The 72,089-nt window shown below is 38.0% G+C and overlaps 2 protein-coding genes and 1 long non-coding RNA gene across 6 annotated transcripts; 1 reads left to right on the forward strand and 2 right to left on the reverse strand.

Moving 5' to 3' along the window:
* Positions 1 to 1,908: 1,908 nt before the first annotated feature.
* On the reverse strand, positions 1,909 to 4,973 carry CRR6 (chlororespiratory reduction 6). Its single transcript, XM_089615538.1, has 4 exons — positions 4,404 to 4,973; positions 4,202 to 4,330; positions 3,320 to 3,528; positions 1,909 to 2,426 (listed from the first exon to the last, which is right to left on the reverse strand). The coding sequence occupies exons 1-4, from the start codon at positions 4,618 to 4,620 to the stop codon at positions 2,214 to 2,216; spliced, it is 768 nt and encodes a 255-aa protein (XP_089471664.1). The 5' UTR covers positions 4,621 to 4,973; the 3' UTR covers positions 1,909 to 2,213.
* A 1,632-nt stretch (positions 4,974 to 6,605) lies between these two features.
* On the reverse strand, positions 6,606 to 15,186 carry LOC149397693 (Ubiquitin-like superfamily protein). Of its 3 annotated transcripts, none has more exons than XM_089615022.1 (17): positions 14,950 to 15,186; positions 14,230 to 14,350; positions 13,323 to 13,440; positions 12,986 to 13,066; positions 11,945 to 12,060; positions 11,733 to 11,804; positions 11,516 to 11,549; positions 11,405 to 11,433; positions 11,233 to 11,302; positions 10,975 to 11,129; positions 10,210 to 10,374; positions 10,013 to 10,084; positions 9,781 to 9,916; positions 9,085 to 9,480; positions 7,852 to 8,237; positions 7,260 to 7,337; positions 6,606 to 7,135 (listed from the first exon to the last, which is right to left on the reverse strand). In XM_089615022.1, exons 2-17 carry the CDS (start codon positions 14,326 to 14,328, stop codon positions 7,127 to 7,129), a joined length of 2,016 nt encoding a protein of 671 aa, XP_089471148.1. In that variant the 5' UTR covers positions 14,329 to 14,350; positions 14,950 to 15,186; the 3' UTR covers positions 6,606 to 7,126. The 3 variants fall into 3 exon arrangements, with proteins under 3 accessions (XP_089471148.1, XP_089471147.1, XP_089471149.1); XM_089615021.1 differs by having other exon boundaries at positions 11,405 to 11,436; XM_089615023.1 differs by lacking the exon at positions 14,950 to 15,186 and adding an exon at positions 14,030 to 14,092 and having other exon boundaries at positions 11,405 to 11,436.
* Positions 15,187 to 66,714: 51,528 nt separating this feature from the next.
* On the forward strand, positions 66,715 to 68,247 carry LOC149397694 (uncharacterized). 2 transcript variants are annotated; one of them, XR_016296946.1, is made up of 3 exons: positions 66,715 to 66,868; positions 67,695 to 67,908; positions 68,117 to 68,247. It is a non-coding gene; the product is annotated as an uncharacterized LOC149397694 (long non-coding RNA). The 2 variants fall into 2 exon arrangements; XR_016296945.1 differs by having other exon boundaries at positions 66,715 to 66,831.
* The last annotated feature ends 3,842 nt before the right edge of the window (positions 68,248 to 72,089 follow it).

Consider the following 72,089-nt stretch of genomic DNA (forward strand, 5'->3'; position numbering starts at 1 on the left):
TCAGAAAGTCAGAGTTCGGACTCACTATGCAGGATGAAAAGCCCAGTAATATCTAGAAATATTATCTTCCGACCATAATGTAATAAACGATCGAGAAGAAGCCGGCAGATCCGTGATACAAACTACTTCACCTAAATCAGACCTTGAGTACAGTCGCTCAAAAGTCGAGTATGTGGTAGGAATGGGATATCTAGTATGTGGTAAATCGGACAACCGAACAAAAAAGAATTTTTCTTTCCATTTCTTGCAACTACTCGGCAGGTCTGGAATCAACTGAAATTTCCTATTTATGGTGGTCAAGTTGTACCAACCATTGCAGCCGGGATTCAGTTTGAACTTGTAAAAGTGTTTTATAACGGCTGGTGAAGGATCCCGACCTAAGTATTTTCTCCACAGTATGATAACACATATTATAATCCTATATACGTTCGGATTTAATTGTGTCGGAGCCAAATTAGAACCCCACAAAACCTTTTCTATAAAAGGGTGAAGATGAAGGCCGAGCAACACCCTTAAAATAGACGGAGTAAATGCTACTAGTCTCGCGGGAGGGGAATGTTGAAATTCATTTTCTTGAGGGGCTATTAACTCTATTTTCGGATCAATTGATACTTTCTTTCTAAAGCTGATCAGATACTTCTTAGAAGCTACAGAAGAAAGCCATTTGGATGAAAATTCTGAGGGTTTCCTTTCTAAAAATTCCTCGGTAAAGGATTCAGAGGTCTGTTCGGCTATATCAACATTTTCGGAAAATGAGACGCCTTAAGACTCGGTAGGATTAGGGTTTCGATCTCCTTTATCTACTGAAGAGTCCGAAAAATCCGAAGAACTAGAATCCAAACTAGAATCCCCACTGGATATTTGAATTTTTTCCCGAATATTAGACGAGACAACTTCCCCTCGGCTTAGTTCATTAATATCCAAAGCCGCGGAACCCAGAAAGGAATCAGGACCAGATGACATGGTCTGTCCTACAGGATTCGAGAGGACAAGTTAACCTTTCAATTTTGATGCACTCGGAACTTTTCCCTAAAGCAATCGACTTTTTTAATAAACAATATATATATAGTAACTTACCGAATGATGAAATGCCGAATGCTTCCAGACGAAAAACGTCAACTGCTTTAGAGAGAAAGTCCCGAATATATTTCGTGCATTTTTTAAGAAATTATGAAAAGTAAACCAAAGGTGATTTCAAATTTACTTATATATACATAACTATCAAGAAATACGAATCGACACAGAATTCGAATCGACGCAAATGAAGCGTCTTGAAGAAGCATCAGAAATCAACGATGAGAATCACTTGGTGATTCAATAAATTAATTGATCCAACAATCAATTTCAAACCAACAATTTACCATTGGAATTTTTAAAATGAGGTGATAAGAGCGCCAACATATTATGCGTATTTTTCAAATTCAAAACTTAAAAACTTTACAGTTTCCGCTTTCACTTCAAAATCGATACTTCCGAATAAATAAAGTTTCTCAATCATTCAAGAACGCTAAGAAACTGGGGGGCAGTGTTATAGTCGGAATTCTGATAACACCGAACAGACTAAATAAAATACCGATCAAAGGTATTTTAAACATGAGAAACGCAATGAAGCATAAGTTAAGCTTCAATGCCGATTAAGTCTAATAAAAGCTTCTCGGCACAATAATAGACGTCAAGATAACGCTTACTTAGCCACGTAAGCACAAAAGAAACCGCAAAATAACTGAATGGAAGTTATTTTGCACGGTTACACAATAATTGACATAGAACGTAGGTTTGATCAACCTACCGTCATAAGGAAAATATAAAAGGAGGAGATGAGGACGAAGTACGGACACACACTGCATTCTATATAAAAAAAAAAAAAGATATTCTTATTGTAGAACTTCTTGTATTGAGATTCGTCTAGTATAAGAAAAGTCCGGTCTTTGTATTCAATTTTTTACAGATTATACAATCGTCGAGACAATTGTTGAATCTATTTTTAGACATCAACACTAGTAGTTACTACCAGTTATAATGGAATAAACTAAATATTTTCAATTTTCTATTTTCAACAACAGTAATAAATACTATTTTTTTTTTTTTTGTTATAGATAAGATTATTATACGAGGCTCTTCATATGCATAATTTGATACATATCATGTCTGAAAAAAGTGAAAAGAAGAAGAAGGTGATAAATTGGATTTTCCTTTGGTTGGAATTGGATGAATTAGGTTGAAAGAGGAGGGTGTTGGTCAATGAGGTCAAAAAGGCCATCACCAATGCCAAAGCCAAGCATTCGAGCCATGTCACTTGTCTTTTGTCTTGCCTTTGCCTTTGGGATGTTATGTTGCGTCAGCCACGAGTAGACGATGAACACTTTCCCCAGCACAAACAATTCAAGCGCCTCTGGATTGAACACCACTCCCATTTTCATACTCATCTGTCAAACACCATCATTATTATTAAGTAGGCCCTTTCAAAACTCTTTCAGAACTCAAACTCTAAAATTAGCTATGCGTGTTTTGTAACATGCTTATTGACATACTACTTAGATTCTTACGAAATGTCTATAGAGCCATTTCAGTTTGAAGACCCTTGGACAAAGATTAATTTGGAACTTGGATAATTTAAATTGTCTTTTTATTATATTGAGCATTTTGAAATATAATACTCACGCTAGATTCATTATTTTGTTGTACTAAATCAAAACATAAAAACTAGTAACTAGATTATATGGCATAATACTTCTAAAGTATTCAAACTTTAATATATATATATATATATATATACACACACACACACACAACATTATTACGATGTACTAACATATACACATGCATAACGAATGTAAAAACAAATCAATTTGTTTGATCTAATCATAAAAATACGATATAGTTTATTTTATTTTGTCTTCGTGACTTCCGTACTTCTTTATTTATTTTTATTTTGCCAATTTACGTTTCATACTTTTTTTATTATTTTTGTTTTAGCAATAACACCGACAATTTGATTTTAAAAAAAAGTACACGTAAAGCTTTGGTAAATAAATAAATTGTTTTTTTATGTCTTTAGTAGCATATTTTACCAACATAAAATATAAAAATTGATATGGACATTAAAAAATAGGAATTATTAGCTTTAAAAAAGCGTTAGTAATATCAAAAACAAAAAGTTAGAAGGGCCCGATAAATCAAAAAGTTCAAGCATGTAAGTGTAAGATTCCGACAAGTTAATCACCCATAATGGAAAAAATCCAATACCATATATAGTGAAAGAAAGATGACATGCATGGTTTAGTTTGTTCATATGTGGGAGATTTTGATGGTGACATACCTGATGAGGGACTAACATGGCTGCATAGCGAGCGAGCTCTCCGGCTCGCCAGTCCAAAACGACAGGCAACCATGGATACGTCGCGTCAAGCCTCAAAAACCACAACCTTATCTCTGATATTTCCGATAGCTCTCTCTCGTCTCCTGGCTCTTCACTTTTGAACTTTATTGAAAACCCAATTGTCCGCTCAAGATATTCCGTTGGCTCAACTATTTTACAACAAACATCGAATTTACTACACCGAGTATACACAAATAAGATGCTCATTTTTCAAATATCTTAATTTTTGAACCTTTCACAACTACCTGTTTATTCATTTGGTTTAGATGATTTTGTCATTATTTTAAATAAACCATAAAAAAAAACAAGAAACTAAAAAGATATGCATGGAATAATAAAGCAAAATGAGATATATGAAAGATTATCCTTGAAAATTTCTTCTATACTCACGGCCGGTTCAAAGCATAAAGCGAGTTCAGTCATCGCTTTGACATTGAGCATCGAAAGAACATTTAAGACAGTAGCTCAATAGTTCACCTTTTTTTAAGATTCTAACCAAGTTTTTTTTATTAAAAAAATAGGTCATCTGACCGAAATAAATTAAATTAATTAAAACAATTAATAGAATTTGCTTAGACCCGATCGAAGTAAATTGAATTAAATATTCTAATTAATTTAATTTATTTCGGTTAGGTAGATTATTTTTTTAATAAAATGAAACTTTAGATAGAATCTTAAAGCAAATTAAAAGATTGACTATTTTCTTAATAAATAAAACTTTAGATAAAATCTTAAAACAAATTAAAAGATTGATTAATTGCAACCAAAATTTTTTTTACTCTATAGAGAATAATTTCATAACAAAAAAAAAATACACAAAACCTGAAGTTGAATTAATGCCAGTTGCGGATTGGAAGGGCAATAAATCAATGCGGAGAATAGCGTCGGTGTCGATGACTACTTCGAATCTGCCTTCCGTTGGTGGCATTGGAGGCTCAACTTTTGGTGAGTCTGTTTCACAATTATAAAAAATAAAAGCTTTTTATATATATATATTAATTAAGATTTGAGTGTGTGTGCGTACCATCTTCGTCGAACAAAGAGAGGTCGTAATTCCCTGACGGATTAAAGGCAACGGAGGCCGAGAAGTCTCGTCGCTGCTGACGTGTCGGAATGGGAGTGGTCGAGTAATAATAATGCGATGATGATGAGGTTTTGAAGGAAATCCATGGATGAAAATATGGGTGCTTTGTTGGAGGTAATAGTGGAAGCAACAAGTGTTGAATTTTAATGTTCGACATTCTCGCTCTCTGTCACAGCTCTTACCCTTATATTTTATCTTTGCTCTGGGACAACTGTATAGAGCTTTTCTTTTTGGACAGTTAATACAGTTTTTTTTTTTTTAATTATTTTTTTTTATCCACATTTTGTTATGTCCTCACGTTTTTAGGAACCTTAGTGGGCTTTATATTATTATTTTTATTCCTTCTTTCTTAGGTAAATTCCACAGATACCTAGTTTGAATATGGTGGGTTCTTTGAATAGCTCGAACTTTTAAATATTCCATAAATACCTCGTATTTTATTTACTATCGGATGATTCTGCCGATATTTTTAATGAAACTGTAAACAACAAATAAAAATTGAAATGTAACCGTAAAAAAGAAAAAAAAAACATAATCTATTAAAATTGTAAACAAGAAAAAAACTGTAAAAATGAGATTATTCTCGTAGTAAAGCAAGACATTCCCATAATAAAAATAAAAACAAGGTATTCTCGAAAAATGTATATAGAAGAAGCACCTCGGGTAACTTGTTTATTCTTTGATGTTACATCTCAATCTGTCACCCATATAGTTTAGGCTTGATAAGGTTGTAAAAAAATCGAATAACCATTAATCGGACTAGACCCATCGATCTTTTAAATAGTTGGTCTACTTTAAATGATTTTTATTTATTCTAGTTCGATCTTATATATCGGTGTAAAATAGTCCAGTTCGATTTCTAAAATTGAAACTATGATTTAGACTAGATCATAATGATCGTAATTATTTAGTAATAAAATACAATCAATATTGCCTTCAGCCAACTAATTATTATTTTATTAGTTATGCTCCTATTATTAAATTTGCAAAACTTATATTAAAAAATTTAAATAAGAGTATATTGGTCTAGTTTGATTTATTTACTTAGAATTTTCTGGTCTAGTATCAAATTTTCCAAACCGTTTAAAAGGGGCTAGACTGTGCACACCCCTTGCACCTCAAATGCGCATTTGAATGAGATTGTGAAATAATATTAGGGGAAGAAACTTTCATTCAAAGCGATTTAGCTAAAATTTAACCGCGAGACGCATATGTACATATCTTGATTAGCCATTTCAACTAGTAACCGCGATGTGATGTAGATGTGCACATTTGCGAAGTCTTCAAGCCCATTATCACGATAATCAATAGCAAACAAATAGGAAAATTGCCAAAAGTAGGACTAAATTAAGGTAAAATTCCATTTTCCTATTTTTTTCAAAAATTTACCAAACTAGGACCGGTCAAACAAAAGTCAAATGAGAGATACACAAAAATCTTCCTATTATACCATCATACTAATTACCAACCTACAATCTTTCCCAATAAAATCTCTTATTTTTTCTAACTCTTTCTATTTTCCCGCTCATCCCATCGAAAAAACGAATTTTTTTTTTTATTAGTCCTAGTTTGGTAAATTTTTGAAAAAAATAGGAAAATGGAAATGTCCCTTAATTTAGTCCTAGTTAAGGAAATGTCCCTATTTGACTATAGGGGTGTTCATTTTTTTTTTTTCCATTTCTTTGTGAGGTTTATAGCAATGATAAATAGCATAGCTTCTAACTTATAATTTTTTTGGTAAATGCCTTTAGTATCTTTTTTTATGTGACGCTATTGGTTAAAATTATATAATATATTATAACAGTGCAAGCGTAAGTGACACTATTGACCAAGATTACATGATATAATATAAGAGAATTAAACTGAAAGAGAATAAATTCTCCATCTATAAAAGGGCATACATTTCTACGGTCCAAGAAGCTCGAACCCAAAACCTCTCGATCGAGTTTTGTGTGATATTACCACTCGATCAAACTAGCTACCACGTAAATGCGTTTTGTTATGCACTCTTACAAATTTAGAAATAACAAAAAATGATAAGAGCAAGAATCCACTTGCCTATCAAGCGTAATATACACGCATCATACAATTATAGAGCACTCATAATGCATCAAAATCATTGGTGGATATGAGGCGTGGAAGTTCAAATTGACCCCATGAATTCAAATTTATGCTTTTCTAAATAGAAAAGAAATGGTTCTAGCTATTAACATATTGCTCTTTGCTTAAAATTCATATTGATTACAATTCTCAAAGCACAAATAATACCCCACCTCTTGCTCATAACTTCACAAACAATAACTAGCTCCCTCCCTTGATCCGAAACCGGCTCCGAAGAATATCGATTCCAATAGAATATAACGGCTTAACAAAAACCCGAAGTACAAAATAAAAAATTAACCAAAAAAAAGTATTGATGTTTGTATATATCTCCAGACCGAGAAATTTTTGCCAGTCTTAACCCATTCCAAGCGAGAAAAAACATGATATAATACAGCCGACTCATAATAAAAAATAATAAATAAAAAAAAAAAAGGGTATTTTGCGATGCGCATCTGCACAGAGAAATGTCCACCTTTGACTGAAGCACCGATGAACGACCACAATCAGGTTTCTACTCGCCAACATGGATTGTTTTTTTCTTCGTAACTCATGTTTTTCAATCAGTCTGTCTGCATCAAGAAAATCAGTACTTCTAGTTTACAGCTTGTAAAAAAAAAGACATTGAGCAAGAAATATGAACCACAAACGAATTTATAAATAGAACATAAAATTGAAAGTTTTAAATAGGAGCACCTTTCGACGTTTGGAGCTTGGGGAGCCTGATTCACTATCATCTGGACGACGCGACGTCCCAGCATTAGAATCCTCGGCCTAAATACACATTTAATATTAGCACTTGAATCATGACTTTTTTTGCAAGATATTATTTTTTTTAAATTTTAAAGGACTATGCCTCCCCTAGATAGCCTATTTTGAGAATTATAATTTTGGGGTTAATTGGCCTTGATTGCCCTTGAATTATTCGTGTTCGCAGTTTGGTCCCTGGCCTTTTATTAAAATGAGGTAATTGACTATAATAGTCCAAATTGTTGAATTCCGTCATCTCTTGGACATAAATTACCAACTTTTTCATTAGATGATATACGTTTTATGTTCATATTTAAAACAAAATTATATTATATTTAAAAACGTTTATGAAAAAGTTGACGGAAATCAGCAGTTTGGACTAAATCTGCTACAACCCAAAAAATAATTAGGAGCCATTAAGCCTATTTATCTAATTATGAATAATTCGCATCCATATAGATATTTAAAACTGAATCGCATTTATCATTTCACTTTCCCTCCTATTCACTCCTTTCATACAAATAGTTATACTACTAACCCGATTAGCAGAATCTTGAGCTGTTCCATTCTCGGAACCATTAGCCGGTTCAGCTTCCGATCCTGAACCAGTCTGTCCTCCAGGTATCAACGGCATAATTTGGCGGAGAATATTCGACAGGAATATTCCGTCCTCGCTGGCGCTCGACTCCGCTTCTTGTCTACCACCATTAGAGGTCCTCGTTTGGTCCGGGACAGAAGGAGCGTCCGAGCTACCATCTTCGACATGGATTTCTCCTCCGGGGAAAAGGTTCTGAAGTAGCCCCATTACACTGCCGGGAATCTGTCTATCGGATTCGGGGCTGTTCTGAAGTCCCCCGGCAGAGAGAATGTTGATGCTGATGCTTCGAGCATTCACAGTTGCCTCGTTCTGTCTTTGAGACGATCCTATAAGGAACAAAGAAAACATGATGAGTGCTTTTGGTTTCAGGGAAGAGAAGAGAAAAAAAAAATCAAAAATCTAAGTCATGAATCATCTTTGGAAAGAACAAGAAAAGACGGAGCGGATTTTTCGGAGTGTATGAGCTTCTCTTTTTTTCACCCAAAGAAGGTAAAAAATAGTAATTTCGAATACTAGAACTACAATACAGTTCTACTCGATCTCGATATTTAATATAATGCAACTATAAACTATATATGAGCTACGGGTGAGATATATTATATTTTACTTAGCGGAAACATTTTTTTTTTTATAAGCCCAAGCAAAATACAAACTAGATGGTACAATGATGTTGTACTTATTTTATTATAAAGACACATTTTCTAAATGGAAAAAAAAAAGTATTCACGTCTGCTCCTCTGAAATCAAATATATATATATATATATATATATATATATATATATATATATATATATATATACAAAAAATTGGCTACGTAAGCCACCTAAACTATAGGAATTGTAAATTAGCCAACTTTTGGTAAATACTTTGTAAATAGCCAATTTGCATACGTGGCAGCCTATTAACTACCTAAAATATATGTTTTGTTGTGTTAAATAAGGCTTTTATTAATCTGTTAATAAGTTTACTTGGCTATTTACAAAAAATTAACCAAATGTGGGCTATATCTCAATCCACTATATCCGTGTGGCTATATATATATATATATATATATATATATATATATGTATGTATAAAATATCCATTCTTAAAATATAATAAAAAATAACTATTTCCTAGCTTTTCGGCGACCAAATCCAGAAAACCAGAAGTCTAGGACAAACAAACAATACCATGGTCCTGAGTGGAAGATTGCTGCTGAGACTCGGAAGATTGCTGCTCACCGGATGCTTGTGATCCTCGCTCACCACTCGCGTTCCCGCTCGCAGCTTGTTGAAATCTTCCAAGAACAGGATAGTACAAACCACCCATCGAGTTACCCGAAGAATCTGCCGAGAGCTGGCCGAAGGAACCGGGGACCGCCCCGACCATGGTCCTGAGCGGAACCACACGAATACCCGACTCGCCGAGACGGTCTGACCCCCGTGGATTTCCTTGGTTAGAAGGGATTTCTCCATTTTCCGAACTTGTCATCGGGTTTCTTTGCCCAGAAGGATTTTGGGTATTGCCTTGTTCTTCGCGATTGCCATTGGACGTGGCCGTGGCCGTGGCTGTGGGGGTGGGTGAACCTTGTGATCAAAGGAGACATTTTACAGCCATATAGATCGTAGTTAGAACCTTGTGGTGTTTGAAAACAACAAAAACCGATACAACGATCAGTATTGGACATTCAAGAGGTCTGTGCTATCCCAAAAGTATCTTTTTTCTCACTCACACTAGTCTCTCGTACAATTTTCATAATATTATTATTCTCTACTAACCCCTCTTATTTGTAAGGTAACTACTTCTAAGTATTCTATATTTAAACCTTAAATATCTACTTATTATTATTTACTATATCCTCAATATATAAGGTCCTAGCAACATACCTCTTCGTATTTGTATATCAATACGCCTACGCCTCGGGATATACCCGGCTCCAAGCCCATTTACCAAGCCAGAGCCAGATTGCACGGCTCCCATAGGGACAGAACCAATGCTCGAACCAACTTGAAAAGGAAGCGCCTGAAAAACAGATGATTCATCGAAATTAGTTACTTTTTTTTTTTTTAATGTATTGAAGAGTATGACTGTGACAAGATAATTTCTTCGGAGAATCACCTGCACCATGATGGGGTTGGGACCGTTCGGGGATATAAAAACTGCAGGCCCCGCATTGACCACTGCTTCAGACTGTAATTACGAAGAAAAGAACGGAAAAGGAAACACAGGTCAACTAAGATAATAATAATAATATATGATTATTGATTAGATGTGATAAAATTGAGATCCAGGAATGGAATCATAAGAACCCCCACCGGAGTTTGACCCATTCGCAACGTCATGATTGTACGACCAAGTTCAAGTAAGAAAGATCCGAGATTGTGGATCAACGCTCCAGTTCTCATTGCACTGGCCTGAGTGCTCGACCTTGCAGACGAATCTGTTACATTCGCTTGGTTCTCCAACTGCCTCTCGACTTGCTGGTAACGAGTGATAGAGCGCGAAATGTAAGAATCTCTTTCAATCAAGTAAAGAAAAAATAAGCAAACAGAAGCTCGCTAATAAGCCCTTCAAAAAACAATAATGACGACTACAAAATTATGAAGGAGAACAGCTTATCTAGGTCAACTGGGGTATAATTTTGTCACAATCGGACAATGGCATCAATGATAAAAAATAGGGATTAAAAAAAAATAACTTGGTTTTAACCTAATAAAGAGATGATATAATATGCTTTACACTACCATTAATAAAACCCTCAAATTTTGGGATTATGATTTTTTTGGTTATTTAAAAAATAATTATGCGTAAAAGTAAAAAAAAAAAAAAAAAAATCAGATTAGCGGTTGCTTGTAAAAAAAAATGAAAACGAGGGTTTTCAAAGCACAAACATAAAAGCTGAGGTCTTTTATGAGTGTGTAGAAGACATGGGAGAATTGTGTCATCAAGTAAAAATCTGGTAAAATGCGAGGCTTATTGTGTCATGAGGTCGAAACTGTGATTTTTTATTTTATTTTAATGATATTTTCCCTAAAAAATAATATAAAAACTGAAGTATTGAGTAATGGCTGAGAACACACAAGTAAAGCTTCTGCTGCATTATCAGTGAGAAGATGTCTTGCAGAGACAATGACTTCTGCAAGAGCAGCCGGCGTTGGAAATCCCTGTCTCGTCCCTGCTGCTTCAGACTGAGAACTCCTATCCTCACCTTGACCAATGCTAGTCCCGCCTCTGCCTGTAAATATAATGTTTAAGATATATGATTATTAATGACCGTTTTTAGGGTCATTAGCACGAAAGAAAGAAGAAATAAAGTGTACAATATATAGAGATCTAACCGATGGCGTCAAATTCGCGTCTTATATTGCTCAGATACTGGGTCATAGTCGTTAATGAATCAGGAATTACCTACAAGAAGAGCAATGGAGTACTTTCATTGAATTAAAGATAGAAAAACATATAAAAACCCATTTAGAGTATGGTAACAAACGGAAAAACACAAAAACTCACAGAAGGTTGAAGAGATCCCAAAGAAAAGGCTGCTGAATGTGCAAAGTGGCGTATTAGATGAAGCCCTAGAGCCAGTTTGTTCTAATTGAAAGTCTATTGAGTCAAGCGTACCTGATGTTCTGTCGGGTCTTTGAGTGCTGTTATCCTGTAATAAGCACACCATACAAACAAAAGATCAAATCTTAAAGGTACATGACATGTCAAAGCAGGACCTATATGCCTCCCTATATGAAGTGATATCCTGATATCGATATTTATACATATGGAACAAATACCGCGTATTCGAAATGTGTGGGATAGTCACATATCTCTTGGTTAGAAAACGTACCCTATTCTCCACTCCTTCGTTGCCACTTCCAAAGCCGGAAATCCCCATCGATCCAAGAACAGCAGAGAGAATCTGCTCGAAGAAGATAATATACATTTTGGCTTTAGTTTTAATTGAACTTTGTATGCCTACAATACGACATGGTGACTTGTAAATGTGTCTTTTCTTTTTCTTTTTTCATTTTTGATAAGAATAATATTTATTCTTCTTACCTGGCTGATTTCTGGGGGAGTAGATCCGTCTCCTTGAGACGGCAAACTGAAAGTTTCAATCACAACTCCAGGTGCTATCTGATGAGTGTGACGACTCGTACTAGCTGGATCATGTGCTGCAAATGTGTGTGAAAATTATAACAAACAAAATTTTGAAACCGACCTTAAATGGTCCGGTACAGTTTCGATTATTGAAACTGCGGTTTAGACCTGATTGCTTACCAAAATTTTATAGTATATATATATATATATATATATATATATATAAACATTTTTTTTAAGTTAGTGCATTTCAAATCTATAGTTTGAGTTGAATATATTAAGTTTGAGTTCAATATATTAATTTTTAGCATGTTTATATAATTTATTTATTTAGACATTTTTATTTAAATTTGTAGGAAAAAAATAAAAATATAGTATCTTAAATGGTTTAAACTGGGCCAAAACAGACCGGACCAGTGTAAAACGGTTTGGTCTATTATTTTTTAGATTTTATTTTATTTCATTTTAGTCCGGTCCAGTCTCAACTTTTCAAAACCGGTCCCTTTTGAGACCGGACTGAGCCGTGCATGATTAACATTGTGTTTGTTAAATTATGACCCCACTGTTGCAGAGATTAATGATATAAATTTCTAACAACGATAACGGGTTTTACTCGCCAAAAAAAAAGTTCAAAACTGCTTCTATAATGCTTGTAATCAAATCATCAATCACTTATTAGTGTGCCTCAGGCTTGTAGGCCCATTGTACAAACTTTAAGGTACATTTAACAGAATATGACCCCCAAAAAAACTATCCTTGACATTAAGATTGTATTGCACATGCTATTGCCTCTAAACATAAATGTTAGAACTGAAACTGGAAATCAAGCATGAAATGCTAAATCGGTTTATCGAGAAAAGTAAAACCAAAGATTCGTAATAAATTAAGTCGTGATCTGTTTTACCAACTAAAGAAACTTTACACGGCTATAAAGACGATAAAATATATTCGGTGCTCTGCAATTAATACAACTCCAAAAAGGGTTTAGTCATATCAAACCTGGATGATTAAATAACCCCTCCGACGATGGTGAAATAGGTTGCCTCACAACCATATGCAAGGTATGACCATCTTCCACATCTAATTCAAGTGCGAAAAAGAAAAAAAGAAAGAAAAAAAAAAAAAAAAAAACTCATGTCAAAACCTACTCCAAGAAAAAAAAAGTACTAAAACAAAATCAGAGAAGGCTAATGGATGATGTCACGGCATATTCTAGTGGCATTTAAATGCAACAGTTTCTCAAATGAGTCGAACCATTACCAAAATACATATAGCTGTATCCTTAAACATGCAAAAATAAGGACATAGTAAGACTAGCTTAGAAGAAAAAGATTACGATAGGCAGACAAAAGTTGGTCGTCTTTTAGCACTTTCCCGCGGCATATAAGTCTTTGTTGCTCGGATAACACACCGGTCACAACGGCAATCTGTTCTTTCAGAGCCGGAACTGGCATCTGCACGGTGTAAAGAAAAGAAAAAATCCTTGATTACTAGAGAAACTCTTATCCACAAGTACGTACGAGCTTAACATCATTACATTTCCAAATTTATATCAAAGTTCTAAACTTGGCACTGAAACAGAAAACATTTTGACTCCTCCTAAAATGGACTATTTTTTCTTTTCTTTTTAGAGGGAAGTATATAAAAAAAAAAAAATTTGAAACAAGAATGGTTATATTAACAGGCTGAAAGCCACTTTACAAAAAGGGAGTGCGTTAAAACGCACTCCAGACCAAATCTTAACCTCCCACAACAAACCGGGAGGTCGGTCAGTAAAGGAACCAAAATTACAAAGGAAATCCTAAATATTTATATCCAAAAGAGATTTATATAACCGGGAGGTCTATAAAGCACTACTCCAGTCTCTCTGGAGGTCCGCCGAGGAGAAATTTTTAAACTCCTTGCAAGCATTGTGAAGCCAAAGAGCAATGGATGATTATTCCAAAGAAAAAAACAAACTATAAAGAAAAAGGAAAGCTTTGATTATTCCAAAGAAAAAAACAAACTATAAAGAACTTGACATATCTCGAGGGAGATCGTTACTATTGATTTCTTCCCACTGATCCTCGAAATCCGTTCTTCGATCCTCGAATATGCTTATGTTCCCTAAAATCGACTATATGATCAATGCAGGGTTTCTCTTGTGAAATTATTAACAAACTTAGCTAAAGCCTTTTGATCAATCGAAACGGCTTTTTTCAACATAGACATCGGGTGGGTTTCTGTGGATTCAGAGATTCAACCTGTTTGTCAACTCTTAGAGTGTAGGTTTGCGAGTCCAATGTTTTGATTTTGATCTCAATTGTGGCCTCAGATGCTTCCATTGTGTCGCTACTAGCCATTCTTCTCGCACCAGAGAGAGCCCTAAAGAGAAACAAATCTTATCAATGAACCGTAAAGAATTATTGCGTTTTTTTTAATATTATTTTAATCACTGAAATTATCAAACGTAGCGATCAGACTTTCTCATACTCTCCCTTGGCAAAATAATTAATGCGTTTTTTTATATAACCTTAATCACTGAAATTATCTAGCACAGCGATCAGATTTTCTCATACTTCCCCTTGGCAATCAACTTTCAGTTCCCCATAGCAATGAACTAACCAAACAAACCCACCATTCGTGCACCCGAGCCTTTTTCTTTGAAAAACTATTCTAACCTTCAAAAAAAAAAAGAAAAAAAAAAGACTATAGCTTTAAGCGAAAACCCTCGAACCGGAAACAAAAGCAATCAAATCCACTAACTTTTTTTCTCTCTCTTTCTCGTCACTAAACCAAACAAACAAAATTCACGAAAGAGGAATACACGCACATTCACTCGTTCCCGGATCAGAAAGCAAAGTCATTTAACGATCACAGCACATACATAATCATCGACCGATATTCCCAAACTGAAAACGATGCGAAAAGCAAAGCAAAGCCTAAGAAAACGGAGATAGGGTAAGGACGATAGATTCGCTCACCTGATTCTGATAAAGCTTCGGACTGTAAAAAGTTCGAATTATTGGGCTCTATCGACTAACTTTCTTCGGTGTCCCTCTCTCTCTCGTGTGTCTTTGTGAGACTGTATCTCCGCGTGGCAACTTTGAAGCGAAGACGATGAAAAAGAGAGAGAGAGAGAGAGAGAGAGAGAGAGGAGGGAAAAGGGAAAATAATAAACTGTGTAAAAAGGGAAAAAAAATCAATATCAAGGAAAAGACTCAATTTCAAGGAAAAAGAGCGCTGTCTCTCGCTGTGTATTTATTGTGGCTGTGATGAGAAGAAGGTAAAAATAAATATTGTAAAAATGAGAAGCGAAGTCAAAAGAGGTAAAAATTAGTTTCTCTCTTGCTTGTAGTTCTCACTCCGGTTCGAGGAAAACGATGAAACCTTTGTGCTCTTATAAAATAGATTTTATGTTCATGGGGATTTTTTTAGTGTATAATGTCATTTTAGTGATTACATTTTTTTTTTATTATTTGGAGTCATAGGTTGAGTTGGTTGATGTGGACGCATGAGAATTGATGGAATAATATTTAAGTTGAGCCTTTGGTGTAATTTGAAGATGATGTTATGAATTGGATTTTGATTATTTCATAAACAGAAAATAGTACGTTTTGATTTTATTGCAAAATGGTACCAAGTTTTTTTAGAGAAAATAATAAAATATTGTTTAATTAGCAAAAACATAATGGGCTATTAAAAGGAAATGAATCCCACCTTCTAGGATATCCACAAAATGTTTTGGAAACTTATATTATGGAGTGGAAGGAAATATAAATAAATACTCTTGAATTATAATAGTAATAGGATATCTTCGAATTATTGTTGCAATTAAATTCTTCTTCGTTAGCAAACACTTCTGTTTATATTTCTTTACAGTAGCAAACATTCTTTCAAATATTTTTTTTGGTAATCCTATCAGTGTACTTATGACCTAATCATATACTTGATATGAAATTTAAACAAACTCAGTTATTAAGGGTAACAACTTTAACAACTTTAAACGAAAAAAATGTGGAAATTGCTTCTTTATCTCGAAAATAGTATATTTAAACTTTTTGCCCCGATAATAATATTTTATTTTTTAAGTTATAAAGGATCATTTTTCGTGAGGCTTAAAAAAAATTTGAAACTTGTATACTGTTTTAGGCTCTATTTAACTTTATTTACTTTTTATAATTTTATTTGTAAAGAAATAATTGTTTATCATTTGAAAAAGGCAATTTTAAAAGAATTTAAAATAATCGTTATGTTAAATATATTACATTTTAAAAATGTTATATTTTTAATTTTCCCAAAAGAAAATTGATCTAGTTAATAAGTCGGATCTAGTTAATAAGTCCTCAAGAGATGTAGGACCTAGAATTCCCAAATTCCATTACAAAGTGGTAGTTACGAATGGTTGATAATCCCATTCCATGAACATGTTGCAAATGACGGTGAACTTTTTTTGGTTTGAGAGGTAGCTAATTAGTTAATTTATCCATCTCTTTTAAAATACTATTTCAAGTATCATTTAATTAAAAAAAAATTATCTACCAGACTAATTAACATCACAGGATTTCACAAATGCCATTTCGTAATAAATTAAATTTATCGTATTAGTAAAATATTTTAATTAATAAATTTGATAAAGCCTAAAAAACTACGAGAACGACAAAGGCGAAGTCATTACAAAGGAAAAATTAATTTTCAATAAAATAAATCTGCACAATAATTTTTTTTAAATGCAATCATCAATTATATCTTAAATTACTTAACATGATTAAGATGATCGTTACTAGTGGGTGAAACAACTTGTTGAACAACTGATTTTTTTTTTTTTTTGCAGTTTTAATTAAAACGATAATTAACCAAATAATCAAACAGATAGCAGTAAAGAACACATTAGAATTGGTAACCCTGTTCTGCTATAAACCACCTACTCAGGGGGACTAATACGTCCGAGTAAAAATAATCTGCGATATAACCACCTACTCAGGGAGACTGATACTTCCGAGTGAAAACAACCCGCGATATTAATCGGTAATTAAAATATTAAGTTTGATGACTCCCTCACAAACACCTCCGTATTTGACTTTTCCAATGGATGCAAATCCGAGCTCCCATCAGATTAGAGACTCCCTCTCTATGTTTTCACTCAATCTTCTCTTGAAGATTATCAAGCACGTCAATGCAAACACACGCACTCACAAACTCTGATCAAGGCAGTGATCTAAAAATTGCAAGCACCAAGAGCTAGTTTTCGATGAAGATCTCCTAGACAGAGAGACTAGTTCAAGGTTTAAGGCGGCGTGAATTTTCCTAATGTAACCTAATTCGACCCACACGGAGCTTCTTAGGTTATCACAAAATTTCTCGCGAATCAGATATTCTCGAAAACTAAATATCCGAGAATATTTCACCATAAGATTCATAATAAGAAACATGATATTTCCTATTATGTTCGCGCATGAGAACAAGCAACATAAGTAAGCCGAGTCTTGAACATTTTCTTGCAGCTTCGCTCGAACAACCTTAACAAAATTGTTTTGCAAAACTACACTATGCCACAGAGGATCCAACAATCTACCCCTTAGCATTTTTGGCAAAACAAACGAACACTATGCAAAGTGCTTCGAGCAAAACAAAATAACCACCGGTTCAAATTTGTTCAAGAAAAAGGAAGAAAACATTGTTTAAGTCTATCTATTACCACAAAATACTCTCCCTTTCATATTGCTAATTGAATTTCTTTTATATATTCAGTAATCATGTCAAACCATATTATGGCCTTGTTGTCGAAAGACGTACTCACTGATGACACCTAAGTGGACGTCGAACCTAAATATTGTGTGGTGATTGAAAGCATCCGCTTTATCATCACTAAAGATAGACCTCCTTATTCTGGTGCTAATGCATCTAGAAACTTAAAAGAGGATTATGGCAAGTGGGTCACAGCCAATAACAAGGCAGTGGCTTACATGCTTGCAAGCATATCTGATACGTTGCGAACCAAGATAGAAGGGAATGAGACTGTTGTGGAGATCCTTGACTCGCTGCAAGAAATGTTCGAGCAAGCCCGCAATGAACTCACCCGTAAGTGGCACAAGCACTAGGATGATAGCGAGAACTACGGTAAGGGGTCATGTCATGAAAATGACTAACTACTTTACCGAAGTTGAACATCATGGGTCATAGATGGATGCGGTTACTCAGATGGGAATCATTCTGGACTCACTTTTTGCATCTAGTTTTTATTTTTGTTGATTATTTTTGTTTCGTTTAATTGCGGCGTTCAAACGAAAAAATAATTATGACGTGGAGATATTTTTGTGAGTCAAAGTTCTTGGAATGACAGTTTTGAGGGTGATTTTGGAACAGGTCGAGTGCTAGAGCGAGAGTGTGAGGTTTGGGTGTTTGTGAGAAGTGATTCGCGATCCCTGCTAGGATGATTTTAAGTCACTAAAAATTCCATATCCTACTGTGACCCTAGCCTAACATTACAAGCCGAAAAGACCTATTGACAGCTAAAAGGATGTGTGCACATTAGTGGAGATCTATAGAGACGAGAGGGCATATGGGTGTGTTGAATCGAATCCAAATTCCCATTCTTATTTCGATCGTTGTGACCTCTCGAGGATGGTTGGACGGACTACAAGACCTGGTGCCTAAAAGCTCCCGAGATAGGTAAGCATTGCAAAAGGGTCTAAGGTAACGTGAACTCTTAGGATCTCTATCTTATTTGATAGTTAGCTTGAAGTTCAAAATCGTGGGTTTCCATGTCTTTATAAGTCTATAGATTTGAGTTTGAGGCAAACATGAACAGATTGATGTATTTTGAGCAATATAGTTTTACCTGTGTCGTTTAGTTAGTTTATGTGGTATGTTTTTATTCTTTTTTGTTACTTGAGGACAAGTAACGGTTTAAGTCTGGGGGATATGATAAGTGTGTTAATCACGTGTAAAACTCGTATCTCCCAGATAAAAAATCGACGAGTCCTCTGGTGTTTTGATAGTTTTTAGTGTGTTTTTTATTAGTTTCAGGTTCAAAGGAGTAATAGAGTGTCTACAGTCAATTTCATGGAAAAAAAAGGACGTGATTTGGAGACAAAACGGTCGAAATGGAGTCAAAAGCAATAGTCGAAAATTTACGACTCCGCGCGCCGCGAGGGATTAGACTTCGAGACCGCACGCCGTGTGCTTCTTTGTGCACACCGCGCAGACTGGTAAATCAACCCGAGAAAACTTACAGAGTCTTACGCGCGAAGCGCGCATAAGCTGAAGCTTGGTCCGCGTGTCGCGCGCCTCCGAATTTCTGGAATATGAAATTGACGTTTTTTGGAAGATTTTGAACCTTGGATCTAATTGGAAGGCTGAGATGAATCCGAAAATACACCATTCAGAGTTAAAAACATCTTTGTAACCTAAATCAAACATCATTATTCTTTTTGGGATTTTGTTTATGCTTTTGGAGAGCTTTGGAGAGATAGAGAAAAGAGCGTCGTTACTCTCGTCAATCACAGTTTTTTCTTCTTCCTTTAATCTCTTGAACTCCAGTTTTAATTTTTATGAAGATGTTTATTGTTTCATTCATGTTTTCTTCTTCTTTTCTTTCGTTTATTGTTTCACCATGCACTAAATTTCCATAGGGCCGTGTGTTGGAATTGATCTAGGGTTAAGAAAAAGTTTAACGCTTCGAGCAAGCGGCAGAATTTAAAATTTTTCTTTTAAAACGAGTAAAACGATTTTACTAACCTAGACAAAGAGCAAGTACATGAAAATAAAAACTATTATGAGCATTAAAAATTTACTAACCTTTTTAGAAGCTTGAACTTTGATGAGCTTTCGGAAGGTTGAAAACGTTCGTCTCCCCTAGCAGCACGTCTCTCTTCTTTCCTCGGCAACTCGAGCAACCACGAAAGTTTCTATCACTAAAATCAGTCGAGAGAAAAAGAATTAGTGAGTGGACACTTTTAAACACGACGACTCGAGAACAAGTCTCAAAGTGGAAGAGCTAAAATTACTAGGTCAAATGAGGACCTAGGTGCCAAAACAAAAACGAAAGAAAACTTAGAGAGAGAGATGGTGAATGGGCGGCCAAGCTAGAGAGAGAACCTCTCAATCTCTAAAACTTGGGATAAATGAAATGTGAAGAATGAGGACTCTATTTATAGGAGAGGCTTTACCTTCAATAAGGTAGTTTCCTCTTCTATAGAATATCACATATTCATGAGCAAATATTCCCTCTTTCCCTTTATCATTTGGGCGGCCAAGAGCTCTTCTAGAAGGCTTGGATTTGTTTCCTCTTTTGCTCCCTTGCCTTGCTTGGTCGATTTCCCTCATTCCTCATAGAGGAAATTTGTTTCCTTTTTTTTCTTTTGGCAAGTATATTCATACATTAATGCACAAAATAATCTCTCTTTCACACTAGGGCTACACGAATTTTAGTCTCCCATTCCCTTGGGTTGGACGGCCAAAAGGCTTCTAGAAAGGCTTTCTAGATTTTTCTTTACTTGTTCATGACAACATAAGAAAAACCCATTAAGAATTTTCATGTAAAATTCTTTGAAATGAAATTAATCCACAAGGCCCAATAAACACATCATGGCCGAGTGATTTAGGTCATCATATGACCATGTCAAAAAAATTTATTGACATTCATTTCATGCTATGTCCAAGAAGACAAAATTACCCTTTTGACAATTTTCGTAAAACTTGTCTCGTTCTTGTTTTGACTTAGCTTCTAATTTAACTATTCCTACTCGATATGATTAGTGACAGTGACCTCATGGATCCAAATGAACAAAGCTTGAGCTAAATGGTTGGACTCAAAAGTTCACAAACCTTTTCCAAGTTTAGCTTAATGTCAACTAACTCCACTAAAGAGTTGACACTGAAAATCTCTCGGTTCAAATGAATTTATTTTCTACTCAAGAATTCAACCTAATTGTAATGAGTGGATCCATTGAATATTATATATGTTTACCCTTCATGAATATCATCAGCTAGTCGGGATTTAAAAAATTACCATTTTACCCTTCTAGCTGTTATTTCCTCAACTCATTTGCCGCTTGTGAATAAGTTAGAAATAATGTATTGACGAGGAGCTAACAAGTCACATTGTTTCATCCAAAAGAGTCAAGACTCAATTTGGACACTGGCCAGTTCATTTATTCACATTCCAAGGAACAAAGCATGATCAGGTGATATACATTGCATTTCATCAATCTTGTACATGAATTCCATATCTATGAGAACTTCACAAAGTTACTCATGACATCCTCAAACTTAGTACTTCACCAATAGGTCCTGCTCGGAATCACATAGTGAGTCCGAACTCTGACTTTCTCAAATGAGAATACGTAAGCTGTGAAATGGCATGTCTCATTTCAGGATTAAGGTAAGCATGATGCAATTCATACGTAGTGACTTCGAGACATAAGAGGTTAAATGGTTTGTTCTTATCTTGTCTCTAGAAGTGCACTGGTCAATTAGTACCTTCGGAAGACACCTAGAAGAACTATAGAGTCTCCAACTCTCAATGCCCCATAACCAAACATCATAGATTCTCCTAACAATCGTACTGAGATCAATAGTCCTTTGACCCTTAGATTGCGAATATATCGTTTTAAGCAAACTACAAAGAGTTTGTTCATGCAAATCTACATTTGTCTCTTCATAAGTTGTTAAGTTTGTTTATGGACTAAAGACTGATGTTTTATCATAAAGCTTCAAACAGACAAGGAAGAATGAATGAACGTTTCAACTTTTTATTAAATAAATAAGCAATTACAAGCAAGAGTCTTCGTGAGACTTTATTACATCAAATGTGTTGGAATTGATCTAGGGTTTAAGAAAAAGTTTAACGCTTCGTTAAGCGGCGGAATTTTAAAAATTTTCTTTTTCAAGTAAAACAGTTTTTACTAACTTAGACAAAGTGCAAGCACATGTAAATAAAACGAATATGAGCATAAGAAATTTACTAACTTCTTTAGAAGCTTGAACGTTGATGAGCCTTCAGAAGGTTGAAAACGTTCGTCTCCCTCGCAGCACGTCTCTCTTTCTTTCCTCGGCAACTCGAGCAACCACGAAAGTTTCTATCACTAAATCACTCGAAATAAAAGGAATTAGTGTGTGGGCACTTTTAAACACTACGACTTAAGAACGAGTCTTGAAGTCGCAGAGCTAAACACTAGGTCAAATGAGGACCTAGGTGCCAAAACAAATAAAACGAAATTAACTAGAGAGAGAGAGGAGAGGGGCGGCGAAGTCTAGAGAGAGAAGCTCTCAATCTCTAAAACTTTTTGGAATGAATGAAATGTGTGGAATGAGGCTCATATTTATAGGAGAGGTCTCACATTCAATAAGGTAGTTTTCTCTTCTATAGAATATCACATATTCATGAGCCAATTTCCCTTTTTCCTTCATGAGGTGCACGGCCAAGACATATCAAGTAAGTCCTTGGATTTGTTTCCTCTTTTGTTTGCTTCTCCCTTGACTCATTTGGGCGCCCACCTTGTTTCCTCTTAGGGGAAATTTGTTTCCTCTTTTTCTTTTGGCAAGTATCTTGATACATTTATGCACAAAATATTCTCTCTTTCTCTTGGGTATTTGGGCACCTATAGCCTTCTAGAAAGGGCTTCTAGAAGCTTTTCCATTTGTTCATGACAACATGAAAAAGGCCCATTAAGAATTTTCATTAAAATTCTTATGAAATGAAATTAATCCACAAGGCCCAATTGAACTAACTTGGGCGAGTGATATCAAGTCATCAAATGACCTTGTCAAAAAATTTATTGACATTCATTTCATCCTATGTCTCAAAAGAAAAAAAATACCCTTTTGACAATTTTCGTTCTTGTTTTGACTTAGCTTCCAGTTTAACTATTCCTACTCGATGTGATTCGTGACAGTGACCTCATGGATACAAATGAACAAAGCTTGAGCTAAATGCTTGGACTCAAAAGTTCACAAACCTTTTCCAAGTTTAGCTTAATGTCAACTGACTCCACTAAAGAGTTGACACTGAAAATCTCTCGGTTCAAATGAATTTATTTTCTACTCAAGAATTCAACCTAATTGTAATGAGTGGATCCACATAATATTATCAGTGTTTACCCTTCATGAATATCATCAGCTAGTCGGGATTTACAAAATTACCATTTTACCATTCTAGCTGTTATTTCCTCAACTCCTTTGTCGCTTGTGAATAAGTTAGAAACAATGTATTGACGAGGAGCTAACAAGTCACATTGTTTCATCCAAAAGAGTCATGACTCAATTTGGACACTGGCCAATTCATTCATTCACACTCCAAGGAACAAAGCATGAGGTGATATATATTGCATTTCAGCAATCTTGTACATGAATTCCATATCTATGAGAACTTCACAAAGTTACTCATGACATTCTCACAACTTAGTACTTCACCAATAGGCCTTGTTCGGAATCACATAGTGAGTCCGAACTCTGACTTTCTCAAATGAGAATACTTAAGGTGTGAAATGGCATGTCTCATTTCAGGATTAGGGTAAGCACGATGCAATTCATACGTAGTGACTTCGAGACATAAGAGGTTAAATGGTTTGTTCTTATCTTGTCTCTAGAAGTGCACTGGTCAATTCAGTACCTTCGGAAGATACCTAGAAGAACTATAGAGTCTCCAACTATCAATGCCCCATAACCAGACATCATAGATTCTCCTAACAATCGTACTGAGGTCAATAGTCCTTTGACCCTTAGATTGCGAATATATCGTTTTAAGCAAACTACGAAGAGTTTGTTCATGCAAATCTTCATTTGTCTCTTCGTAAGTTGTTTAGTTTGTTTATGGACTAAAAGATTAATGTTTTATCATAAAGCTTCAAACAGACACGGAAGAATGAATGAACGTTTCAACTTTTATTAATGAATAAGCAATTACAAGCAAGAGTCTTCATGAGACTTTATTACATCAAATGTACAATATAAAGATTACAACTCTTCTTGTGGGCACCATTGACAACAAAATGTACAAAATAAAGACTACAACTCTTCTTGTGGGCACCATTGACAACACCGTGGTGGAGCGTGCTCATGATCGGTGATGGATTCCTTATAATATATTGATTGATTGTTCTTGTTCGCTGCTTTATTTAATTCAAATCCATGCTTAATTCTTGTTTGAGATTCTCGACCTCATACTCGTTCTTGAATTCAACGTAATGCTTGAGAAAGATTATGTTGTTAGTGTGCTTGATTTGAATTACGGTAATACATTCTTAGGCTAGATATAGCTAGGCTATTATAGACTTGTGTTAGTACTCTTGTGTTATAATGCTTTCCGTGTTTCTTAGAGGTTGAGATCGAGAGATAAGACTCCGACATAGGTTTAGGTCGTTAGATGCTCGAGAAAGATTTAATGATATTACTAACGTCAGTACGAGTAGTAGAGTTGAGCAAGAATAATTGTGCTTAAGTCCATGAATCCTAACCGTGTTTGAACTCGTGAAGCCGTGGTTCTACTTCTCTCTATCTGTTTAATCACCTTTTGTTTGTTTGTTTTTCTTATTTATTTATTTATTTATTTTAATTTCTTGTTAGCGATTGGAATTCACTTCTACAACTCTCTTGGGTTCTAGCTCTTCGAAACTCGTGTTACCGAATCTTTAATTTACTAGTCCTCATGGGATCGACTCGTTCTTACGAATTATTACTATTACGACCACGTACGAGTGCGTGCGCGAAAATATCGCAACAATGACTCAGCACAAAAGACCATTTTTTCTTAGTTTTAGGCAAATAATTCTTGTCACCATAGTTAGCTGACCCTTTGTGCTTCCCATGTCGAGTGATAGACTCGAAAGTCTGTATTCAATAGCTGAGACACTCCATAATTCAACTTATTCATAATATATTTGGATGTGAACTGTATGTAATCACTCGAAAGGGAGTTCCATATGATTCCCACTTGAGTAACCTCGTCCATCTATACCCTATGGAGTTCAGCTTCAGTAAAGTATTTAGTCATTTTCATGACATGATTCCTTATCGTAGTTCCAGCTATCATCCTAGTGCTTTTGCACTTACGGGTGAGTTAAATGCGGGCTTGCTCGCTCTTCATCCCAAACATTTCTTGCAGCGAGTCAATGATCTCCACAGCAGCCGCATTCCCTTCCATCTTGGTTTGCAACACATTAAATATGCTTGCAAGCATGTAAGCCACTGCCTTGTTATTGGCTGTGACCTACTTGTCATAATTCTCTTTTAAGTTTCTAGTGGCATTAGCACCTGAATAGGGAGGTCTATCTTCAGTGATGATAAAGCGGATGCTTTCACTCACCATCACAATATTTAGGTTTGACTTCTGCTTAGGAAAGTTGTCACCAGTGAGGACGTCTTTCGACAACAAGGCCATAATAGGGTTTGACATGATTACTGAATATATAAAAGAAATTCAATTAGCAATATGAAAATAGACAACTATCTAAATTATTTAGGATATGAAAACATAATGTAAACAAGCAGGGGATAAAATACTAAGACAAAAGAACCCAATTTTTATATTCCATGGTAATTCAACTAATAGTCATAGTCCGCCTCACTATTGGTGACATAGCGGAGTGCACCTAGCGAAAATGAAATTCGTTTAAGATTAGTGGGCAATCATGGTACATGCACTTTCATAACTATGCTCACTAACTACCAGTTTTTTAGGAATCGTGGCCACATGCAACAATTAAATTGTTCGTGCATGAGTCGACCCAACATTTCAGCTGATGAAAGCTTAACTCGAACGTGCTAGAGAAGGTCTACTCTGGAATGAGATCCACATTTTCCACCTATCGCCAGAGACCCAACCTTGGTATTGGAATCAGAAAAGCTCTTCTGTTAGGGAATATCAAACATAGCATTCACGAAGAAGAGTTGCTGACTTGAGGGGATCTTTCATCCTCACGGTGTTGGTATCAATGTTTGAGGCCTTATATATGACTCAATATACTTTCAGTATTTTAATTTTTCTAGCATTAATCATTAATCTAGGTGATACACTTAGGTTTACTAAAACATATTAAAAACCCAATTGACTCTAAGCTACCCTTAAAAACAAAAGTTTCGTTATAGCTTAGTTATTAGGTATTCGTGACATCTAGTCTTGATTAACCTAATAGCATCTCTTCACGAGAAAGCTTCAAGTTGGGAAGGCGAGGCACAAGGTCTTCTTAAGAGCCCCCTAATTTAGCCTCTTATCGGCTTGGTGACAAAGCTCTTTGATCTGTTCAACTTATTCATTAAAACTATCCTAACTCCAATTAGATATTTTTAAATGAATAAAGCCTATGAAAAGCAAGCAACCCACAAAACAATTTCTAATTTATAGCTATCAAGTATGGCTAAGCAGTTAAATAAACAAGCATATAACACGCAAGCAATGTTTGTTTTGGTTTGATCGTATCCTATTAAACTCTTAATTAATAAAAATAAGATGAGCCCAATACTATTCGCCCATGGATTCGATTTTGGGCTCATATCTATGTCCCATTGAAAAATAAATCAATATCATAATTATTTATTTTTCTACGTTTTTTTAATTAGTGGGCCTGTAAGCCCATTGGGCTTCTGGACGAGGTTCGGTCGAATCCCACCAGCCCCTCCCAGCCACAGCAGGGCTGGGCCTGCATCAAAGGAGCGCCACCATGAGAACGGCGTGGAAATTCCTGAATGGCACATGCGGACGTGATATCTGCCTTTTTCCAGCAGCCCCCACCGCCGTGGCAGGGCTGTTTTGCGACCAGCGACGTCCTCCTCCGATTCGATCTTCGTTCATCGTTGTGGGTCCGTCTCTCGCCGATCGTCATGATCAAGAACCTCGTTTGTCGGATTACAACAACAATAATAACAATATTTTTCGTAAAAAAAATTACATAAAATCTATACTTTTTGAATTTCGGTGTACAAACTACAAGAAAGCTAGAATCCATAATCTAAGATAAAATCCGAAAAACAATTCGCATATCACATATCGAATCGAATGAAAAACATAATCAAATATAATTTCATTCAACCCATAATTAATATGAAAGCAGGAACGGATTATTCAAATAAGCAAATCAACCTGGCTCTGATACCACTTATTGAGAATACGACATCCTTATTACCATTGTAGAAAATAAATTGTCATGACCGCAGGACACTCGTCGCCCTCGGATCGCAACCTTCCCCATAATATTTTCATAACCCACTTGCATTTTCAATGAAAGGAAAATAAAACACTTTCAGACATCATTTACAAAACGTTCATTAAACAAACAACGGAAATAAAACTAACTTACATATAAGGAATAGCAAGGGTGCCTAGAGCTAGTCCACTCAAAACCGGTAAATTTTTTTGCTTTTAAAATAGTTACAAAAATGCGGACTACCTTAGCTTGCTATTCGTAAGCACCGGGTCCATAATTTAAACGTTATTACATTATAAAAGTTCTTTCCAAAGCTATATAAAAACTTTCACAAGCATACAAGCTCGGTTTTCAAAAACCGACACCCATTTTTCAAAAAGACATTCCCTATGCCACAGGTCATCATGAGATCTACCTCGACTATCACTCCTGCTTCGGCTGAGCTTTTCCTTTATCGACAGGGAGAGGGATTTATGGGGTGAGTCACACCGACTCAGTAAGTAGGATATTTAACCTAGTACTACATGAGATGCATAGATGCAGATGGTGAATGCAGATAACAGCAGATGACATATTCAAAAGAATAAAGAAGTTCAATCATTCAATCAGGATAGAAAAAGCTCATTCAATCAATAGAGACATATTCAGCTTTAGAACCCAGTTTTAAAACAATCAATCACACAATCATATAGGAATCCGGCTAGCAACCAACTTCTTAGGAACTCATCCATCTCACTCATCCCGGTGCCTTATATCAGTGGACCGGCCAATCAACACTTCAGTTCGCAGCCGTTCATGAGAGATGAGTAAACCATTCCGAGAACTCGAGCCTAGTCCTCGGAAGGCCGAAGTTTTAACGTAATCCACTAGCACATGTAGGAGGGCCTTAATGCGCGTTTGGTAGAGGGGATCAAACCCTAACCAACCCCTGGTTAATTCAGGGTTCATATTCCCCTCAGGACAGGTAAGCCACCCGTCGACTTCCCATTAAAGGGCGTCTGCGGATGCCACCCGCTACACTTCCGACAAGGGTTCATTATGTTTTACAGGAGCTTACTACAACCTACACTACTACAAATGTTGGATTACACAACGGATATTCCACAACGGAACACAGTACCGTTGTGGAATCTATATGCTTCCACAACGGTAGGATTCCACAACGGGTCACTGTACCGTTGTGGAATGTCCGGGATTCCACAACGGTACCACGGTACCGTTGTGGAAGCATAAAGAATCCACAACGGTACAGTTGTGGAATCTCGGACATTCCACAACGGTACAGTGACCCGTTGTTGGATCTCGCCGCGGCCAAGGTATCAACTCGCCGCGGCCAAACGCTTCCACAACGGTACAGTGTACCGTTGTGGGAGAACTGTAAAACCAAATATTTCGCCGCGGAGAAATGTTTCCACAACGGTACAATAACCCGTTGTGGAAACATTTCACCGCGGCCACGTATATATTTGGCCGCGGCGACATGTCGCAGACTGGAACTTAAAAATTCCCTCTCGGTTTTTTTTTTCAAAAATTTCATAAATTTCATTCTCTTCTTCTTCTTCTTCTTCTTCTTCTTCTCTCTCTCTCTCTCTCTCTCTCTCTCTCTCTCTCTCTCTCCCCCCGACCAAAACCCACTATCTCTCTCTCTCTCTCTCCAACCCACGCCCACTCGCCGCCCCTCTTTCTTCCTCCGCCGCCGTCGCCGCCCTCTCTCTCTCTTCTCTCTTCTTCTTCTCCGCCCTTCTCTCTTCTTCCTCTGCCCTTCACTTCTTCTCACCTTTTTTTCTTCCCCGCCCTTGTTCTTCCCCGCAACCCTCTCCTTCTTCTCCGCCCTTCTTCTTCTTCCCCGCCCTCTTTTTTCTTCTCCCCCGTCCTCATTTTCTTCTCCGCCCCCTTCTTCTTCTCCGCCCTCCTTCTTCTTCTCCGCCTCTCCTTCTTCCAAATCCACCAAACCCACTCTTCACAAACCCACCAAACATTCCGACCCACCCCCACACAAACCCACAAACCTTGCCTCCGACCACAACCCACATCTCCGATAACTTCATTGACTCACCACGCCCCATGCTCGTCGTCTTCACTCCGGGTAAGTATTTTTTTTTATTTAATTTGTATCTTTATGTTGAAATTAGGTTAGAATTGTTTATTTGTGTCTAAATTATATAGATATTGAATATTGAATTTGATACTTATGTAGAAAATGAGTGTGGAATTGAATTTTGGTTTGAGTTTATGTTGGATTTGAGTTAGAATATTTGATTACCTTGAGTTTGAGTTGGAATTGAGTTAGAATATTAGATTGAATTTCGGTTTTAGTTTGTGTTGGAATTGTTTTGAATTGAAATTGAATTTCGGTTTAAGTTTATGTCGGAATTAGTTTGAATTGAAATTGAATTTCGGTTTGAGTTTGTATTGGAATTGGTTTGAATTGAGATTATGTTTAATTTTTGTTTTTTCATAGATTATGTCTACTACAACCAAGGAAGTGGATAAAAAGGTAAATTAATTACATGTTATTTGAAGTATTTCATTTACACGAATATTTGTTTTTTAATGTTTTTTGTTGTTGTAGTAGACAATAACAAAAACCTTGCCTCCAACCACAACCCACATCTCCGATAACTTCATTGACTCACCACGCCCCATGCTCGTCGTCTTCACTCCGGGTAAGTATTTTTTTATTATTTAATTTGTATTTTTATGTTGAAATTAGGTTAGAATTGTTTATCTGTGTCTAAATTATATAGATATTGAATATTGAATTTGATATTTATGTAGAAAATTAGTGTGGAATTGAATTTTGGTTTGAGTTTATGTTGGATTTGAGTTAGAATATTTGATTACCTTGAGTTTGAGTTGGAATTGAGTTAGAATATTAGATTGAATTTCGGTTTTAGTTTGTGTTGGAATTGTTTTGAATTGAAATTGAATTTCGGTTTAAGTTTATGTCGGAATTAGTTTGAATTGAAATTGAATTTCGGTTTGAGTTTGTATTGGAATTGGTTTGAATTGAGATTATGTTTAATTTTTTTTTTTCATAGATTATGTTTACTACAACCAAGGAACTGGATAAAAAGGTAAATTAATTACATGTTATTTGAAGTATTGAATTTACACGAATATTTGTTGTTACCGGTCCATCTCGGCCCGGTAGAGCAGCGACGGCCGCGGTAGCGACCACCCCGGGACTCCCCCGACGCATGGCCGACCTCCGGCCTCATGAGCTCGGCCTCCAGCCGCATGGCCGACCTCCGGCCTCATGAACTCAGCCTCCAGCTCCATGGCCGACCTCCGGCCTCATGAGCTCGGCCTCCAGCTCCATGGCCGACCTCCGGTCTCATGAGCTCGGCCTCAAGCTCCATGGCCGACCTCTGGCCTCATGAGCTCGGCCTCCAGCTCCATGGCCGACCTCCGGCGTCATGAGCTCGGCCTCCAGTTTCATGGCCGACCTCCGGCCTCATGAGCTCGGCCTCCAGCTCCATGGCCGACCTCCGGCCTCATGAGCTCGACCTCGACCAAAGGCCGAGCTCGGTTATCCTCGGCCATCGGCCATCCTCGGCCAATGGCCGAGCCTGGCTATCCTCGGCCATTGGCCGAGGCTGGCCCTAGGGCCGGCCAATGGCCGAGCCTGGCTATCCTCGGCCATTGGCCGGCCCTAGGACCAGCCTCGGCCAATGGCCGGCTCAAATAGCCTCGGCCATTGGCCGGCCCTAGAGCCAGCCTCGGCCAATGGCCGGCTCAAATAGCCTCGGCCATTGGCCGGCCCAAGGGTCAGCCTCGGCCAATGGCCGAGCCAAGGCCATCCTCGGCCAAGGGGTTGCCCAAAATGCCCCTTGGTCGCCTATAAGTACCGGGATCCCTTCCCCGGTCCAGGTAATCCATTCTTGAGTACTGAAACGCTGCCGAACTCGTACCTCGCTCGTTTCTCTCAAGTCTCGGCCTTTAAACACTTAAACCCTCTATATCCACCTCAATCCTACTAATGTTGAGCGTCGGAGAGGTAAACAGAGGCACCCCCTCTGTTTCCCCTTGGTAGTTCACGTGTTCTCTCTTCCTTTTCAGGTGCTTGGATGAACTCAAGGGACATCCACAGCTAAGGGAAGACTCGGGACACCGAGTCCGACACGCTCGAGCCCGAACGCGACCACTTGGTCCGCCCTTGGGTCGAACCGTTTGGGGCTCCTAAATCGTTGTCCGAAAAACAGCGACAACATTTGTTTTCTAATGTTTTTTGTTGTTGTGCGTATGAGGATTTTTTTTTCGGATTTCAAGCTTGACAACCAAGGAGCCCGAAGTAACAGTCAATCAAAGTTTACGTACAATTGAAGAACTCATATACACCGGATAACTTAGAAAAAGTTCGAGAAGAGTGAGTATTTTACGTACAAACTTTTATAGAATGTGAATATTAGTTTGATTTTGGATGATAAAGATATTTTTTTTGAATGTTTTTTTTATATATATTTGGTTTTGGATGTTTTGAATATTTTGTTTTGGATATATAATTTCATTTCAGGTTTTTTAATTAGAAAACTACAAAAATAGCTCTCAGGTACAATTTCGCCGCGGCGAAACTTTACACAACGGTACAATTGTACCGTTGTGGAAAGATTCGCCGCGGCGAAATATACACGTTGCCGCGGCGAAATGTTTAAATCTGTTAAATTTTTCCACAACGGTACTGTACCGTTGTGGAATCTCCTGTTTGTAGTAGTGCTATCTGCCTATCTTATTACAGGAGGAGATCTTATAGGGATAAAGCCCGTTATTAACATTATTAGTTTCACTGTATGACTCTTTACGTATTTTAGAAGGAGTTGTCGACAGCTGTGAGGCTGGACCTTCTCCTAGAACAGTCTCTATAGGGATTGAATCCGGAGGACACCGTCTTTCCTCCTTCTGTTGTCCTCCTCATCAGGACAAATGGGTAAAACCTATTCCACAAGCTTAACATAGTTTTAAAGGCTTCAAGGTTCTTAACTCGCTAATCGTTTAACCCTATCATTTATTATCTTCTTAGTTAGTGGCCAAAGCCTTATTCGGTCGTCTTGTCTAACTGAGGGTTTCTCTAGGTTTTAGGATTAAACTAATAAACATACACAATTATTCTATTGGGCACCATTCCCCTTTGGCGCCTCTATCTTAAATCCCACTTTCCTGGATTATTGTCGCTCTTGAGCTTCGGGTGTTGAAGTTCTTATCCTCAGATTGCGTGCTTCCTGATATGCCTTCTTCCGAACGTTATCCTTAAGGTTGTTGTACGTGTTGGTTCGACTAACTTCTGTAAGATGAACTAATGTTAAAACCTTAATCAAGTGTATCTGTCGAACCTTTACGTACACAAGATTAAACGTTGCAAAAGTCGAGAACGTTCAGAGAACCAACAAGCTTAAGAAAGGCTTAAGGCTAGAGTATCTGGACACTATTCACCCGTAGTACTTCACGAAATCAGGAGTTGTATAAAAACGTCACAGATATAAAGTCTATTTGACTTTTATAATAGACTGGATAAAAAAAAATAGAAGTTGACATTTTTAAACTTGACTTTACGTTATTAGAACTAAGTTTCGCTCTTCGAAACGAGTTCTGACTCAAGAACGTTTGAAGGCTCGCTTTATCGAAATCTTGATTGACTTGACTCTATTCGATAATTCTTAAATTATACTTGAATGAACGTACTATAGCTATAATTTTATAAAAATACTTGATATAATAATTGCACCCGAAACTATTATATAACTGTTAACGAGAAAAAGATTCTTACTTAATAATACATTCTCGATTATAATAATTAAATAACGAAATACGAAATCTATATGATCCCGTTAACATATTTAAACATCTTCAAGCTTCCGCAACTCCAAGTCACGAGCGCAGACGTGACTCTCGTATCTACTTAAGACATATCTCGACTACTCGTCTTCTAGTTACCGTTCACTCAACAAGTCGGCGTTGACCTGTGACACAACTGAGACCCGGGAACGGAGGCCCACGCCAACCAAACCCAAACGCTCATAAACAACAAAAAGGGATTACTAACATAATTATCAACTCACAAGACAAATAACTAGAGTCAAATTGAGCAATATAACACCAAATCACAGCAGCGAAAACATCATCGAACCTAACGAACTCAACATTGCTGGAATATTTTCCCGACAGCCTGATACACTAACACTCAAGCCATCATAACTCGAGCTACAAAATTCTAAATCAATCGATTCTAGTAGCAAACGAAAGTAGACTCACGTAGCTTTCTAAGGGATATTATAAGTCATGTTTCGATCAGAACTACTATGCCAAAAACAACCCGTAATTCCCGGTTATAGTTCTGGAAATCCCGTTTTACTACTCCGAAACACAATATTTGAAAATTCATAGCTCATTTAATACTCAAATAATTTACATGTCCATGAACGTTATAGAAAGCCCATAGAGTCTACTATCCAGGAAAAACACTAACAAAAATTATCTCAGATCATATCGGACTGTCCACATCTGTTTTATCTACTTGTCCAAAACAGTTTATCAAATCAAAATGAAATTTCGAGAAATCATCTGTTGGAATGTGGTTAATAAATTTTATTTATTATCATGTGGATGGCTGATTTGTGGCAACAAGTTGAGTGGGTTCCACTCATCGGATGTGGGGGATTGTTGGAATGTGGTTAATAAATTTTATTTATTATCATGTGGATGGCTGATTTGTGGCAACAAGTTGAGTGGGTTCCACTCATCGGAATTGAATAATTCCAAGTGATACGGATTCCTCGTAACGAGGGCTATAAAATCGAATATTTGTTTGCCAAAATCGTACCTAAGATGAATGAGAAATTGATGCTCAAAGTAGGCTAAAGAAACATAATTGTTGTTGTGTTGTGGAAGTGAAACCAAGAGTCCCACATTGGTTGGGGATGTGTGTTGTGGTAGTGTTTATATACTATCCTCTCTCTTTAGTGGTCAAGCAAGTGCAAGAGAGGAGAGTGTGGGTGGGTTATCTCTTAACCCCTCGCGCGCGCACACACACACGCGCGCGCCGCCGCCGCCGAGCCGAGCCGGGCCGGGCTCGGGTTCGGGTTTCGGGAATTGTCTCGGGCTTTCTTTTTACTACAAATTTCACTTCTTAATGATTTAATTCCTCATGATGCGCGTTATGGTTGGGAATTAAAACATGAAGCCGTGTATCAATGCGCCATGAAGGCTGTTGGAGGATCAACGTCGTGCGTTAATGGCCTCATTAGGAGCGAACGTTGGAGGATTAACGTTGGCTTGTAACTGTGCGTTAATGGCCTCATTAGGAGCATTAAACTCCTTTAAGGCTGGGCGTTTTTCTGGCTGGTTCAAATTCGCTTGCCTTGGCCTATATAAGAGGTCCTAAGCTCTCATTCAGCTCTGCTCGAAAATTCCATATATTCCCCACTGTTCCCGATTCTCTCTCGTTCCCAGAAAATATTATTTGTCTTGGTGATAGTATTCTCGCAGGTTCTAGTTCGCCGAGAGAGTCAAGTGGTTGGTGCTCAACTTGCCTCTGAAGTCGTTGTATCCTGGGAGGCTTTCGCTCACGAATTCCAGCACCTGTGGGAGAGCGATAAAAAGCTTCAAGGGAACCGTCCAACGGGCCTCGACTTTTCCGATCTATTTTTTGTTTTTCCGGTTCTTAGTTCAAAAGGTGTAACCGGGTTTTTTATAATTTATTTTACGTGTACTTTTCCATGCATGCAATTTGTCTTTTATTTACGTCAATATCACTATAGTATATTGCTAACATCATCACTACTAATCATTAATCCAGGCCACAACAACCAAGAATTTGAGTTCAATCACATAGATACACATGAAAACAGCTCGGAGAAGGAAAGCCCCAATTCAACATAAGCCCTAGATTTCCAAATCCCCATAATCTCGAATCAAGGGAGGAAATCGCTTACCAATCCTCGTGGAAGGTTGCAATGGAAATCCTAGTAGCTCACGATGAAGCTGGCGGTAATGGAGGCAGTGGACCGGCGGCTTGAAGGCACTGGACTTGGTTGTGACGGCTTTTCTTCCGCCACCTCATCTTCTTCCTCGCTCCATCTCGGCTCTCAGTCCCTTTCTCTTCCTCTCTCTCTCTCTCTTTCTCTCTCTCTCTCTCTCTTTTCGCTGGTTCGTGCAGGTGAAGGCGGTTGAGAAGAAGAGAAGAAGAAGTGTGTAGAATTATGGAGAAAATGAGGAGAGAGAGAGATTTTCGGATTTATATAGGCCCAAATTTTTCAAAATTATGCTTTTGGCCCAAAAATGAAAACCTACTTCATCCAGGTCCTCCAACTTTTGTTACAGCTAGGTCATTTTTCATATAATTTTCAATTAAATCCATAATCGAATATAAAACAATTATGTGATTAAATCCGGCCTTTACTTGTTTAAACATGATTAATTTAAATACAATTTAGTTTTTTTCCTCGGAATTTATTCTTGTCCTTGAGAATAATTAATTTCAAATTACTCTCGAAGTCTTTCCTTGAAAATATTCTCTTGACCGAGAGGTACTTAATAAATCCTTCATTTATTCCGAGATTTCCATCACCTTAACATAATTTAAATTAATTCAACATGTTCACCGGAACACAACTTCGTTCAAGATTCTAATTGTAACAAAGGAAGCTCTTTTATTTTATCCGAAATTTACAAAGAGAGTGATACAAAAGTCGGGTCTCACATAAATAATTACGCTAACAGGCTAATTATTTATACGATTATATAAACTAGATCTAGATTTGCATATTTGAATAGAATAGAGCTGGATTTGAGAGAGAGATCCAAGCAACCGATTAAAAGACGGGTTTTCAAATTACTTACATGTTTGGCAATCTGCTACTAACACTTCAATCGATTTCTTAAAGATCCCGTTCTAAGCTCCAATAACTCGATCTTCTAGCTTTAGCTCCGATCGTCACTTCGGTAATGACGACAACACTCTCGTCGTTTGGCTTCCTCTCTTGTGTCTATTGTGTTCTCTATGACCCCAATTTATAGTGGTAGAATAGAGATATTCTAGGAAGCTCCTAGAGATATTTTATTCTCCTATATTTTTTCCTATTTTGTAGTTAAGCATGAACCATTAGATCTTGACTACAAATCCTACTTTTTCTCTCATTCATCATAACAGAATCTAGAATATTATATTTCCTTATGTTTCTCATATATTTAAGGAATCTAGATATTTAAGAATAATGATGACAATATCTTATTTCCTTATTTAGTGGAGAGAATATCTCTACCATTATTATTCTCCTAGATATTAGGAAATTAATTATGAGAGAGAATAAAAGAAAATATCTTATTTCCTTATTTAATGGAGAGAGAATATCTCAACTACTACTATTCTCTCTCTTATTTATTTAGTTACCTGATTTCTTTTCCACAAATCTAGCAACGAATTAAAGAGAGAATATTGGGTAATTAATACCCATAGTAGATGCCTACCATAAGGTCATGGGCCAAGGAATTTTCTAATTTTACAGTGTCCATAAGACCCAACTTAAAATTCAATCAATTATTTAATTGATCTAACAATAAATAGTTAATTCTATAATTAATAGTTAATTCAGCAAATAAACTAATTTTTTTAATGAATGTTGGTAATACCTTTTACAGCTGTGAGATTGTAATAATAAATATTTATTATTACTAGAGAGTTCCCATCCATCTTTATCAAAACCAAATTGGGGACAATGGACCTAGTAACATAAACTCACACAAATCCGATTAAAAACACGAAACCTTCCTTTCTCTTTTTCAATCTTGGGGATACTCCACAAAATAATCCAAGACTGCATTATTCTTATTACTAGAATTATATTTTACTTATTATAAGAGCATCCACTGATATAGTCAGTACATGATCAAAATTGTCTAGGTTCAACTGTATCGAGAAAGTTAAATTATTCCGTTATACTCTTTTTGATACATATGAGCCCTAAGCACCGTTGCTTCCCTAGCGAAAGATTCTTTCGTACGTACTTACTACGAAAGTGTGCACAATCAATCGGTCCTGAAATCAACCCTTCGGTGAGTGAACATTGACCTTCTTTCAAGAAGGCTGGATTCCGTACATGTGAATCACTTTCCGCTCAGATCATATTATGAATTTCCAAGACATAAGTATTTTGGCATGATAGTAGTCATTAACGAATAAGTCAAAGAACCCAGTAATATAACCTAGAATTCCGTGATCACTTCAGGATTTAGATTAAATCTCACTATGACCATCATAGCGACCCTGGTTAGTGTATCGTAGCGGTCCTTAAACGACACATCAATAACCAAAGTCTGTCCAGGCCGTACACTTACCAAAAGTGTAGAATGCTTCCACCATGTGATCAACATTCTTTCCTCAAAAAATATAAAAAAGTGATCAACATTCACTTGTGCTCCACATATATGATTTTAGATACAGCTATACGGGCATGTATCAATCATTGACCACGTTTTAGCTCACCGCCCGAACTTAGATTTCCAACATCGAGCTATGCGTCCCCGTTGTCGGCCTCGCAGCTCGGCGTCGTCCCGTCCATCGGCTCAGCCCGATCGATCACAGTCCCGTCGGTGAAGGTAATTGGTGGTTATATATGTTAATTAAATTAGTTGATTAGTTAATTTAGTAATTATTTAGCTAAGTTAATTATTTACGTAAATAAATTTGTTACTTAGTTATTTAGGTCATTATTTCACATGCTAATAAATTGTTAATTACTTATTAGATTAATAAATTTGTAAATAAGTAGTTAATTTAATTTATTAGGTAATATGTTAATTTAATTTACTAATTAGATTTGTGTTTAATTTAGTTAACTTGTTGGTGTTTAATTTAGTTAACTTGTTGGTCAATTTGTTAATTTAATTAATTATTTAAATTTGTGTTTAGTTGTTAAATTGTTGGTTAATTAAGTAGTTAAATATGTTAGGTTTTAATTTCTTAATATGATAATTGCATGTTAAATAATTTAAAGAATTGATCAATATTTAGATAATTAGTTTTGATAACTTAATTTGAAATTGAAATTGTAATAAATTAGGTAATTTAGAATTAATTAAGTTAATATTGTATTTATAATTGTAAAATTAACTTGTTAAAATTTATTAATTTGAATTGTTATATAAATGAGTGGCACAGTTTTGGATTTAGTTGTTTAATAGGATAATTCTGGTTGGTATATATGTTTTTATAATGAAATTGGAGGTTTTTGGTTTGTCAATATTTTAGGGAAAACTCTGCCAAAAGTTTTGCAAAATTTATAATTAAGCAGTTTAAAATATCTCTTGTTCTCAATCATCGCAATTTTCCGACATCTACCTTCAAAAGTAATGTTCAGTCTCGGTCTCCTTCTTATATATATCTTCAAAAGTTCTTTATTCATAAGAATTATTTCTAGTATTTGATTTTCTAACATTCAGTGTTATTTTAAATCCAAGTAGAGATTGGATTACTGAGAATGACTGAATGAGTATTCATTATCAGTTTGGCGTGAATGAGTTTATCCGCGCAACACGTTTTCAACTGAATAGTGATGGCGAAATCAAGTGTCCTTGTCGTAGATGCAACAACGAAATTACCCAACATATATTAGTTGTTTGGGTCCATCTTTTATCGGAGGGATTTACTCCGTACTAGACTCAGTGGTATCATCACGACGAGCCACGACATGCCATCGTTGCTGTGACGACCCGACATTTCGGACCATCTTACTTATCTTACTTTTTAAAAACTTTAGAAAATTTGAGGTAAATTTTTTTTTTTCAAACATAACTTAAAATATAAAGTTTGAAAACTCATAACCTAAAAATAAATTTTCATTTAAAACTTGATGAACGAAAACAACCAAAAGTCGAAGTTGCATAATCGAAAACTAAAACCCAAAGATACCATTGTAAATAAATACCATAAATAAAGTCGTAACCTTTAACGGAATTGAAACATAACTTAAACCATGAAAAATAAAACCTTGGGTTTGGATTATTGAAAAACTGAAAGTAAAGCGGAAGTCTTTTATTTTCGAAAACGGCAACCATAACCCAACCCTCTCGCTATCGCCGCCGCGGATCCACCCACCTCACTTGTTCATATGTTGTTTACCTACAACACGGACGTATATACATAGAGTGAGCTAACGCTCAGCGAGAATAACTGTAACTCACAAAACATAAACAATAAAATAAAAATGCATGAACCAGTTATTAGTACTTTAAATTTAACCGTGACATGAGATACCCTATTAAAATTCTATCGTATTTTAGTTCGGGGGTCCCCTAGAGTAGCCGTACCGATTTCCGTGTACACTTTGGTAACGAACTATGGGGCTGCGACCTCCCATTGAACGCCCCGTCACATACATAAACATATGAGGAACTCTCTATGTGAGCCCGTAGTTCGGCTCGAGAAATTCCTCTAGTTACCTCCGTAGTTCGAGGCGGTACAACTATCTTGCTTACTTAACTTATTAATCGTGTTTATAGCATGAGCGACATAAGATAAAAACATACATGATAACATAGCTAGAAAGATAAGACGTGTTATAGATATTCTAATACACAACATAAGATAATAACATAAACTCACATATCGTCATATCATATCATACCAAGCACATTCCGAACAAACACACACACAAAAATTCACACAATACATAAATACTTCATATCACATAATACTTAGTATATTTTTAACTAATCCGTGTTGCAGTGAGATTATTCTCACCTTCGTTTCGGAAAATTACGACCGTTGGTCGAGGATCGCTCGGGAAAACTAGACGGCTCGGAAAAGCTAAGCGGCTCGGAACCTAATCGATGGAAAAAAATTATTAAGCTTCTATTGAAGAAGTTCTAAAGACCACTCGGGTTCTGGAAATTTCAAAATTTCGGCTGAAGGTGTAAAATTACGAAAATACCCTTGGGGTCGATAAAATATTTTTTTTGAAAAATAAATCTATAAAAATTACTGTAAAAGAGAAATAATATTTGGAACACTTCATACTTCAGAGGCATATACAAAATATGCTCAGATTATTTAATATAAAAAAAAGGGTATAAAAAGCAATATTTAGTCTTTTTTTAAAAACAAAAATTGTTTGTAACGATTCTGCGCACCGTTTGGAATTTATTCCTAATATATTCTGTGGGCATCCAAAAATTCTAAAATTTGGAGTAAATACCATAAACATATAGAACTAGGCCGTGTATAAAACTTAGGTCAAAAAGAATTTTATAGATATATAAACAAGACGTTTTGCTGTAAAAAGAATCGGGGTAAAAAACAAGTCTGCGCACTGATCGTAGTTAATTCATAAAATAATATTGATAACTCGAAAAATTCTGAAATTTAAACCACAATTAAATAACATGTGAAAGTATATTCTGTAAAAAATTTAGATTCAAAAACCGTTTGTAGCTATTTTAAAACGTGCGATTTTGACACTGCTTAAAACTAGTTTCTAAACAGGAAGTATAAAACCTAATTTTTCTTATGAAATAAAAGCAATAAAAAAAATTTAGGAATAGAATGAACTGAGCATAAAGAAAAATACCTTAAAAGAGATTGGAAAAACTCACTAACACTTCTTGAACCAAAACCTAGAGATTAAGGTGACTATTTGGTGATTAGGGTTTTTATTTTTATTGTGGAAAAGAAGTAGGGGTAGAGATAGAGAGAGCAGTAGAGAGAAGAAGAGGGAGACTGATGGCGCAGGAAAAAAAAAAGAACAACACAACGCGATACCCTAATAAGCTTTATATATATATATATATATATATATATATATATATATATATATATGTATTATTTTTTGTTTTTTTTTTTGGAAGCGTACAACTACGTACGCGGTTTCTATGCTGCTTATAAAAACTGTCAAAGTTTTATATTAGCCGCACAAAAGAATTAGTTGTAACACAAATAATATCTAATTGCATCACAGATATTTCCAATTATATGTGCTGTTAATTATTTTTTTTTCTTTCACGTGAAGCAGCATCTTTATATACACTATAATATATAATATTATGTATAGAGATTTTATTGTATGCGAGTAAACAAAAAAAACAAACCAAATACATAACTGTTAATATAGGATTACTATACAGATTCTTATTGTGATAGTATATATCACTAAAAAAAACATATTTATTCTCTTATGCACATATATATATATATATATATATATATATATATATATATATATATATATATGTTTATAACTTTTAATTTTTGGAAAATTAACTCTACATTATTTTGTTTTCTTGAAAAACAAAAAAAAAACAAGATGTATACACATCTACGCATAGCCCATATAATAATAACATATAAATTTACATAAAAAAATTATATATATATATATATATATATATATATATAGCAATAAACTCCGTATAATCTTCTTTTTACATAAATTCAATTGAAAAAAAATTAGAGAAAGCTCTATATGAACGTGGCTAATATATTCTACACATCTCGAAATTAAACTTTCAATTTAAAGTATGAAAATTTTAGAATGTAGATTTTTGGGGTTTCACAGTTGCTGAAGAAGAAGCAGTTGCTGAGAACGAGCGAGACGTTGGCGGATTACATGATGCCATTCACGATATCATGAATCATGACATTTATGATCATTTCGTTGACCTGACCCCGAATGAAGTGCACGAAGAAGAGCAGATTAAGGATCTCTTCACTTAGTTGAAAGCAAAGTTGTACCCTGGTTGCAAGGAGTTTTCGTCTTTGTCGTTCTTGGTTTCTTTGATGCACATAAAGGTCACGAACCACTGGACAAACAAGTCGTTCACTGAACTGTTGCAGCTTTTGAGGAAGTCGCATCCCGCTGGAAACAGAATTCCAAAGAAGTACTACGAGGCGAAAGCAAAGTTGAAGCGGTTCGCATGGGATACGAGATGATCGATGTGTACACAAACTATTGCTTCTTACTCTAGAAGGGATTGAAAACCGCTGACGTCTGCGATGAAAGTAGATGGATAGTTGGGAAGAAAGTACTGCGCAAAATTTTGTGGTAATTCTCGGTGAAAGATCGGCTCAAGCGATTATACGCATCTCGACATATGTCTCTCAAAATGCAGTGGCACGAGAAGGAACGAGTGACTGAGGAAGGCGTTCTACGATACCATGCGGATGGAAAAGCGTGGAAGAACATGGACGAGAAGTATCCAAACTTTGTTGCGGAGCCAAGGAACATTCGACTTGGACTTGCTGCCGATGGTTTCAACCCTTTTGGGGAAATGATTTTAGCGTATAGCATGTGACTAGTGGTGTTAACCGCGTACAATTTTCCGTCATGGTTTTGCATGAATTTAGAGAACTTGATGTTGACGCTCTTGATTCTAGGTCCAAAGTTTCCTGGAAAGACATTGATAGGTTCTTGCAACCATTCCTTGAGGGTCCAATTGCGAGATGAGTCCGAAGTCAGCCCGATGTTGAGGAGGGGCATATGAAAGAATTCAGAGTCTGATTTGTGAAAAGGAATATACTCATCATTCCGAGTCAAACTAGTTCATCGTGATACTCATCATCCAATATTCTTCTTAATCGTAGATATACGATCTGAAAGCCGGGGAATCTGATGTGTCTGAAGAGCTATAAGCTTTATCAGTCAGACTATTTCATAACATTCACATGTATCAGAGTCGTGTGGTCAACGGTGTGAAATTTATCACTTCTCTTCGTAGTGAGATGCGTACTACTCAAAACACTGGCTTGTGCGTACTTGTAGATGGCTACACTTTCTACGGAAGGATGGATGATAATTTCATGCTGAATTATCGACATGATTGTCGAGTCGTATTATTCCGATGTCGTTGGTATTGTGACAAACACGACGCACAGACGCGTACGCACAGATAATGTATGTGGAACGACGAATGCTTATGTGACGAAAGAATGGTTCGCGGACAAGCCATTTATATTCGCGCCTCAAGCCAAACAAGGCTTCTACTTGCACGATCGTTGGAATCTTGATGATGGGTAATGAAATATCGTCGAAGATTGTAATTGTAAAGTATAAACTTTTGAATCATTCGACTTGTAAATTCAAGTTTAATAAACGAGCTTCAGTTGTTACAATTAAATTCTTGAGTGAATTATGGTCCAATGATTTTATCGAATTAATTTAAAATATTTTAAGGTAATAGAAAATCGCGGAATAAATAAAGGATTTATCGAGGTCGTCTCGAATAATAAATTATTTTCCGAAGAAATATTCCGAAAATTAATTTAATAAATAAATTCTCAAGAACGAGAATTATTTCCGAAAAACCTTAAATATATTTAAATTAATCGAGAACGAACGAGAAAATTCTCGGTTCATATCATATAATTATAATTTGCTCGGTTATGGATTTAATTAAATAACTATGTGATAAAGGATTTAGTTGTAACAATTTTTCAGGACCCATTTGAAAGGAATTTTGAAAGTGGGGTCAGTTTAAGGTTGTGAGAGAAATTAAAGAGGGATTTAATGAAAAAATATGAACTTTTGTTTGATATATAAGAAAAATATTCATTTCTCTCTCTCTCTCTCTCTCTCTCTCTCTCTCCTCACTTTCTTCTTCGCGCTTCTTCTTCTTCCTTTCTTCTCCACCGCGTGCACACCTACAAACATAAATGATGAAAAAAAACAAACACAACGAACAACAACAGACAACGACGAAGAAAACATCACAACCACCATCATCAATCTTATTCCCCCGCCTTCTTCTTCTTCCACGCGCGCGCACTCAGGTTGAGAAGGACGAACGTCGCGAGCCGCCGAGGACACCGACCGAGAAAAGACGCCAGAGAAAGAGAGAAAGAGCGCTGAGGAGACTGATTTCACAGCCATCAAGGTGAGAAATCGTTTTATCCGAGTTTGATTTTGAAGAATTGTGGTTTTGATTTTGAATTGGGGGTTTTAAAAATTCCGAGTTTTTTTTTTTGTGAAATTGATACGTTATTGACGTTATTTGTGTTATGCCGTCTTTTCCTTATGATAAAAACGACGCCTCAATTGCAAAAACGACGTTACAATATAAAAGGACAATTTAGTCAAATGCTAAAAATACGCATGACTAAAAACAAGCGACAAGCGAATTTGGGACAAGCGACAAGCGAATTTTCAACAAGCGAAAAGCGAATTTTCAACAAGCGACAAGCGAATTTTCAACAAGCGACAAGTGAATTTTCAATAAGCGACAAGCGAATTTTCAACAAGCGACAAGCGACAAGCGAATTTTCAACAAGCGACAAGCGAATTTTCAACAAACGGCATGTTTTCCCTATAAATAGCTCACTCACACAAATCAAAAATGGGATGGAGTCTGAACTGAGAATCCTCTGAACTCATAATTCTCTCAACCCCAGAATTCTCTCAGCCAAATACTCTCCCAACTTCAAAATTATCCCGGATCATAGACAAAGACCGAGAGCCACCTCTCGGCGGGAGGAAGAAAAACAAAAATCCAAGGATCCACTCACATAGCAAACACACTCGCCCTGAACTACGTCATGACATGATCCCGCAAAGCGGGTACGTAGGCAGCTCACGAAGAGCACGGTCACGCCTCCCCCCAGGATCGACCTCCAGCCAGGTTCGACCTCCAGGCGAGCTCGACCCCCCAGGCGAGCTCGACCTCCAGCCAGGGTCAACCTCCAGGCGAGCTCAACCTCCAGGCAGGATCGACCTCCGGGCGAGCTCGACCTCCACGCAGGCTCGACCTCCAGCTGGGTTCGACCTCCAGGCGAGCTCGACCCCCCCAGGCGAGCTCAACCTCCAGGCAGGCTCGACCTCCAGCCAGGGTCGACCTCCAGGCCAGGCTCGACCTCCGGGCGAGCTCGACCTCCAGCCAGGGTCGCCCTCCAGGCGAGCTCGATCCCCCAGGGCGAGCTCAACCTCCAGGCAGGATCGACCTCCGGGCGAGCTCGACCTCCATGCAGGCTCGACCTCCAGCCAGGCTCGACCTCCAAGCCAGGCTCGACCTCTAGGCGAGCTCAACCTCCAAGCGAGCTCGATCCCCCAGGCGAGCTCAACCTCCAGGCAGGCTCGACCTCCAGCCAGGGTCGACCTCCAGGCCAGGCTCGACCTCCAGGCGAGCTCGACCTCCAGGCGAGCTCGACCTCCAGCCAGGGTCGACCTCCAGGCGAGCTCGACCTCCAGCCAGGGTCGACCTCCAGACCAGGCTCGACCTCCAGGCGAGCTCAACCCCCCTGGCGAGCTCAACCTCCAGGCAGGCTCGACCTCCAGCCAGAGTCGACCTCCAGGCGAGCTCTACCTCCAGGCAGGCTCGACCTCCAGGCCAGGAATCAAAGATGAAGAATGCATTTCCGACGAAGAAGAAGGCAAAGCATTATTTCCCTCTTTGCGATTCTAAGATCCTCTGAAGTTCTTGGACGCTTTGGGCTTTGTCCCGAACTTCCTTGAGCCCTTTCGGACTCTCGAAAAGTAATTTAGGCCGATCCAATACTAGGAACGTGACTATTCTAGGCACACCACGTGTCCTCAAATGTTAAATCCAAAAAACGGCTTAACATTTTGGCGCTAGAAGGAGGGGATCTCGAGAACAACCACGAGCTCTCCACCGGCAAACTCACTTCCTCCGCGAAAGACCACAAAACTCACGTACAACAAATGGCTAGCCACCTAGCCATCTCCGAGGGCGGCGCCCCTCCGGCGGGAAGCATCGCATTCAACACTCGGGCCCGAGCCCGTCAAGCCTAAGAGAATGACGCCTCCCGAGAGGAATCTCTCCCGTTCAAGGCGACCAAGACGCAAGAATGGAGCGAATCGAGACGAGTATCTTCCGTCTCGCCGGCGTTGTCGCGAGACTGGGAGGACAAGACACTCTCATCAACGACGTCTTCGACGAGCAAGACGTACCGGAGTACATCCCGTTGGGACCAGATATTGAAGACTCGGAGCAAGTCCCTGACGACAACCCCGAAGGCGAAGCACCCGAGCCCCTTCAAGGAGAAAGCGATGACGTCCCCGATCCGAGCATTCAGGACATCGGCCACAACCACCTCCAAGGAGCACGAGGAGTTCATTACCATCATCGACGCCGTCAGGCTGGCCGAGCGATGGTCGAGCCAAGGCCACGAAACCAACCGGCCACCTCACAAAGCTCTCGCTCCTTCGTCGAGGCTAGAACAGATCGGTCGCGTCCGTCCACCTTCGATCGCCGAGGCCACGAAGACGACATGGCGGATAGCGGCGATACTCGAAGGTTCGCGCCACCAAGACGTGTCCATAACCCGAGACCCGGGACCCGCCATGGCCGAGACCAAAGGCAACAGCTAAACGCTCGATGGGAGATTCCACGGAATCCCCACCCCCCGGCGAACCCCCGAGCGGCAACGGGACCGATCTCGCTCGATCCCCGTGATCGAGTCACTTAAGGCCCCCGTGGCTCCGAAAATCCCGACCCCCGTGGTTTAGGGTCGCTCGATCCCCGTGATCGAGTCGCTTAAGGCCCCCGTGGCTCCGAAAATCCCGACCCCCGTGGTTTAGGGTCGTTCGATCCCCGTGATCGAGTCGCTTAAGGCCCCCGTGGCTCCAAAAATCCCGACCTCCGTGGTTTAGGGTCGCTCGATCCCCGTGATCGAGTCGCTTAAGGCCCCCGTGGCTCCGAAAATCCCGACCCCCGTGGTTTAGGGTCGCTCGATCCCCGTGATCGAGTCGCTTAAGGCCCCCATGGCTCCAAAAATCAAAATCCCGACCCCCATAGTTTAGGGTCGTTCGATCCCTGTGATCGAGTCGCTTAAGGCCCCCGTGGCTCCGAAAATCTCGACCCCCGTGGTTTAGGGTCGCTCGATCCCCGTGATGGAGTCACTTAAGGCCCCCGTGGCTCCGAAAATCCCGACCCCCGTGGTTTAGGGTCGCTCGATCCCCGTGATCGAGTCGCTTAAGGGCCCCGTGGCTCCGAAAATCCCGACCCCCGTGGTTTAGGGTCGCTCGATCCCCCTGATCGAGTCGCTTAAGGCCCCCGTGGCTCCGAAAATCCCGACCCCCGTGGTTTAGGGTCGCTCGATCCCCGTGATCGAGTCGCTTAAGGCCCCCGTGGCTCCGAAAATCCCGACCCCCGTGGTTTAGGGTCGCTCGATTCCCGTGATCGAGTCGCTTAAGGCCCCCGTGGCTCCGAAAATCCCGACCCCCGTGGTTTAGGGTCGTTCGATCCCCGTGATCGAGTCGCTTAAGGCCCCCGTGGCTCCAAAAATCCCGACCCCCGTGGCTTAGGGTCGCTCGATCCCCGTGATGGAGTCGCTTAAGGCCCCCGTGGCTCCGAAAATCCCGACCCCCGTGGTTTAGGGTCGCTCGATCCCCGTGATCGAGTCGCTTAAGGCCCCCGTGGCTCCAAAAATCAAAATCCCGACCCCCATTGTTTAGGGTCGTTCGATCCCCGTGATCGAGTCGCTTAAGGCCCCCGTGACTCCAAAAATCCCGACCCCCGTGGTTTAGGGTCGCCCGATCCCCGTGATCGAGTCGCTTAAGGCCCCCGTGGCTCTGAAAATCCCGACCCCCGTGGTTTAGGGTCGCTCGATCCCCGTGATCGAGTCGCTTAAGGCCCCCGTGGCTCCGAAAATCCCGACCCCCGTGGTTTAGGGTCGCTCGATTCCCGTGATCGAGTCGCTTAAGGCCCCCGTGGCTCCGAAAATCCCGACCCCCGTGGTTTAGGGTCGTTCGATCCCCGTGATCGAGTCGCTTAAGGCCCCCGTGGCTCCAAAAATCCCGACCCCCGTGGCTTAGGGTCGCTCGATCCCCGTGATGGAGTCGCTTAAGGCCCCCGTGGCTCCGAAAATCCCGACCCCCGTGGTTTAGGGTCGCTCGATCCCCGTGATCGAGTCGCTTAAGGCCCCCGTGGCTCCAAAAATCAAAATCCCGACCCCCATTGTTTAGGGTCGTTCGATCCCCGTGATCGAGTCGCTTAAGGCCCCCGTGGCTCCAAAAATCCCGACCCCCGTGGTTTAGGGTCGCCCGATCCCCGTGATCGAGTCGCTTAAGGCCCCCGTGGCTCTGAAAATCCCGACCCCCGTGGTTTAGGGTCGCTCGATCCCCGTGATCGAGTCGCTTAAGGCCCCCGTGGCTCCGAAAATCCCGACCCCCGTAGTTTAGGGTCGCTCGATCCCCGTGATCGAATCGCTTAAGGCCTCCGTGGCTCCGAAAATCCCGACCCCTGTGGATTAGGGTCGCCTGATTCCCGGGATTAAGTCGCTAATAGCCCCTATGGCTCCGAAATCAACGACGGGCTCAAAGTCCAGACGACCACCCACCAAGGCCATTGCCAAAAAGACAAGGAAAAACTACCTCCAGACAATTAAATTTCTCGCACGACAAGTCACACGAGAAACTGGGGAGTTAATTTTATGCCGTATTTTCCTTATGGTAAAAACGACGCCTCAATTGCAAAAACGACGTTACAATATAAAAGGATAATTTAGTCAAATGCTAAAAATACGCATGACTAAAAACAAGCGACAAGCGAATTTGGGACAAGCGACAAACGAATTTTCAACAAGCGACAAGCGAATTTTCAACAAGCGACAAGCAAATTTTCAACAAGCGACAAACAAATTTTCAACAAGCGACAAGCGAATTTTCAACAAGCGGCATGTTTTCCCTATAAATAGCTCACTCACACAAATCAAAAATGGGATGGAGCCTGAACTGAGAATCCTCTGAACTCAAAATTCTCTCAACCCCAGAATTCTCTCATCCAAATAATCTCCCAACTTCAAAATTATCCCGGATCATAGACAAAGACCGAGAGCCACCTCTCGGCGGGAGGAAGAAAAACAAAAATCCAAGGATCCACTCACATAGCAAACACACTCGCCCTGAACTACGTCATGACCTGATCCCGCAAAGCGGGTACGTAGGCAGCTCACGAAGAGCACGGTCACGCCTCCCCCCAGGATCGACCTCCAGCCGGGTTCGACCTCCAGGCGAGCTCGACCCCCAAGGCGAGCTCGACCTCCAGCCAGGGTCGACCTCCAGGCGAGCTCGATCCCCCAGGCGAGCTCAACCTCCGGGCGAGCTCAACCTCCACGCAGGCTCGACCTCCAGCTGGGTTCGACCTCCAGGCGAGCTCGACCCCCCCAGGCGAGCTCAACCTCCAGGCAGGCTCGACCTCCAGCCAGGGTCGACCTTCAGGCCAGGCTCGACCTCCAAGCGAGCTCGACCTCCAGGCGAGCTCGACCTCCAGCCAGGGTCGACCTCCAGGCGAGCTCGATCCCCCAGGGCGAGCTCAACCTCCAGGTAGGATCGACCTCCGGGCGAGGTCGACCTCCATGTAGGCTCGACCTCCAGCCAGGGTCGACCTCCAAGCCAGGGTCGACCTCCAGGCGAGCTCGATCCCCCAGGCGAGCTCCACCTCCAGGCAGGCTCGACCTCCAGCCAGGGTCGACCTCCAGCCAGGGTCGACCTCCAGGCCAGGCTCGACCTCCAAGCGAGCTCGACCTCCAGGCGAGCTCGACCTCCAGCCAGGGTCGAACTCCAGGCGAGCTCGACCTCCAGCCATGGTCGACCTCTAGAACGGGCTCGACCTCCAGGCGAGCTCGACCGCCCAGGCGAGCTCAACCTCCAGGCAGGCTCGACCTCCAGCCAGGCTCGACCTCCAGGCCAGGCTCGACCTCCAGGCCAGGCTCGACCTCCAGCCGAGCTCGACCTCCAGGCGAGCTCGACCTCCAGGCCGGGAATCAAAGATGAAGAACGCATCCCCGACGAAGAAGAAGGCAAAGCATTATTTCCCTCTTTGCGATTCTAAGATCCTCTGAAGCTCTTGGACGCTTTGGGCTTTGTCCCGAACTTCCTTGAGCCCTTTCGGACTCTCGAAAAGTAATTTGGGCCGATCCAATACTAGGCACGTGACTATTCCAGACACACCACGTGTCCTCAAATGTTAAATCCAAAAAACGGCTTAACAATTTGTACTCAGAATTTTGAATTGAGATTGATTGCTCAAAGTTGTTCTTGATATTTGGACGAATTTGGTGTTTTGTTGAATTATTTTGCCCGAAATTGGAAAAACTAGAGTTTATGATTTTGGGATTTGGGGGTTTTTTCTTCCTGAGCGTGTTTAATGATGATTGGAGTGATTTTTGTGCTTAGTTGATGTTGAGGTTGCGATTATTTTCGGATTGTGATGGTTTGGTCTCTGAAATTTGGTTTTGCCGTGTGTTTTGGAGATTGGGTTTGTGAAATTCTTCACTGCTAGTCTCGTAAGCTTTGTTGTTTGAAATTGTTGTTGTTGTGGATGATCTGTGATTGTTGTTGTTGATTATGAGTCAGAATTGTTGGGTTCGTTTTTGTTCGATGATGATTCGGGTTTGTTCGAGAGGTTGACTCTCGTGTGTTTTCTTGGCCAAGCGTGATTGTTAGTCTCGTGCCGTACGTTTCGTGTGTCGAATCTGAGATTTGAACCTGTGTTGATATGTTTTGCTGAACAGGATATGGTTGTTTGATTCGATTTTTGTTCTGTGATGATTCGGAAATGGTGAAACGTGATTTACTCGAGTTATGTTTGTCTTGGCTGAGACTTTTGTTATGTGGTTTGGCTGCTCTTTGAATTTGTGTTGTTTGGTCGATAAAGCCTTGATTGAATTTGGTTTTTGCTTATTTGTTTGGTCTCGGCCGGACTTGAGTTAAATCATGTGTTTGTTCGAAACTCGGTCAAATAAGAGAAATAAATCAAATATGAGAAGTAATGTTAACGTTACGTCTCGTTTTTGTTTCGGGACTTATTTGAATTATGAAATTGGTTAGAGTGATTTGAGAATTGATGTTTCACTTTTGGTTTGGAATTATTGGATTGTTTGAGATTATGGTTCGTCTTTTGTCGGAGTCTCGGAAACTCTTGGATCTCGAGGTGAGACCGAGAATTTGGATTTTAAGGTTCGAGTGTGAGTTGAAGTTATGAGTTGACTCAATATATGTGTTTGAATTTTGCAGTTTATTTGCAGATCGAGTAGGGACGAGCAAGAGCCGGTGTAAGCGAAAGCATCGAAGCCGGAATTAGAAAGATCAGAAAAGATTAGATCCCGATTTAACTCGTGAGTGTTGTTAATTGCTTTTGTAGAGTTTAGTACTCCTGAGTTAGATCGTAAATCTAATTATTTGGATTTATTTTTAGCTAATTGTGAATTATTTAGGAGACTTTCGGGAATTTAATTTTAGTTAATTATTTTGGAATTTTATTTCGTACTATTTCCTCGGTAAGAAAGCGTACGGGTCTTAAATAAGGTTAATTTTCGAAAGACCGGGAAAGTAATAAATTAAATTGTCGAACCTCGAACCTTCTCGTAACGAATCCCAACAACGAACTTTAATCTCTTCAACGTGTTCGAATCGAATAACTAACGAAATCTCAACTTTGGATTCTAGTTCTCGAAATCTTAACTTCGGATTCTAGTTCTCTCGAGAAGCGTGCAAAGCGAGGTGACTCCTCAAGTCAATAAGTTTTACATTAAACTATTCCGGGTAAGTGCGGAGACCTAAGTCAACTACTTACCAAGGGAATAATCTTGTATACATGCATTTTATGTGATAGTAAACAAGAATAGGTGGAAGCCTTGAAAACGAATAATCTCAAAGATTAAGGCTTCGGCTGCTTTTCTTGAAAACTTAGCTCGGGTCTTCTCGATAAGTTCAAATATAGATTTGTGAAACCTAGTCTCTGCTACGTGATATAATTATCCCTTAAGTTCTGTGCTTGAGCCGTTAGAACGGGGGAGATAGTAGTAGAGCAGTGATCAACTCTTGGATTCGAATCGAGAGTAGAAGTACAGGGGGTTACGTCACGAGTCTTCAACTTAAAACACTAACGAGCATAAAAGGGAAATGATATTTCTTTCGGGGTTTATCCCGAGTCGCTCTCCTGCAAGTAGCATAGGTGTGTATTCTGAGTGCGGCAGGGTACCCAAACCATAATGACCTGTTGTCGGTGATACCTACAAGTCATTGACTTGTGTCAAGGACCATACCGATCCGAATGACGCTGAGTACTCAAGCGCATGCCCACTGAGTGCCCCGTACCCCAATGAGACTGGTTCTCGAAACACGTGCGCATTGTCAGCTAGAGACCCAGGCGGAGGCTCATCGAGTGCCCAGTGTTGCAATAGGACTACTTCGTAAAACACGAGCTCATTGCCGACTGGAGACTCATGCGGAGGCCGTCGAGTGCCTCGTGCCGCAGTGGGATGGGAAACGTGAATCGTGAGCTCACTGGAAAAGCTCGGCATGCGTCGACGTCACGATGAAGACAGTACCACTAATGGATCCCATACAAGTGATAAAACTCTTAGGTCGTCGAACGACTGTTGCTCGAAGTCTAAGGCCGGTCTCTTGTCATTTCGAAGGTTATAGTGGGGGATGTGTGTAACCTTGCGGACGACAAGTACTAGTTAGAGCATGCGCGCATTAGTCATGCTCTAGAACTAGTCAGATTTGCATCCTGCATTCTTATGTGCTTGTTTGCACATCCCATGATATCACATGGCATTAGTTTGCTTTTCTTTCCTAAGTTAGACTCTCACTTGCTGAGTCAATCGACTCATAGTTTTATGACCGTTGGTAATGTAGAGAAGGGCAATGCAGCGATGTGAATGACGGAACTGAAGAAGAAGGCTGGACGTGTATCTCTCGACCTATGGGCTAATGGGATCTCACCCGGGATCAAACTATTGTATAATAGTATTTTGTGCACCCCTTCCGTAATCTACGCTCCTAAACTATCTCATGTATATATACGTAAAGCAAGGAGCTTGTATATATATATATAAGAGTCGTTATAAAGCTCAAGGTTTGGAAACGAAAAACGAAAAATTTCCGGGGATTTTCATATAACCACTTTTGTACTTATATGTATTATCGCACTTAAATTATGTTTAATATAAGTATTTATGGTCATTATGTTTGGTTACTTATGTATCTACTTGATATTATAAAGGAAAAATTGTAAAAAATAGCCATTTGAAACTTATTGATTAGTAAAATAGCCAAAGTTTCAACTTTTCTGCAATGTAGCCAAATTTATGTTTTCAAATTGTAAAAAATAGCAATTTGAAACTTATGGATTAGCAAAATAGCCAAAGTTCCAACTTTTCTGCAAAATAGCCAAATTTATGTTTTCAAATTTTTTTTACATCAAAGATTAAAATTTTGACGATTATTATAAGCTTTTTATCACTTTCATAAAAATTAATCTTGGGGTCAAATTTTTTTTTTTTTTTTTTTTAAATCAGATTGCTGCACGTTTTGGTTATTTCATTAAATTAAGACAAACCTTGGCTATTTTGCAAATTCATAACTTTAAATTGGCTATTTAGCTACATCACTATATTATAAATGATTTGGTGATTATATGATATGCGACTTGACCGATGTCGCGGCTCGTGGGCCAGCGGACATTCGCGGGTCACGACAGTAATCATCGATTTGTGTGGAATTGGTCTGACATTGACGTCTTGTCTTTGGCTGTAGTTCCATTGTAAGTACAAATGTCTCATCGTCACGAAAACTGTGAAGCAATTCTGTGGGTGACGATATTGAAGATGAACTAGCTTATTTCATATACGACGACGAAGATCACGGGAAAGCTGTTGATCATTTTCTTGGAGATACTGTTGATGATGATATTGTGATAGACCAGGCTAAATTTCTAAATGATGATGATGATTGAGTAATTTTTTGATGTATTTTTAACTAAATTTTCAGTAGTCACACTTTCTAAATTTATTATAAATATTGCAGTATGACAATGAGCTTAGGTGGTGGAGAAGGTGATCCATCGTAGACACATCCACCTGCACTACAGGTGTTATGAAAAGTGCCGATTCTCAAAGGGCGAGAAAGAGAAATAAGGGTATCATGATTTTCGATCTAGTTCTATGTCACGCCCCGACGAGTCGTTTATTTAATGTGAAAACTTGCGGTCAAATTTTTTTTAAAACATAAACCACACGACGTCATGACAAACCTTTCGTATCTACACACAACACAATCGTATTGACTTAAAGTCTACATGCATAAACGACATAGTGAAAGAAACAATCTACGTGACCTCTAGGTCTTAGACAGATTTCACAAAACATAACCATTTTCACAAAACATTATTCAAAAGAAAGCCATTCAGGTCAACATCGCTCATATACGAAGTCTCGTCTACATGGAAGCGCTCGCCAGTCAACCCGCTACCGTATATACACTCTTTTATTCACATCCCTCACTTGTATCACAAAAACGAATGAGCTAACGCCCAGTAAGCAGAAACAATGCATATGATATGATCTTCATTTTAAGAATCCAAGCAAGTTTTTCTCATCTTTTTCTCTCTTTAAATCTCTTCTTAATTGCGCGCAAGGTGTGTGTTGTAAGAAGTTCACTCAAGTCTCTCTCGCATACATGCATGACTAACGCCGCAGTTGTAAGGTGCCCAGCACTATACATACAGCCCGGAGGTCGCAACCATAAGGTACCCAGTACTACATATGGTATGCTCTTCGAAGTCATAAGATGTCCAGCACTATACATATGACCTGACGTCTCGCGAGACCGATCCTATCTCACGAAACTACAACTAACTCCCCGATCCTAGGAGTTAGTCAACCATTCATGGACGACCCACAACACACATCCTTTTTTCGAAAAACCTCATTTCTCGTAAAACTCTTTTCTCCTTTTAGATGAGATGCACATGAATGAAAGTGCAATAAATGCAAACATCACACAACATATCATGTAAATACAAGCATATAAGGAACACACACAACACATTGTTTTTGTGATACAGTTGAAATGTTTCTACTTACCTGGATACGATTCTTTCGAATCCCGAATCCTTTTCTAAAAGAAATAGTCCTTTCTTTACTTCACGTAGCTTCGTCCACGTAATATCTTTACGCTCGCTGCTATCCTTGTAGCAATCTGGACTTATCTATAGAAGAGGAAGATCGAACATGGAGCGTACTCAATATCTCATCCCTCGGCATACTAACGTACATACTTCTACTGGAAAGAAAGCTCATAAGGAACATATTCAAACGTCCTCCTAGTCACGCTACTCAGAGCGTCTCAAACACGAGCAATCAAGAACACATGAGAACGTAACAGAGATACAGAAAAGAATCGGTGCCTAAAGATAATAAGATCTTGACATAACTTCTCTGACTTAAGCTAAGAAACGTCTCATACTATTCGACCACCTATTCTTTTGACTGGGCAAGGCCCACTGCTTAGAATAGGTTCCCGAGGTCGAAACTAAAAGAAAAGAATGTAATAAGAAATCATCGCTAACAATCTAGAGCATACATAAGTTATATAAAAATAACTCAAAACGACCTTTTTCAAATGTATTTTAGAAGATATTTTTTTTCTTTTGACTTGTCTCTTTTTATTGACAAGTTATAAACATTTGAGAACGTAAATAAATAACGTACAACCTTTTTCATTTAAAATAAACTAGGTCGTTTATTTTAAATGTCTAACCATATTGTAAATAATTTTGGATTCGATTTAAAAACATTTACGAAATAATCAAACCCTCGGTTCGTATTCGAACCTTCCTTTATTTTTATTTCCGTGCGTGAATAAAACATTTCTCGTTGATATTCTTTTTCCAAATTAAAAGAGCCGAGCTTATAGTCGAACTCGATTTTTAATACATAACTAGGATAAGAATACTAAATAATTACGTGAATAATCAATAAGTTTAATAATGATAACATAATAATTTATTTTTCTTTAACGACTCATATCAAACGAGCTTGACTATAAAACATAATAATAATGTGTTAATTTGAAACACTCGTACAATATAATATAATTATCACAAAATAATTTTAAACGACTCATATATACAACTTGATGAACGCTTGTAACTAGTTCGAGTCAAAACCCGAAACAAAACCCGACTCGCTCTAACTTAATCGAAGACTCCTCAAGTCCCCGAATAGAGGCCAGAACCTTCAAGGTTCGTACCGTCCCGCTGCCGAAACAGCAGCGTCCTCGTAGCCCCTACAGCGTATACTAGCGCCTCCTTCCCGACGAACCAAAGCTTGCCAACCCTTGTGGCGTGGACAGCCATTCAGCCATCCCGTCGCAGCCTCGGCACCCCGGTTAACAACAAAACAACACGCACACCAAGACACACACACGCGTATTAATTTCTCATAACCAATTTCATCCAAATAAATTTCCAGAAATTAGACAAGCGATTCTCATATTCACGTCCCAAAACCGATTCATATCGAACAAAGCTAATCCTATAATTTCAACATCACAAACAGTCAAAATGAATCACATAGCCAAAACAAGTCTCACGGCCAAGTAAACACCCGACCAAAACAGGCCACACGGACATAAACAACCACACGGCCAAACATCAGCAACATCACAAACTCATTTCAGCCAAGACCAAACCAAAGCAATCAGCCAAAAATCATCATAAAATCCCTAACGAACACAAATCACTAAGCAATTCAAGATTAACTTCAGATTCAACATAAACACATCCAAACACACGCACGGCCAGAACCATTTCACATGGCCAAGACAAACTCAAACTCAAGCGCGCTCAAAATCATGAACCAATCATCTCAACTATCAGAATCATCACTGAATCAACCTCAGAATCATTAAATCCGAAAATCCCAATTTCAGCAATAAAAACTCTAATCAAATTCTTCCTCAAATCCAAACCATAGAGAGACATAGATTCAAAATCGAGTTTACCTTCTCTGTCGCGGTCTCTCTCTCCTCCTTCTCCGGCAATTTTCTCTGCTCCGGCATCCTCGGCGCGCTCGCGGCGGCGTTCGCTCCTTCTCGGCTGAGTCACGTGCGCTCGAGACGGTTCCGGGTCTCGGTGGCTCTCGGCCGAGCGTCCTCCTCTTCAGTCGCTCGCTTTCCTTCTCTCTCTCGCTCTCTCTCAGCTTCTTCCTCTCTCTTTCTCTCTCTCTCTCTCGGTTCAGCCCTCTTCTTCTTCTTCTTCTTCTTTTTTCTTTCTTTCATTTTCTTTTCTTTCTTATCTTTCTCTTTCCCGTGTCCTTTCTTTCCTTCTTTTCCTTCTTTCTTTTTTTTTTCTTTCCTTTTTTTTTTTTTTCTTTTCTTCTTCTTCTGATTGTCGGCCAAGTGATATACATCACTTAAGGGATATTCCAAACCCTTATGACGTGGCAATGATAAGGCTTATCCACTTATTTGTTGGAATCGATCTAGGGTTTAAGAAAATAATTAACGCTTCGGTAAGCGGCGGAATTTTAAAAATTTTCTTTTACAAGTAAAACAGTTTTTACTAACCTAGACAAGTGCAAGTACATGTAATTAAAAACTAATATGAGCTAAGAAGTTTACTAACCTTTCTTGAAGCTTGATCTTTGAGAAGCTCTTAGAAAGTTGCAACGCTCGTCTCCCCTCGCAGCACGTCTCTCTTCCTTTCCTCGGTACCTCGAGCAACCATGAAAGTTTCTATCACTAAATCACTCGAAATAAAGGAATTAGTGAGTGGGCACTTTTAAACACTACGACTAAAGAACGAGTCTTGAAGTCGCAGAGCTAAACACTAGGTCGAGTGAGGACCTAGGTGCCAAAACAAGAAAAATCGAAAATAAACTAGAAAGAGAGAGAGAGGGGAGTTCGGCCAAAGTTCTAGAGAGAGAGTCTCTCAAATCTCTTAAACTTGGATGAATGAATTGCGAGAAAATGAGGCTCCTATTTATAGGAGAGGTCTCACCTTCAATAAGGTAGTTTCCTCTTCTATAGAATATCACATATTCATGAGCCAATTTCCCCTTTTCCCACTTGAGATGCTCGGCCAACATAGGCTTCAATAAGCCTTGGATTTGTTTCCTATTTTGTTCCAAGCCTTGCTTTGTCTCTCTCTTGGCCGAAGTTATGCTTTCCTTCTAGAGGAAATTTGTTTCCTCTTTTTCTTTTGGCAAGTATCTAAATACATTTATGCACAAAATAAACTCTCTTTCCTTAGGTATGTTGGGCGCCCAACATGTCTCTAGAAGGAGCTTCTAGAAGCTTCTTCATTTATTCATGAGATCATGAAAAAGGCCCATTAAGAATTTTCAATAAAATTCTTATGAAATGAAATTAATTCACAAGGCCCAATGATCAAGTCATGGCCGAGTGACATTAAGTCATCAAATGAACTTGTCAAAAAATTTATTGACATTCATTTCATCCTATGTCTCAAAAGACAAAAATACCCTTTTGACAATTTTCGTTCTTGTTTTGACTTAGCTTCCAGTTTAACTATTCCTATCGATGTGATTCGTGACAGTGACCTCATGGACCCAAATGAACAAAGCTTGAGCTAAACACTTGGACTCAAAAGTTCACAAACCTTTTCCAAGTTTAGCTTAATGCCAACTGACTCCACTAAAGAGCTGACACTGAAAATCTCTCGGTTCAAATGAATTTCTTTTCTACTTAAAAATTCAACCTAATTGTAATGAGTGGATCAATTGAATATTATCTATGTTTACCCTTCATGAATATCATCAGCTAGTCGGGATTTACAAAATTATTATTTTACCCTTCTAGCTGTTATTTCCTCAACTCATTTGTCGCTTGTGAATAAGTTAGAAACAATGTATTGACGAGGAGCTAACAAGTCACATTGTTTCATCCAAAAGAGTCAGGACTCAATTTGGACACTGGCCAGTTCATTTATTCACACTCCAAGGAACAAAGCATGAGGTGACATACATTGCATTTCAGCAATCTTGTACATGAATTCCATATCTATGAGAACGTCACAAAGTTACTCATGACAGACTCACAACTTAGTACTTCACCAATAGGCCTTGTTCGGAATCACATAGTGAGTCCGAACTTTGACTTTCTCAAATGAGAATACTAAGGTGTGAAATGGCATGTCTCATTTCAGGATTAAGGTAAGCATGATGCAATTCATACATAGTGACTTCGAGACATAAGAGGTTAAATGGTTTGTTCTTATATTGTCTCTAGAAGTGCACTGGTCAATTCAGTACCTTCGGAAGATACCTAGAAGAACTATAGAGTCCCCAACTCTCAATGCCTCATAACCAGACATCATAGATTCTTCTAACAATCATACTGAGGTCAATAGTCCTTTGACCCTAAGATTGCGAATATATCGTTTTAAGCAAACTACGAAGAGTTTGTTCATGCAAATCTACATTTGTCTCTTCGTAAGTTGTTAAGTTTGTTTATGGACTAAAAGACTAAGGTTTTATCATAAAGCTTCAAACAAAGAAAGAATGAATGAACGTTTCAACTTTATTAATGAATAGGCAATTACAAGCAAGAGTCTTCATGAGACTTTATTATATCAAATGTACAAAATAAAGACTACAACTCTTCTTGTGGGCACCATTGACAACATTATTCACAATTTAACCTCTTTGTCTCATTTTTCTTTCAATTTTGTCATTTGTCAACTTTGTTGTTTTTTTTTATTTACTTAATAAAAAGTTGGTATCTTACATTCTACGACAGTTTTATCCTCCCATAAGGAGAGCGCAAGGCGAGAAGATCACGAAAGGCGAGAAGTTGGCACGTTTGCCAACAGTTTAGGGGACATGGAACGAGAGCACATTCCTCCGGGGACACAATCGTGGAATGATGTTACGCCACAACAACAAGCGGTAGTTCTGTCGAGTATTTACGTAGAGTTCGGCTTTGTATATGAGGACAAAGAGATTGTGGAGTTTTGTCCAGCAACTTTCCATCGTACTCTCATTGAGATGACGATCATCCGAAACGCGGAGAAGCATCACCATGACGGAAATGCCAAGATAGTTGCCGATACAAGATTGACTGTGACGGAGATCGAGCTTTGGCGCTAGCTAACAAACTGAATGTGCTGACTAACGATGAGTGGATTGTTGTGTTAGACAGGATGGACACTGAAGACTTCAAAGTTACAATTATCGTACATTTTTCACAAAATAATATAATTACAAGTCAGAAAAATTGACTCAATGGAGGTTTGCTCTTGCATTTCTCGGATCATATGCTCAATTTGACGCGTGTTTTATAAAAAAAAGGTTTTACAAGTTCCTAGAAAATTATGTTTGGAAAGCGTTATATATGACTTAACGATATCCATTCGTACTTCCTTAGAAACTTCTAAAGCCTTTTATCAAACATATGTCAGATTGAGCATAGAGGATCCGAGAAATGCAAGTGCAAACCTCCATTGGGTCAATTTTTTTACTTTAAACATTATTATTCTGGAGAAATAGTCTGAAGCGACAAATTAAACGAATCCAAGAAGACCACACAAAGTCGGCAGGGGACGATTTCATTCGCTGAGTGTTGATGGATTAACGTAAGTTTTATTCAAATATAACTTATTCAACTTAATTAAGAAATATGTATAGTAATTCGTTATCTACATTCGCAGAGGCTGCCTAGTGGTTTAATGCTCGGACAGAGACCCCACTGATGTGAATTGGACTACGCCTGCTGCTGAAGAACTCCATGGGTTTAATTTGGTTTACACCAACGCTTATTCATTTCAATTAATGTAATTAATTTTGTAACTATTGTATGCATGGCTGCATCATAGATCAACTAGCTGATATACAACGTCAAGCTTAGGCGGCACGGCAATCCCCAAGCCAAGACGCTATGGAGGAGGCTGCGATGGCTCTAACTCTCGGCTGGCGACGTGATTGGGCTACAGGGATATGACCATTGATCTCACATTTGGATCTGCTAGAAGCCCAGGCTCATGACTTTGAGGCTGGATCTTCATCAGTAGCTCGAATCGCGACGCCCACGTGTGACGAAGAAATTTCAGAACTACAGGGAGGAGTGAGAGACCTAGCTGCTGGGTACGATGCCTTGTCTAGGCATAATACTGGACCGCCCGACCTGGAGCTTGCATCAAGGGTGAGCAAGATTGCGACCTGCTATGGATTGACGTCATCGAGCTCCCCTCGTACATCCGAGTGCACCCCTTAAGATCCTTCATCTTCATTGGCTTAAGTACCACGTCATGGCAACGACCCTGAGGAGCCCAGATATGGACCAACTGAAAGATGCAGAGGATGCGGAGGAACTCCCAACGTTGATCGCGGTTATTATTAGTATTTGTATTTAGACGTTATATTATGTTTTTCATACTTTTTAGTATGTTTTTAGACTTTTTATTATATTTTTATTATGTTATTCAAACTATGTTTATTTTGTTAAATTTTTTTATTAGACTTATAATTATATATTTTTTTATGAATGCAACTTTTAATTTCATGTTTTTTAAAATAAAATAAAATATGCTAATTTTAATTATAATCAGAAAATATATTTAAATAAAAAAAATATAACAACATTAGAAGCACAATCCGCTTCTAAAGTCGCTTCCAAATATTTCCCCACGAAACGGCGGGAAGAATTTAGAAGCAACGTGTCGCTTCTAATGTCGCTTCTAAACGTTTCCCACCATTTCGCAAGAGCCATTTATGGCGCTAAATGTTTAGACTTAGAAGCGACACTAGAGGTGACAAGTCGCTTCTAATTTTTTGAAGCGATTGACTTTTAGAAAGGTCCATTAGAAGCGACTTTTCAACGTTTAGAAACGACGTTTGTTGCTACTAAAGGTCTTTTTTGTAGTAGTATAAGTAAGCATGTGTGTATTCATACATAGTGACATTAAGACTTCAAGAGTTAAATAGTTTTTGTTTTATGCCTTATAAAGTGCACTGATCATATTCAATATTTTCTTCACATATCTAATAAAAACTATATAGTCCACAACTCTATGTTTCATAATCAAACATCATGAGTCCTCCTAACAATAATCTATTTGAATCAATTGTCCATTTGTTCCCAAGATTGTAAAATTATATTGAACGACCATTAGATAAGATGTTATGCAAATATGAATACGACTCTCACATATATGTTGTAAGTCGTTTCAAGATAAAATTATCTCATAACACATGATTAAAAATAATGAATGTTTCATTTTATTGATATCAATTCAACTTTACATCAAATTGCCTTTAAAATGACTTATTACACTTAAGTAAAAAAAATTCAATTACATCTACTTGTGGGCACTAAACCCTACAATTTTCATCTTTGCAATATTACCGGCGGAGGGTGCTCAACAGCCACGCCGAATCTGATGAATTTTATTGGATGGCATGTACGAGATCTACGGAGCCCTAAGGCTTTCTTAAAGCCACAAAACCTTCTACGGAAGGTTTCTTCAAGATTCGTCTTCTTGTGTGAGACATAGCCTTTTAGGAGACGTGCACATGAACAAGCAATGAGCAAATGTATTATAAATTATATGGTGGTTGACTATCGTAGAAGAAGTGGGAATTTACTTTCAACGTGGAACATAGGCTTGTTATCCCTCAGATCAAGGATGGAGACTAGCAACTTTTATGAGAACCCACAACTAGATCAGTGGTGCCATCTGTTAGGACTTCTTGCCCACGAGAAGATACTTTTGTAAATTCTCGCTGAAATATTAATAAAATAAAGTTTTTACATTTATAAGTTATTCGAATCGAAAGCGTTATTTCTTATATATTAAGATTTATCAAACATTCACCAACCCATAGTCTCTGTATCGAACTGAGTCACATGCACAACATCTAAGCTCGGACGGTGAACTAAAACTGGTTGATGATTGGTTCATGTCTGGGTAGCTAAGTCTGAAATCATATATGTGGAACACAAGTGAAGGTTGATCACTTAGTGGGAGCATTCTACACTTGTGGTAAGTGTACGATCCGGACAGATCTTGCTTGTAGATGTGTCATTTAAAGACCGTTACGACATACTAACCGAGATCACAAAAGATGGTCACAGTGAGACTTGATCTAAATCCTGAAGTGAGACACTGGATTATGTTATCGCACTCTTTGACTCATTCGCTAGAAGGCCACTATCATGCTAATCACAACTTATGTCTTGGGAGCATTGCGGAACATGGTTCGAGTCGGAAGTGATTTACAGATATGGAATCCAGTCTTCCTGAAAGAAGGTAAATGTTCTCTCACATAAAGGTTGATTCCAGAACCGATAGATTGTGCGCACTTCCGAAGTTTGTACGTTCGGAAGAATCTTTCGCTGGGGAAGCAATGCTTAGGGCTTATAGGTGTCAAGAAAAGTATAACGGAATAATTGACTTTTCTCGACACGAGTTGAACCTGGAGGATCTTGATCACGAACTGGCTATATCAGTGGACACTTGTCACGATGAGTAAATATAATTCTAGTACCAAGGAGGGTTCAATCTTGGCTTGCAAGGTGGATTCTGACGAAGATTAGACAAATCGATGTAGAAAAGAGAAATGACTTTTTCGTCTTTTCATCGGATTTATTAAGCTACTAATACTAGGTCCATAGTCCATGATTCAGCTATGATAAAGGGGGATAAGAACTTTTGAATAATAATGTTTTCATTATAATAATCTCGCTAGCTGTAATTGTGCTTGACAACATCAATTCTGAAATATGGGTATTTGCAGAATTAAATAATTATTTATGGTAGTATTAATTATTTATTGTTTGATCAAGTAAATAATTAATCAATTACTTATTTGTTTATTGTTGGACCAAGTAAATAAATAATTAATTAGGTTTTAAGCAATTGGGTCTTGCACAAAATGAGGTGCACGAATTTTAGGAGATTTTGGCACATGATTTGAGCAAATCCTCCTTGGGCGAGAGGTAGAAATTCGTCCATGCCATATATTGGTACTTTTAATATTTTCTCTTTAGTTGTTTAAATAAATGAGAGAGAAAAATATATAAAAGGAAATAAGATATTGTTCTTTATTCTCTCTCACGAATATTAGGAGAGAATAATATTTAAAAGAAAATAAGATATTATCTTTTATTCTCTCTCATAAATATTAATGAGAGAATAATATTTAAAAGGAAATAAGATATTGTCCTTTATTCTCTCTCATGAATATTAATGAGAATATTATTTAAAATAAATAATATATTGTCATTTATTATCTTTCATAAGAGAATAACATTTAAAAGGAAATAAGATATTTCTTTTATTCTCTCATTAATAAATATTATCTATTTAAACAGAAAATAAAATTTCATAGATATTGATTTGATGGCTAATAGAGAAATAAGGATTCATGATATAAGATCCAATGGTCAAGCTTAGATTCACTAGTATGAATGTAATAAAATGAAGTAATATATCTTGGAAACTACCAAGAATATATACTTTCCACTACTATAAATAGGGGGTTCATGAGAAGAGAAAAACATAGTTTTGTGCATTAGAAATTTTCGACCAAGAGAGCCTCTCCCTCTCTCTTGGCCGACTCTCCCTCTCCCCTCTTGGAACTCCGTGATTTCAATCCCATAAACACGTTGTGATCTAAGCACCTCGTTGTAGATCGTAGTGAGATAAAGATTGTGCCCACTCATCTCTCTTATTCGTCTCAGAGATTACGTTTCGGAAGATTACGGTGTCATCACAGACGAGTTCAGAGTATCGAGGAGCTAAAGCTTGAAGAAGGAGCTAAAAGCTTGAATATAGTCTTTTAATACTGAAGACGGAGGAGTCAAAGCTTGAAGATTCAGCAGCTGATCCAAAACATGTAAGTATTACTGAATCTCTGAACCTAGCTCTTATTGGTTGCTTGATATTGCTTTCGTGAATAATTAATAAGTAAATCTAGATCTTGTTAGATAACTATTATGATAATTAGCTCTTGTTAGCGTAATTGATCTTTTCCGCACTTTCTATGGTTGTTGTGGTGCAATAATCACCAACATCATGATTGAGAGTTGCTAAAAAAGACTACGAGCATTGTCGTTTTTTCCCTAATGTTGTGTGGGAGATTTTAACATTGTGAGTTAGCTTGAAAAAGAGGGATCTGATGACGGTATGATCAATTTTTGGGAATGTTTGGATGATTGTGAATCATATGATAATAAAAGATGGCGGCTCTGATGAGAACAGTTGACTTGGGATAAAAAGCAAGGCGAAATGCTAATATATGCTAAAGGCTTGATAGAACAGTTGAAAATCCATCATGGGTTAGTTCGTTCTCCCCTTTTCGATTTGTCTTGGCTTTTGGAGCGTTTTGTTTTGAGCCATGATGGTGGAATGATAACAAATGCAAGGATTTGATAAGAGTATTTTGTAAGCCTTGGAACCATGAAAAATCCACGTCAGGCCTTAATGGCATTAATAGTCAATACACTGCAAAGACATGGTATTCAGCGAATCAGAAGAAATCAGTCCACATTCATTGTCCTCATCCCGAGTTTTGGTCATCTATTTAGAGTTTCAACACGCTGGTGAAGGTGAGAATTTTCATGTGCATACTCTTTCTACGGGGAACAATAAGTCATTATTCACATCTTCTTTTATTGCAAACATATTAGGATTTTGAGACTATAGTCTAACACAATATTCGGTAACCGTTTGGACCATCTTTATTGGACTCCGTTGATGCGATTATGATCTCCGCATTTAGCTTTAATTTACTTATGAAGAACGATTGTTTTAAGCACTGATTTGTTTTATTCATGGTGTGAAAATCGCGGACCAACCATGTTCACAATGGTTGGGAATTGTCAACAAATTAGATCCAAGCTCCCAGAACATGGCTTCACGATTTCCAATCGGCATTGATATGCCAACTCAAAGAGGCAATGATGAAGTTTCGCAATAAGAGTAAATGGAATATTTCAAACTCAGGCAAGCTAAAGCTAAACATTCATGCCACGCTCTTAGACAACTCAGATGGCACAAGAATCAGTGCATTGAGAACAACTGCTATATGAAACTCTGAATAACGTCATTGCATTTGTCGATGATATGGTGATTCTTGCTTTTGTAGTTCTCGCGGGAGAAATAACATGGTCCTTACACTTATCCACAAATCTTTTAATTTTCAAAATATGCTTGTTCGTTTTTAAAGTATTCTCCTTTTTATAATGAACAAGCAATATGCCCCGCGCGTTGCTACAGAATAATTAATATATTTTAATTTGGAAGAAGATATATATAGAGAGAGACATGTCCATAAATATTTAGCTTTAAAAAAAATGAATTTAAAGATTTTGGAGATATTTTATTTTTATGATAAAAAAAATCAGTATGAATGAGCACTCATGTGTTTAGAATCCAATCTATTATTTTTTTCTATTAAAAAAACACTGTTCATTTGAACAGTGCTTTTCTCTCTGGAAGAGATTCCTCTATTATATATATATATATACATATATATATATATATGACGTCTTATTTCTAAGAAAAATATAAAAAAAATCATTAATTAATGCCAATTTGTAATAATTTATTAGGATGCCACTTTAATAAGTCACCGCTTAATAGAGAAAATTAGCTAAATGCATTTATAAAAAGTCAGTTTTAATTCTATACCCTCTTCTCATTTTTATTTTCTTTTTCATTTATTTTTTCAGCCCAAAACATCAAAATTACTTATATGCCCATCATTTTAACCTTATTTTTTTTAATTAAAAAAAATAGAAAACTTGAAATCTTCTGAGAACCCAAAACTCCTTCTTCTTCCCGCGTCTGTCACCCAAGAGACCTAGCACAACAAAGGAACAAGAGAGAAGAGAGACCACCCGACCAGTAAAACCGGGAGAGAAAAAAACTTTCGGCCAAGAGAGAGAGAAAGAGAGGCGTGGGCTGAGTGAGAGGCAGAGCGAGAGTGAGCAGAGAGAGGGAGACACCGGCGGCACGGAGGACGAGGGCGGCGAGGTACAGTCCGACGAAAACTCAAGCGCGGAGAACCGAGGTAAAATCCGAGTCCTTTTAATGTATTGTATTTTTGCACACACGAGACGACCCAGGGAAACATTTATAAATTTTTTAAAAAAATAAAAAATAAAAAATACACAAAGTGTTAGAATAGTTGCAGAGTTCGGGTATCAAACCTTCAAAACCTCTTCTCAGGCGGTTTCCTCGGTGACCCCAAGGATCTGCCTGGGCTTCTTGCTCTGTCATGGCTGGGTCATTCCCACCAGATGAGAACAAACCTTTCGAAAGCTTATATGTTTATATTGTGTTTATCCTGTTTCTACGCCAATAAATTTTCCCTATTCCTATGAGTGATTTTATAATGTATGAAAAACATAATAATAACAAAGATAAAGTTGTTAATTTAACTTGTATACCTGCTTTGTGTTCCACGTGAACAATGACTGAAGGTCGGCTGAGACATTTAAAGTCATACTAACCTATAGAGTATTGAAAGTACATCAGTCAACATTGAATAAATGCATAGTATGCCTCTAACCAAAGAGCTTCTAATGTATTGTATAGATGGTTCCCAATAGTTATAAACAAAGAGAAAAAAAAATAAACACAGCCAAGCTCTGAAAAGAAAAGCTATAGAAGAAAGCAAACATCAACATTGTGGCTAATTTTTTTTTAGAAGTCATATAGATGGATTTTACTTTGAAATTGAAAGGAAACTTTTGACCTCGGTGTTGTATGTTTGTTGGGTGTTTGTTTCTGAACTATGTGGTTAAGCTGTTGAATGAGAAAAGTACATATTTTGAAGAAATTTTAATGAAGTCACCGGTGAGTTTTAAGTGGTTGTGTATTGGTTTTATATTTAGGTACCCAATGAGTTCGAGTTTTCGCCAATCCATTATAGAAGCGGAAAAACAACAAGAAGAAAATGAAGATAATCACGAAGAGTCCGCGGACGAAGAGAGTGTGGAGTACACGTACGAAGAAGATAACGGAAATGATGATGGTTTGAATGCATCAGAGGAAGAAGAACATGAAAGTGACGACGATGAAGAGTCGTCAAATGATCGGATCATTCAGGTAAAAACACTTAATTTATTGCAATAAAATGCTACTCTACTGCTCAGTAGAGCAGATTCTGCTCCAGTCTACAGCTCAGTAGAGTACTCTACTGAACTGTAGAGTAAACAATATTAATAGAATTATAGTTTTTATTATATCCGACTAAAGAAAAATTCAGAAAAATAATAATTATAACTTGTTTACTACTGTTCTTACGTTTTTTCAGATCAAAGATTTAGAACCATTGAAGCCAGTTCTTAAAGAGGACGATTATTTCCCGATGAAGATCACCATAAGAAGTAATTTTGAAGAGTATTGAAAACTTATCAAGAAAGGTTTGATCAGGAATGAGTTTGAGATTCTCAAGAAGACGCAATTCGGCCATCTTCTCACTTTTCCTAAACAATACCAACACTCGAGTCAAATGATGTGGTACTTTGTTCTTCGTCAGATTCAGACAAAGAAGAAACAGGAAATGTGGATGATGGTTAATTCAACACTAATGAGATTTTCAATGGAAGACTATCAAATGATTACGGGGCTCAACTTCACTCATGTTTCAGATAGAGAGAAAATCAAAGATGAAGCATCTCAGAATGTACGCCTCGCGACCGAGTTTTTTTGGTAGGAAAAAAATCAACATTGATAATTTGGTGTGTGAACTCGAGAAAAAACCCGCGAGAACCAAGAATATTAACTACGACAAGGTTAAGACCGCTCTTCTTTTATTTTTGACTGGTGTCTTATTCGGGTATGAGAAAAAGACTCCGATTGAAGATTGGATCGTTGGGCTAGTTGATGATATTGAAGTGTTCGATCGATTCGATTGGGGTGTTGAATCGTACAAGTGCACATTGGCGGCTCTTAGGAAGGACGTAAAGGCAAAACTAGAAGAACACTCAAAAAATAAGGAGAAGACATATACGTTTTCAGGATTCGTGCATGCTTTTCAGGTATGATTTTCATGTTCTATCAATATTAATAGTGGTCTAATGGCCAGTAGAGCCACATTTAATTGATCTACTTACCGGTAGATCAGCTCTAATGATCACAATTAGTTGATCTACTGACCAGTAGAGCTGATCTACTGGTCAGTAGATCAATTAATCATGGCTCTACTGACCATTAGAGCTAATCTACTGGTCAGTAGAGTAATATGAATTATTTTGAATGTTGTATTAAAATACACTCTCTTTTTTGTAGATATGGATATATGAGATGGTACCTGCAATAGCAAAAGAATACGCTGAAATGATTAGTGAAAGTACGTATCCACGCATTTTACGATGGAAAACTAAGCTCTGGAATAAACGAAACTCTCCTAAGTTGAGCGATATTTCCAACACTATTGCAAAAGAAGAGGTAAGTTCATAAAATAATGTTCATATAATATGATTAATTAAAAATATTTTAAACCATAAAATATTTATGATTTTTATCTTATATACAATGTAGATCATACAAGGTTTATTGCTTCCAACGATAAAAGAGAAGAAGATATTACGTGGATCCACTAAATTGTTGGACGAAGATGACGATGTTCTTGATTCTTTGGTGCTAAAATTCTGCTCGGGTGCATTAGAGCATCTTTAATGGTTTCTTGCTTAACAATTGTAGGGATTTGCTTGTAAATATCAAAAATGTTTAGCTAGTTGCTTAACCATTGTTTTGCATATTGGCTATTGATTTAGCTAAGCAAATCTAAGCAAATTAGCTAATTTAAGCTAGTTGCTTAACTATTTAGCTCTAGAAAAATCTATGTGGCAAAAATACTATTTAGCTAAACAATACATTTAGCTAAACCATTAAAGATGCTCTTAGTACAAAGAAATATGAACGATGCGCCTCCCGTTCACATTGTTACTCGTCCACTTGATGTGCCTCCCGTGCCACCACCAATACCGCAAACTAGTACGTCTCCGCCAAACGTATCATCTACACCTCTTCATATGAACGATGGTACGTCTCCACCGATCGTATCATCTACACCTTTTCATGTGAACGATGTCTCGGGTGTGCTATTTAGTCAATTAAAAAGTTATTTTGACGAAAAGTTTAGTGACTTAAAGAGTCATTTGATGAAAGCTTGAGTCAATTGAAAAGCACACTTATTCACGAGATTCGATCCACGGAGTCTCGTAGTTGCGAATTTCAAGACCGTGACCGCAACTTTACAAGAAATGAAATATTTGAGGATGATTATCATGATCATGAAGATCGCGGAGAGTATTACTTGACACCACCACGAGTTGTCGAGGAAGAGGAAAGAAATACGCACGACGTCGGTGGGCGACCATTTAGAAACAAAAAGCGCTCCTTGTATATGCGAACTCCATATACGAGAAATATGAAGTTTCGTCGAAATCATGGCTTCGAGTTTGCTCCTTTATGTGAGGTATCGCATAGCAAGAATGCTTTGTTCGAGGAATTCATGAGAAAGTCGTATAGTGGAATTCCAATTGAGTGCGGTATAACGAGTCATAACAAAGAATTCTTCGAAGGCATCATTAAGGACGGTGCATGATTTTCGAGCGAGGTATGTATTTAGATTTTTTAATTTTTTTTTGTATTTAGATATCTATTTTAGTTGATAATTCATAACTTTTTTCTCTCTCTTTATTATGAAGCAAATCGATGAAACAATGTACGGTATATGGAAGCGGCAAAATAAGTTCAATGAGATCTTTGATCAAGATGTAGTATTTTTGGACGTCAATTCCACACAATTACTCATATTTGCCATGACGGACAAAGCTCAAGATGTGAATTACAAATGTGATGAAGGTTTGCAATCTTATTGGGTAGGTCAAACACCTAAATTAGGTAAATCTTGGAAACACATGAAAGCATTATACACTATTCATCTTGTGAATGGTAATCATTTGGTTGGGGTTAAAGTAGATTTGCAAATGTGTGAGATATTTATTTTTTATTGCAACATGAAATTGTGTGATGAATTTAACGTTGGAGCTTTTATGGAACCGCTTTGGACAATGATGCCAATCATGCTTAAGCAAAGTGGTATGCTTGATGAGCTTTGCGAAAAATTAAGAAGTCCATGGCCGTGTAAGCGGGTGAAAGATTTGCCACAAAATAAGAAGTAAGTGTGTAGATGCTATTTACAATGTCTATTTGTTAGGTAATCAACTTTGTGTTATTTTTTTAACTTTTGTTTTTTTTGGTAAACAGGGGAACGGATTGTGGAATATATGCAATCAAATATATCGAGTTTGATTCCGCCGGAGTAGGCTTTGAAGATATAAACGATGCTAACGTTCCACTCTTTAAGAAGAAGATGGCCGTTGATATTTTTGAAGGCAATTGGGAACCTTGACTTATATTCAATACATGTACTAGTTAAGTATATTATGTGTCTTGATACTTATTGTTTTTAGAATTAATATGATGAACAAGTCCTTGAGAACATTTTTATAGAAATGCAAGGTTCTACCGAGTGGTAGAGCTACTCTACTGGTCAGTAGTTTTAGTGGTTCTACTAAGCATTAGAGCTACTCTACTGGTCAGTAGATCAATATTACTAGTGGTTCTACCGAGCATTAGAGCTACTCTACTGGTCAGTAGATCAATATTACTAGTGGTTCTACTGAGCATTAGAGCTACTCTACTGGTCAGTAGATCAATATTACTGGTCACTCTACCGAGCTTTAGAGCTACTCTACTGGTCAGTAGATCAATATTACTAGTCACTCTACCGGGCATTAGAGCTACTCTACTGGTCAATAGATCAATTAATTATAATAACATTCATCTATAACATTAGTGAAAAAATTTGATTAAATTATGTGTCCTATGATATATTTGATTAAAATTAGTGAACAATTAATTATAATTAGATTCATCTATAACGTTAGTGACAAATTTATTAATATTAGATAGTTTCATGTATAATAACAAAGTCATATGAATAATTTAACATTAATGAACTTCATCTATAATATGTGTCCTATGATATATTTGATTAAAATTAGTGAACAATTAATTAGAATTAGATTCATCTATAGCATTAGTGACAAATTTATTAATATTAGATAGTTTCATGTATAATAACAAAGTCATATGAATAATTTAAAATTAATGAGCTTCATCTATAATATGTGTCCTATGATATATTTGATTAAAATTAGTGAACAATTAATTAGAATTAAATTAATCTATAACATTAGTGACAAATTTATTAA

Source organism: Urtica dioica, chromosome 5, assembly GCF_054948205.1.
Source record: "Urtica dioica subsp. dioica isolate 48M chromosome 5, U.dioica_male_clone48M_v1_H2, whole genome shotgun sequence".
In the NCBI taxonomy this organism is placed as follows: Eukaryota; Viridiplantae; Streptophyta; class Magnoliopsida; order Rosales; family Urticaceae; genus Urtica; species Urtica dioica.

Bases quoted from the DNA above. Each gene is read 5' to 3' on its own strand.
- LOC149397693 (XM_089615021.1), bottom strand. From the start codon at position 14,328: ATGGCTAGTAGCGACACAATGGAAGCATCTGAGGCCACAATTGAGATC. The intron at 11,437-11,515 runs GTACGCTTGACT...TTGCACATTCAG, and splicing joins AAGACCCGACAGAACATCAG to CAGCCTTTTCTTTGGGATCT. The intron at 11,130-11,232 runs GTTAGATCTCTA...TTATATTTACAG, and splicing joins ACGCGAATTTGACGCCATCG to GCAGAGGCGGGACTAGCATT.
- CRR6 (XM_089615538.1), bottom strand. From the start codon at position 4,620: ATGTCGAACATTAAAATTCAACACTTGTTGCTTCCACTATTACCTCCA. The intron at 3,529-4,201 runs GTTTTGTGTATT...GTTGTAAAATAG, and splicing joins TGGCATTAATTCAACTTCAG to TTGAGCCAACGGAATATCTT. The intron at 2,427-3,319 runs GTATGTCACCAT...GGTGTTTGACAG, and splicing joins CCATGTTAGTCCCTCATCAG to ATGAGTATGAAAATGGGAGT.